Source organism: Zootoca vivipara, chromosome 12 (genome assembly GCF_963506605.1).
Source record: "Zootoca vivipara chromosome 12, rZooViv1.1, whole genome shotgun sequence".
Lineage (NCBI taxonomy): Eukaryota > Metazoa > Chordata > Lepidosauria > Squamata > Lacertidae > Zootoca > Zootoca vivipara.
The window spans coordinates 45,097,540-45,158,349 of NC_083287.1; the positions used below are offsets into that span (position 1 = coordinate 45,097,540).

The window sequence follows — 60,810 nt, forward strand, 5'->3', positions numbered from 1 at the left end:
AATTTCGCCCAATACGCGCGAACTGTCATATTTCCTTGGCGTAAATTATGAAGTTCCTCCTTAGTCTGGTCCATATGACTATCGGACGAATACATCGTTTTCAAACCTTCTAGAAATAGTTTGACATTCTTCATGCAAGGATTCTTTGTTGCGATTAACGGTCTTAGCCACTCCCTGGCTGCCCCGGTAAGGTGCTCCACAATAAACGCTACCCTGTGCTCATCATCAGGGAACTCATCGTGGTGCAGCTCAAGAGCATACACAATCTCAGTCTCAAAGCCCTGATATTCCCTCGGGTCTCCGTTGAACTTGCTTACTAGGGTCCCGGCTCTCCTTCCTGGCAGCACTTGGACTTGGGGTGCCCCTCCCGCCTTGTTTTTCTCTGCATCCAGCTTGTTTTGGAGGTCTACCGCCACCGCCCTTAATTCCTGCTCTCTTTCCTGTAGCGCTCTCACCTGTTCCGCAAGTTGTAGCCGGTCGTCCTGGACCTTCTTAGTCTCTTCTTTAGCTGCCTTCAATTCCCCCTGCGCCTGCAGCGACAGCTGCTGCAGTTCTTGCTGGGCTTGCTCCGCGATCTGCCGCCATCTCTCCGCCTCTGAGACGCTCATCCCGGCAACTCCAAAGTAGCCCAAAAAGTGATTCGGAGGTTGCTGTCACAGTGGCCGGAGTGGGCTACTTCAGAGTAACGACGCTACGCAGCTCTGCATTTTATTCTTTTATTGGTGCTGCGTATTTACAGTGCTGAAGTCATTGCTATTTACACAGAGTGATGTGGTCAGTCGGTTCCAGAACCTCCGAATGGCTTTTGGCGCGTCTTTCTCCAACACAAAAGCTTTGGCAGACCCATCCTCTTTCCCCTCCTCTTTCTGCGTAATTCCGGAGTTGGGGGGATGGGTCTCCCCCCCTTATTCGCCCCTTCCTGTCCCACCTGGGACCCTGGCTCCTCTACCTTGCCTGAGCCTCGGACACGACTTCCTGCTTCCCCATTGGAATCGGAACTCTCTCTGCTTTCCCCTGTGCTCGGGGATGGGCTTGAACTCAGGAGGGGAGGGACTTCGCGATATCCCCTGTCCCTCACACCTGGCCTCGCCTGTGCTGCCTGACAAACCCATAGCATAAGGCCTTCAAGATGCTATTGATGACAATTTTGCAAGAATATTTCAGGAAGTATGTTAACTATGCAAGATGTTTCCATAGCAATCCTAACACTTCATTTTTATATGAACGCGACAATCTTTGGATCACTTGTCAATCTTGACTTCAGCTTATTGTAAGCTGTATCCGTTATTTCTGCTCAGCCTGTAGAGTGTTTCGTGATACTCGGAGGACTGTTGTATCAAAATAAATTGTACTGAATCTATGTTTTGACTCGTTTCTTTAAGCAAAGAAAAATCAATTTAACGTAACACTGGGGAAACAAGCCACACGGAGGATGTTCATAACCTGTGTAGCAAGATGCAATTAAAGATTTGCTTGCACAGAATAGGGTAGGAAATGGAAACGTACAAATACCTGTCAAAGCCACTTTTAAGTTATACACTTCAAAATGTAGGGTGCATTTTGTAACAGAGAAGTCCCATTTCCTACAGCTAACTTAGCTTTCTTCCTGCCAGCCATGGCTACTACTTTTTCAGACCCAGGAACCACCTTGAAAGCAAATATGCCATATCTTAAATTTTTAACCATATATTTTTATGATGGTAGGTTTGCTGTTGTGACCCACCTTAGATCAGGCCATGACCCAATCAGCTGAGGACCACTGAAAATGACATCTCCGGGTCTCATTCTTGCATTCTTATCTGTAATGTCTAGGAATATGCAAAATGTGATTAACCTCAAGCTGTGAATTTTCCTGACCCATAAGCAACAGCTAGTTAGTGGAACCGTGGTAATAAATATCACTGTGTTGTTTCTAAATGTTATAGATAAGGAGGAAAAGGACCCAGAAGCTTTCTTCAGCAGCATCCCCTTGTATCAGAACATATATTTCCAATTCAAATAGCAGGAAAAAATTGTGTGTGTGGGGGGGGGTGTTTCATCTGAAATATGTTGGGGAAAATTCCACTTGGCTGCTTTCACTTAGGACATAGAGAGCAAGGTGAGACTTGCACAAATCAGGTCATTTAGAGCTTATTAAAAACACACATTCGGAAACAATGCTGAATGATTTAATGGCATTTTGAAATTGCAACAAAGACACACATTGAACATCTAAAAAAACACAATCAAATCACCAGAATATCAGTAAACAAAAAAAACAAGTGGTTCTACACTGACATACGAGTACAGGATTTTCTTCCTCTGCGGAAGTTGGTTTTCAAAGACTTAGGCATCAAAATAAGATTCTTCTGATTTCTGAAATAGGTACAGATGTTTTCATTTTTTAAAAAAATGATGTGCACTGTTTGAAGACCACATATACACAGAGAAAGACAGACAGACGCAGATCTTTGTGATTTGCCCAGTGATACAGCGATCTTATGCAAAACTAAGTTTCAATACTGAAAATATGTAACAGTCACTTTCCTTCTATGTGAAATGCAAGACATAATTAAATCAATACTCACAGCAGTTATTAGAACACCTGTTCATTATCATGTGAAGACCAGAAAATGTGAAATGTGTAACTGTTTTCACTGCTACCATTCATCTACTGTTGGGACAGGCACCTGTTGCCTCAACACAACACTTAACTAACTTGCTCCTTTCAATGAAGCCAAGACATGTGGCTGAGTGGGAACAAGCAAGTAGATATCTCTGCTACAGGAGGTTGGTCCTTTGGTGATATATAAAGCTCAGTGACAGTGGGCATTAATTTCACGCTCCACTGTTGTTATTTCATATGTATTTTAAAAATGTAAAGACTCCATTCGTATGAACTGTCCATGCAACTGGCACCCATCATCTCTCACTGAAGGTGGAAAGCTATGAGCCCAAGCCACTCAATGGGTGATTCCCAAGTCAATGAGACCACAGGGAACCCAAGCTCTACCCTAAGTCAGGTCTAGACATTCTAAAGGAGTTTGTTGCATTCAACTGAAATGCCTGCAACACCCATTAGCTAGGGAGCATGTAGGCAAAACATTGTCTTTTAACAATGATAAATAAAGGAGTGATGTGGCAAGATTGCTCCTCTCTACACTGTTTCCCCATCCAGTCACTCTGTGACAAGACCCAAATAGAAGCACATGCTGCAAAACGATATAATAAAACATGCAATAAAGCCACCCACAACTCATTTGAGTTTTGCCGTCGAGTATGGGTAGAGGATGACCTGGATTAGGGAAGCGAAAAGCAGTATCTCTTATGGATTTTAAATCAAATTCCAAGTCATCATTTACTTATCACTATTACATTTGATAATATAATCACAACCCTCAGTCATTTACTCATTCCAGGCTTTAGTGCTACATAGCCACTTAAGCTTTGGGATCACAGATCCTTTTGCCCCAAACAGATCAAGCTATTCACTTATTATATGCTTCTTGCATTAATTCTCTTCTCCATAAACTACTTTAACTCCTATATGACATGCTATAACGTTATGCCTTAGCTTGCTATGATTTCAGCACTCTCATAAATAGTGCCTCCACTCTCTCCCCTAGAGTCAGCTTCTCAAATTCCTATTGGACAGTGCTATGGAACACAATAACTGAAGGAGGAAGAGGAAAACTGATCAAGGAAGTGTAACTCAAAGTAATGTAGGGGAATTAATTTAAAACCTTTCATAAGCAACCTACATTACCACTTTGATTATTTTGGCTCCAACCCTGAGATATGGACAGACAGTTTAGAGAAGCACTGCCTGCCCTCAGCTGCATATACAACATCTATGAAGGAGTCCTAATGTACGGTTTCATTATCCTTCTTCAAGACAGTTGGCTACCAGAAGTGCCTGGGAATATTAATCGCACACATCAAGCTGACAACACAACTTAGGAAGAGCAAAGCCCATCTAAGGACCGCCTGTCGAATGGTGTGAAACAACAAAAGGACCTTCATTCCAAGTTAACAAGTTATGTCTTGACAAAGTACAACCTTTAAATTTTGGTATGATTGTCTTCCACTCTTTATGACAGCACATTGGAATGAGACCCAAAGTGTGTTATCAAGGTTAAACAGCAAGATTCATAGTAGCCCCACATTCATTTTTGAGGTAGCACACTTAGTTGCAATGGCCAGGATCCAAAGAACAATGTTAGCATGACCAAGGGTTGGTGCATGTCCAACGAGCTTCCTTACTTTTGTCTTTGAACAGCAGACCCGCTCCCAAGCACCATGCCATATTACATCTGCTTCTGACAGGCCACTTAATTTCAAAAGTGGCTTGCCACGTTTATTGGCATGCATAACTAGTCTGATCTTTTGGATCTCTGCCATAGTGTTGTTGGCCCAAAAACAGAACGTTGATGGGAGAGGTCCCGTTTTGAAATATGTTCAACACAGGTGCATTCTTTTTTTAAAAAAAAAACCAAATAAGACCCTCAAGATTTATTCTCTGTATTTTTATAATAAAAAAATCTTCACAAAATGTAGCAATGTAAATCCTTCTTAGATATAGGTCTCACATTCTCCAGGAAATTTCATCTGCCGCTTGTGGTTTATAACAGCTGCTATAAACTAAAGTGCTTAAAAACTTGCTCAGATTGCCGTGATTATAATATTTTGTAGTTTGCAGTTATGTAAAATACCAAAACACAGAATGGTGGCTCCAGCCAACAGGGTAAGGGTGAACCAGTTAGTACTTGAAATGTATAGGAATATACTCAACATGGCAAACCAACATTCTATGACCAAAGCTTTTTTTAAAAAAAAACCTGTATTTCCCCCCTTAAATTGGGAATTGAAATAAATACTCCAATAAATAAATACATTGGAGTGCTCAAATCAGACTCAAATACTACACTGGGGTACTCAAATCAGCAGGAGTGCTTAAATATAGATGGGAGGGGAAATCTCCACCATACTTCTGAAATTCACCCTTCATCCTAAGTTTAGCCCAATACGCTCCTTAATCACAAGGCAGATATGTAAAATGATGAGGGAAAGGCAGACTATATATTCTTCACAATAAGTACACAGAATTCACATTTAAGTCAAACGTAATGCCCTACTCTTCGTCTAGGCTGAATAACTTATGAACACTTATATGCTCCATAGGAAAGCCAAATATCCTTCTTCTCACCAGTGGATGCCAAGTTATAAAAGTCCATATGCAAGAATCTAGCTTCTTTGAAAAGGTCACATGTTTTTCTGTACATTTTCATGCAAACTGTGCACAATGTGATAACAACATTTGCAACACACTCCCTTTCAAGGTGCACCTTTTATGTTAACAGCAGACCAACTTACAGGAAAGTCTGCACAAAAAAAGTCTATGGCAACAAAACTGAGGGGTCCAGGGAAGAATTCTTTCAGCATCTCATTTTTCCTGAAGCAAGGCAGGAATATTGATGTTCCACCCAATAGCCTGCCGATCAAATCCACAAGTGAACAGATTGCAGATCGGGTGGTCTTCACTCCATGCTGAACAGCAAACCATTCTTCTGTGCCCCTGTGACAACAGAAATGGCTGCATTAGAATATTGGTTTCTCTACCCATCCCTGCCTCAAATCAGCCACTTCCCCTTTCCACCTCCAACATTTCAGGATGAAAAGGAGAAGTGCAGGGAGGTTCTGAAAGCTCTTCATGATCCTTTTCACTCTTCTGCTTGGCATCTCCAACTCTGGGGGGTGCAAAAGAGGTGGGGGAGGAAAAGGTTTTCAAAGTTTCCCTGCACTTCTCCTTTCCACCCTCAAGGTTGGAGGTGGAAATGGAAAGCAGGAACTGACAGTGAGTTACAACCCCTCCCTATGTAGAAGCCCAGATTCCAGTTTATCTGAGGGAAGTACTGGAATGGAAAACATTCATTTGCTTCTGAAATAAGAACCTGAAGGCCATGGGTCATTTCTGCGGGCCAATGGCCCCAATTGAAAAGAAGGTTCTTATTGGTACTGTGAAGTCGCATTGTGAAATCATACTGAGATGTTCCTAGGAAGCAGTTCACAATTAAATGAATAATAATCCTGCTTTAAAGGACCAAGACTTTGAATTGGGCTCATAAACAGGCTTAATTCAAGGCAGTTGTTTTACACTGACAAGCTGTGTTCAATATATGCAACTTGACGACTGTTAAAGACATTATCTTTGGATCAGGTATTCTGCTATCCATATTTCTAATTATGAAAAGGGGTTAGGAGCAGGGATCTTTCTTACATAGAGAACTCAAAATTCTGGTACCTGTCTGTTGCTGCGAGGGAGCCGTGCTAATCGCACTCCAGACATGTCAAATAATCTAACCTGCCGGTTGTCGTGTGGAAGGGCAATGATTCTTTGGCCGACACAAACATTAATCCTGCACAGAAGAGATAAAAATAAGCTAGGGAGCTTGACAAATGAGAACCGACAGTTGTTCAAGTTCACTGAAAATGATTTAATTGGAGGTTTATCTTGTACGCATTTCCCGCAAATACATGTTACTTTATTTTTGCAACAAAATCAAGTACTGGAAAAACACTTGTTTCTAAAGATGACGATTATCAAAATTCACACTGCCACTGCCACACCACACAGCAATGTAGCAAGAACGTCATTGCAAGGCTTTCCCCATGCACACATGAATTTTCTTGGGTTCCCATCACCACCAAGAACTAAGGAACATTTCAGAAGGTCATACATCCAAATAAAATGCTTTAGCTGAATGAATGAGAATCTTTGGACTTAGGCCTATTACATAAAGAAGTAGAAATCAGTTAATTATTCCTGCAAATTCAAATATTTTCAGTCATTCAAACACTTAAAAAACAAAAAGAAAAATTCTAAGGTGCACCAGGCTAAGAGGCCTAAAATTGGTTTTGCTTTGATGTCCACAGAATGGTCCACTCAAATAGGTAATGCTTCAGAGCCACACGCTCTCTTTGAGATACAAATTCGGTAACTACCGTAGTCTGTCCAACCCAGAATGCATGTGGGATCCCCACTAAGAATTTTTAACTGATTTGCACCTCTCTACAATTATCTCTCTTTGAAGAGCCCAACTGTCATGGGCACCACCATTCTGAACATACCATAATAGTTTCTGCAGAAACTAGAGCCCATGACTAAAACAGTACCACTGAGATGTCTAATCAGAGTTGTTACTCTGCTGTACATGTATAACATTAATTCCAAAGATATAGTACCCACTGTGCCTATTATTAGCAAATAATAATTCATGAAAATCAAGCAAATACCTCCTATATTTAACCAATTGGACTGTTTGGGCTTACCTGTTTACTGCAGAATCTGTGCGAATAGTGGCAATAGGCGACCTCATATTTTTCAAGTCCCAGACTTTCACAGTACGGTCATCACTCCCCGAAACAACATTGTCTCCCACAGTGAAGACAGCTGAAGTCACAGTGCTTAAAGGGAGGGGGGGGGGACATTAGAGCCATATTTAGCATTATTACCTAAAATAGACACGCCATTTTTCACTTTTACAATACAACACTATTCTGGAGGTGGGGGGAGGGGATAGACAGAAGCGAACTTTAAATCCAATGATTTTAAAACCCTAACGAGTGAATTACTACTGGAAACACAAAGTTTGTAGCTAAAAGCTACAGGGCACCAAGATCAATCAACAGCATCCCTTATCAAACAAGAAGTTTAATATTTTTAACATACAAGTACGTGTTAAAATAATGCAACTGATCTCTTCCACAAGAGACGAGACTTCGTAAGATATATAAAAATCACCCTTCAGTCATAAGGAAAAAGTGGAGGTCCTGTTTCTGTGTTATGCCTACTCCAGGTCAAGATTTTTTTTAAAAAAATGCCATGTTTGAATTACTATTAGCAAATCAAGGATTAGAGTATAAAAATATGTAACCCCAGAAACCAGGAGCGTGTTATCTATTACATCTGAAAGGACAAAGACTGAGGTTTTAAAGTATTGCTTTAATTCTAGTCTACAAAGCCTTGGGCTTGTTTCCACCTACACAGCACGCTAACAAAGCCTTTCTTTCCCTCCCCTGGTTCATTACAGTGTGCTTCTTAGCTCAATTTCTATGGATCGCATTTAATGACCTATCCTGTATAGCTTGAGGGTCATGCACATCAATTGCTCAGATTTTAGTAATTTTAATTTAAGGTGTCAAGTTGCTCCTGTCACTTCTATTGTACTGTGAGAATTTGATTTCATGTCCTATTCAGCCTACTGATTGAGATTAGTATTACCCAAGTCACAATGGACTAGTATGTGCAGGCCCTCTTAATTTAAATTGACATCAAATTAAAGTCTAATTAGATCCAAACACCATTATGTCAGTGGTACGAAGTTTTTTAATGCTGTATCAGAGGGCCACAGGGTAATTATGTGGCAAGAACTAAAGGTCTTCACTTGAGCTTTCTGAGCCCAATACCCAATTACAGATGCCTATGCGCCTGACCTACTCTGGAGGCACAAGCAATTAAGAACAGCCACAGAATCTATGGAAGATCTCCACTTACCATACACATTCACAGCCAGGAGAACGTCCTCGTCTCCCAAAAATATATGCATTACATACAGAAATAGTCGCGCAAGCGGAGCATTTCACTGTTCCACAACATATGACAATAGATTTGATTCTTTCATCATGCATTAAAATTATTCATCTAGTTAAGATTTAAAAGCTTGTATTTTCGAGAAACCGTTCAAAGCTCTCTGCTTTTCAACTTCTTCTGCTCAAGGACCTGAACATTTTTTCCCCCACTTGTTTAAATTTGCATATCAAACTACATCCCAAAATGTTACAGTATGGGTTGCATGTGGTGTTGTTGTTGTTGTTGTTGTTGTTGTTGTTGGAAAGACAGAAAAGGCCAGAAATTAACTCTTTACTGGCAGCACCCTTATCTTATGAATGCTAGATAACCGAGAAGATCAAACACAGCTAGTATGAAGATTTTGCACAGAAGTAGATTTTAAAAACATCTAAGATTGCTTTGTATCACAAGTCCATTTAATCCAGCATTGCATGCTCCATCTGGCAGGGGGTCTCTCCAAGGTTTCCGAAAGAAGCTTTCCCCATCTTTGCCCTTTGAGGCCTTGTTTATCCAGAGATGTCAAGGACTGAACCTCGTGCATGCTAGAATGGATGACTGCCATAACTCAGTGATTCTCTCAAATGTCTTGTACGTACTGTATGTATGTATGTTCAATAAGATTTCTTACCCACCCTTCACCCTAAGGCTCTTGGGTGGGTTACAACAATAGAATATGCAATTATAAAAATAACTAAAACCATTACAATTATAATACATATCTAACCCCTTCCAAACAGAATGGAACAGAACAGCTGAATTGGATCTAATCAGGTTTCTGTTCTGTTTAAATCCCCTCTATGTCCAATTTGTGCTTGCCACTCTCCACCCGTTATTTTCCTGAAGTTCTTCATTGGGCAAATGTTCAACAATCATTTGAACCTCTCAGCAGCTTTGGATATACCCTTTGGTCATATCACTGAGTAAAGTGCTGAAATGTCATTCAAATGCAAATTACACTCTGCTCTACCACTTATTCTCAACATCTGATCCCAGGGAGGCAGTAGAGATGACAACCCAATGTCTGGCATTAGTTCAAAGTGGATTGGTGGGAACGAGGGGGAGATGCTGCTATTCAAGGGTGCTTAAAATCTGTAAGGGTTATGTGGCCTAGTCTAGGTAAGGTTGCATTCGCCTTAAAGGTCTGGTTGGTTGGTTTGGTGTAATTTCCTCACATGTTCAGGTGAAGAGGACTGCCTTTTGCCAACTGGTTTACAAGCTGTAACCATTTCTAGAGGAGACAGGCCTGGCCTCAGTTATCCATGCCTCTGTTATCGAAGCTAGATTACTGCAATACTATCGATACGCAACTGCCTTTAAAATTGGTTTCCCACCTGGAAACCAATGTCCACACTGTGGAAGGACTGGCCTCCACAGTCACTTACGAAATCATTGTTAAAACCGTGTTTATAGAAGACAATCTTACTTGGCTACGAGGAGGAGGAGGAGGAGGAGGAGGAGGAGGAGGAGGAGGAGGAGGAGGAGGAGGAAGAAGAAGAAGAAGAAGAAGAAGAAGAAGAAGAAGAAGAAGAAGAAGAAGAAGAAGAAGAAGAAGAAGAAGAAGAAGAAGAAGAAGAAGATACTTAACCATAATGGTTAGGCTCTAATGCTTCTGAATACCAGTTGACTGAAACCACAGAGGGGAAAGTGTTCTTGTGCTTGGGTCCTGCTTGAGAGTTTACTACAGGCCATAAGAACAGGATAGTGGACTAATTGGCCATTGCATAGCTGCCAAGTTATCCCTTTTTTTAAGGGATTTTCCCTTATGCTGAATAGGCTTCCTCGCGAGAAAAGGGAAAACTTGGCAGCTATGCCATTGGCTTGATCCAGCAGGCTCTTCTTATGTTTATTTCAATTGATTGGATGGCTGCATGGGTAGCATAAGAATGTGTTCATTTTTAACCTCACTCACCTAATAAGAGTCCCCACTACCACTTCCCTGTTCACTTCACGCATGTAATGAAGTGGGCCCCTGCCTACAAAAGCTTAATGACCAATAGATTTGTTAGCCGTTAAGGTTCCAGTGGACACTTGGCTTAAAAAAAAAATTGTATATACTCATGCACACAAAACACCTGCCATGAATTATTTCAATGAGCAGGAAACATCCTCACAGACTGTTCACTAACTGCATAAAGACATCTAAGCAACCCTTTAATTACCATGCTCCTTTATAAGCAGTCTGTCAATTTAGGTCCTCCACAAATGGCACCTCATGGCATTGCACTAGGGAAGCACAACAACACACTAGGAACAATTATTTCTTGTCCCAAACCTATTACACCTTTCAGCTAGTTTAACAGGTAGCTTTCTTTGACGCTGGACTACAAGATCGCCGTTCCTGCAACAAACAATACAGGAGCAGGGCCAACTTTTATACATCTGGACAAAACTGGAGGCTTGAACTCTAAAGTACAGTTGTACCTCAGATTAAGAACTTAATTCATTCTGGAGGTCCATTCTTAACCTGAAACTATTCTTAACCTGAGACACCACTTTAGCTAATGGGGCCTCCCGCGCCGCGCAATTTCTGTTCTCATCCTGAAGCAAAGTTCTTAACCCGAGGTACTACTTCCAGGTTAGCAGAGTCTGTAACCAGAAGCGTCTGTAACCCAAGGTACCACTGTAAATGGAAAGCAGGGGGTTAAGTAAAGCACTTGATATAATGTGTGGAGGCTTATTGACAAAATCCATACTGACCAAAGCTCAATCTGTGCGGAATCTGGAACATTTAAATAAGGAACTGGGGAAACAGAGGGTAAATTAAGATTTGCCTCACTTTCTTCTCACTCTCTAGCAACCGTGGCCAACTTAAAACGGTGGTTAACATCCCCTCGGCTAAATTAATGAAAAATGTCAACAAAAGATCATTAAGACTCTGTGTTAATGGAACGCTAAAAGGCATTAGGCTTTTCATAACTCACGAGTGGGTGACAGGTATCTTTGGGCATTAAAAAAAAAAAGTTGGCAAAGAGACAGTAGTCTTATGACACCCTTAAAATGTGGGTCCCCCACAGGGAACTTGGTGTGCTACTACCATTCTCTGGAAAAACTTCAGACTCTGCCAAACCCCGGCAAAACTCATTTATCTTGTCGTAGAGAGCAGCCGAGCATACACTTCCAGCTGACAGAGTGGCACTTTTTCACCACACACCACTGCCTGATCTGGAACATTCTGCTCCCTCCGTGGGTCTCAATCAACAGAAATACTGTAATGCTAGCACTCCTCATTAGGACTAACAGCTGTCTCCCCAGTCACACAGAGACACAAAACTGTTTTGCATAACAATCTGCTGAAATTTCACACTCATGGGGAAAAAAATATGATGCAGAAAATGCTGGACCATGAAATGCTGATGCGGTGTGCTGCTTGGAACCGCTTCAAAAAAATTAACACTGCAGTGCCCATTTCACTCACACAGCATGATATTTTAGAGAGGGTTGCCTGTGCATTGTGGGGCTGGGGGGCGGGGAGAACCAAATAAATCCATTACATTTTGGGAAGAGGTATGCCTGCTACAAAATGCTAACGTGTCGAGGCAGAGATTGCAACTGGTTTAATGGTAGTTGGTGAATAATTACCATTTCCCTAGCATGAAGTAATCCTTATTGATCAAATGGCAAACGTTAGCAAAGTTAGCCATTCAGAAACATAATGCTAATGGTGAAGAATACGTGCAGAAACATTTGGCTGCCGGGTGGGAGAAACATGAGGACGAACTCTGAGTGGATGTGGAAGAAGCCCAGTGCTAGGCATCAAAGAACATCAAAGCTAAGAATGGTAGAGCTTGCTTAAGGAAGGGGAAAAGGAACAATAAGGTATGTTGTACTGGGACCTGGAGGAAGGTCAGCCTGACCAAAATGCCTGGAAGTTGCCAACCACCAGAATATATACCTCCCACCCCCAAATCATCGTTAAAATGAATGGGGGCTTTTGAAAACAAGAAGCTCCTGCGTAAGTTGGCTATATTCCGGTAATGGTGAGGAATGCACAGGACTATGCCATCGCTGATGAAGCATTCTAGGCAGATAGGTAGATGTGGACACATCTCCGCCGTATTAAGCAGTTGGTCCCTTACCTTCCTCACCCTGATCTGGCCACAGTGATCCATGCGACAGTCACCTGCAGGCTTGATTACTGTAACTCGCTCTATGCGGGGCTGCCCTTGAAACTGACCCAGAAACTCCAGCGGGTGCAGAATGCCGCAGCAAGGCTCCTTAAGGGGTCCTTGCCGCGGGATCACATTCATCCAGTGCTTTACCAGCTGCGCTGGCTCCCGGTGGAGTACATGATCAGGTTTCAGGTGCTGGTTTTGACCTTTAAAGCCCTATGCGGCTTAGGACCCTCGTACCTATGGGACCGCCTCTCCTGGTATGCCCCACGAAGGACCTTAAGGTCCACAAATAACAACATTCTGGAGATTCCGAGCCATAAGGTGGTTATATTAGTCTCGACTAGGGCCAGGGCCTTTTCAGTACTGGCCCCGACTTGGTGGAACCCTCTTTCACAGACCAGGGCCCTGCGGGATTTGTCATCTTTCCGCAGGGCCTGCAAGACAGAGCTGTTCCGCCTGGCCTTTGGGTTGGGTTCAGTCTGACCCCTGTGTTTTCCTCCCTCATGGTTTTGATTTATGGACTACTTAAAATGAGGCTGCATTTTAAATTTTAAATTTTAATATTGTATTTTAATCTGTATTTTAATTGTTTTCTTTTCTTTTATGTCTTATTGTAATTTTATTGGTGTTAGCCGCCCTGAGCCCGGTTTTGACTGGGGAGGGTGGGGTATAAATAAAAATTTATTATTATTATTATCATTATTATTAGTCCTATATCTGACACAGCATCTGTAGAGAACCAATAGCACGAGGCCTACTGCCACCCTATTCCATGGAAGTGAAGTCAGACTGGGTGGGAAGAGATGTGGACCACTGCCCTGGCCACCCACCACTCCAGATCCTTCTGTGGCCAGTTAGGTCAATACATGTGTACATGTGTCAAAGCACATGCAAAGTCTTGCTGTTGTTATATGCATAGATAGAGAGGGAGAAATGGGATTTAAATGTTGAATATCTACCTCCGCATAAATGTAAGCTACAGGGTTTACTTTCCAAGAATCTAAGAAATGCCAAGGCTCCCAAAGTCTCATTAGGATTCCACTTACAACGCTACTATACCATACAGATCAGGATAAACTGAAACATGAATCATAGCTGCCAAGTTTTCCCTTTTCTCGCGAGGAAGCCTATTCAGCATAAGGGAAAATCCCTTAAAAAAAAGGGATAACTTGGCAGCTATGACATGAATGTGTCATTAAGGGAAAACACCTTTCTTCCCTAACTACTCCTAACACAGAAAAGTCTTAAAATACATATGTTTTTCACCCCACAGATACAGATCAGGAACTCGCATTTTGTGGGGAGGTCACTGCTTTCAAACAATAATTCAGTCTTGAGTACACATGCACTTATGTATTAAGAGTATTCAGTGAGACCAAGTGATTATATCCATATACCCAAGATCAGGGCATCAATCTTCTATTTCTCTATAGTGTACAAGCTTCCTGGCCTACAAGCTAATGTTAAAATGTTTGCAGAAGCTTATGTATGAATTTCCCTTTTCAAAGCAACTAAGCCTGCAATCATAACCACACTTAACTGGAAAAAAGCCCCACTGAATTTAATAGGACTTACTTCTGATTAGAAATGTTTAGGATTGCAACACTAGTTCTGATTCCAATTTAAGTTCTTTCTTAGTAAACATGTATTAGTAAGATTTTTTTAAAAAAAACAAAAACAAAATATCATCTTGGTACCTTTCTTTTCTAACTAAAATAAACACAGCTGAATTTTCTTAGCCTTAGTCTCTCCCTTGCAAACACCCTCTTGTTATCCAGTGCTGAAAAACCTGCCATGTCAAGCCTTGTTTTATATTTTAATTCTGAAGTACTACATATACCAATATGATGTGGAAGTTTGCAACCATTACTTTCTTACATCAAGTGTCACCAAGCCACAGAAGCAAACATTTTCTACCTGCACTTAATCCTCATGGTGATCTTTCTTATCTAGAGAAAAAAATATGTTTTTCTAGAACACACAAATTTAAGCTAAGGCAGCCGCAAAATCCTACTGAAAAAACCCATGTAGCTTTAAAAAAAACCTAAAACACAAACTGCTTTATTTTATAGTCTACATAGTTAAGCTTGCCATTCTTTATAGAAACTGCATATGCCTGAAATGTTAAAGATAGTATTTTTCAGGTTTAAAAACAGAATTAAGGCACCATCTGCTGGAACACATCCAGATTATTCAACACCCCCAAATTGGTTAACTAATTTTTAACAACAGCTGTAGAAGCATAGCTCTTATCTGTAAAAATGGACTACCATTATAAAAAACTTAAAATTTGGCAGTTCCCCACTTGTCTGGGGCAGCAAACTTGCCAGCCCTATCTTTCAGAACAAAGAAAACTGCACGATTTCATAGAAGAAACTGGATGAAAGCACCTAAGGGTGCCACAGATCACTTAGGTTATTTTTTTTTAACGTACCAAACATGTTTTGTCTTATCTGCTTTTTTACAACAGAAAATATGTATGCACAATGTCAGAGATCGAGAGTCTGGTAACCCAACTGAAACAGGTGAAAGCCCCAGGTGCAGGTTTAATTCCTGCAGAGGCCATTAAAAATATTTTGGACATTTGAGCCAAAATCTTAGCCTCACTTTTCACTGGCATAGACACCTATGGATATGTTCCTGAAGACTGGGGACTATCAATCATTGTCCCAATATATAAAAAAGGCAAAAAAGATGATCCTACCAACTATAGACCAATCAGTCTCCTCAACATAATAAGCAAATTGTATGCAAGACACTTGCAGTGGAAATTCAAAGACTGGCTACAACAAGAAAACATTCTTGCAGATGAGCAAGTAGGACTCTGAGAAGGTCGTTCGACCATCAACCAATGTTTAGTTCTCCAACATCTAATAGAGAAGTACTCATCTTGTAAAGCTGCTTCTCTTTATGTGGCCGCCACTGATTTCAGAACAGGGAAAAACTGGAGACCTCCACACTAGATAGACGTCTGCTATACCTAATACGCATGTTACATGAAGGGACCTCATTAAAAGTGCATTGTACCTCCCAGGGCCACTTATCTAATGCAATAGAAACCGAGAAGGGAGTTAAACAAGGATGCATACTGGCCCCATCCTTGTTCAATTATTATATAAATGATATGATCCCTTATCTCCGCAATATAAATTTCCATCCTCCAAAACTTGCAGGAAATCATATTTCGGTGCTGCTTTACGCAGACGACGCTGCAATCCTCTCTAGAGCACTGATTGGCCTTAAAAGAGTCATGAAAACACTCACTGCATATTGTAAAGAGAGCCAATTGGATCTCAACTACCAAAAAACCAAAAGCATGGTCTTTGCCAAGAGGCCCAAATCACGTGTATGGTACATTGATGGGCATAAGATCGAGCAGGTCACCTGCTTTAAATACCTGGATATAGCCCTTCACTCATTGGGAAGTAGAAAAACCCATGGCAACTACATTGCAGGGAATGCTCAGAGAAGTGCTAATGCCATTCTTAGGTACCTTAGGTCCAAAGGTGGACATTACATACCAGCAGCCCTCAAGTTGTTTGAGGCCAACTTGATTGCACAACTGTTATATGGTGCCCAATTAGGCCCCTTTGCCAACTGTGCTCCATTAGAATTGGTGCAATCCAAATTCTTAAGATCTGCTTTACAAGTACCGTACCTCTTAACATACTAACACCTTTTTTATTGAGTATTCTTGGTTATGTTTTACACCAGGCTTCCTCAACCTTGGCCCTCCAGATGTTTTGAGACTACAATTCCCATCTTCCCTGACCATTGGTCCTGCTAGCTAGGGATCATGGGAGTTGTAGGCCAAAAACATCTGGAGGACCAAGGTTGAGGAAGCCTGTTTTACACAGTAATTCCCCTTAGAAGCCACAAAAACTGGAAAACTATCAATACGTTTACAATGAAACAGAACTTTAGAAACCTTGTCACAAGTTCAGGAAAATGCCCTAACCACTGTTGGTTCTTTCAGGTGAAGAGACTAGGTCTTCAATGGTCTTCTGATTAAAGATCAAGTCCATGCTCCCTAGAACTTCACCAAAGATAGACTGGGTCTGAAGAATCAAGGCAAAGAGGACAACTCTCTGCAGGTTCTGTTAAGGAGTCTTCCGGGACCACATGCTGGTCTCAATCAACAACATTGTCTATAGTGTACTAAATAATGGTTTGATGCCCAAGATCCCCAGCTACCTCAGAGCACCAGGGACATTTCATTGACACCAAGGATATGATCCTCCTTCCCAATACTCATGGTGACCCTTGCCAAAGTGTCAAACAGCAAATTGACCCCAGACGGCCCTTCCAAATAAGGGCCAATGCTATGTTTTCACTATCCCAAACTCCACTTTACAGATAACCACTGTACAACTAACTTGTGGGTTGGATGTTCGGCACTGAGCAAGGCTAACTGCACAGAAAACCCTCAGTGGATGCCTCCCTCACTACAAGCAAAAATCCACATTGGCCAGATGATGTGGCTAACTAAAGAAAAAAATATAAATTATGCATATGGAGATCTGCAGTGCTCCTTACTTATGGCTAGACCTGCTAGGAAATTCAAGCACACTTGTGGGATGCTAATAGACTGGTAATAGACAGAAAATTACGAGAGAAAGGGGTTGTTTTTTAATGCGTTCCCCTCTATTTCTTGGTGTCAAAAGTTGCCATTATGGAATTCAATTTGTCCGAAAGGTAATTACAGAGCTAATTACAGTGCTAACAAAGCAGCTTTTTAATTTAAGCAGCACTAAAAACTACAGCTGAAAAAAATCCTAGGTGCCTAGAAATGTTGACACACCTCATTCCTAAACTATTTTTTATTATTAAGTAAGCTTAAATGCTATTCTACAGCAAGGTTGACAGTTTACAGGAACATGCAATTATATATCACGTACAAAATAAAAACAATTAACAGGGATATAGGACTCTAGAGCAGACATCCCCAAACTGCGGCCCTCCAGATGTTTTGACCTACATTATCCCTAGCTAACAGGACCTGTGGTCAGGGAAGATGGGAATTGTACTCCAAAACATCTGGAGGGCCAAAGTTTGGGGATGCCTGCTCTAGAGCATAACCCAGTTCAGCTAAAAGCTTATTGAAACAAGGTGTCCACCTGTCACTTGAAGGTCATTAAGGCAGAGGAGTTGGTGAAACTTCCTGAGAAGGTATTTTGGGCACCACCACCAAGAAGGCTCCTGCTCATATGGCCAAAAACCACAGTTTGGACTGCAGAGACAATTTATCTGGACAATCTTAAGATGTCTGTGGTGGGTATATACAGAAGGAAGCTTCCTTCCGATAGGCATGATTTGTGGGATGTTAGCATCCAAAATGCTCATTAAAAGGGTTAATTGCAAGAGCTGTCATACACTCTGTGGCAGCTATGGCAGCTGGTACAGTTATGGCAGTTAGGAAAACAGTCTTAACAGTCAGAGCAACTTAAGAAACATCCACCTGCACTGTGTATTTAACCTGCAACTGCAAGCACACTTTAAAAGAGAGTGTAGTTTTTATGGGAGAGAAAAATAGAACTAGTTAAAGGGTCAAACAACCCAGGGCTGTCTTCCGCATACAGTGGTGCCTCGCTAGACGAATTTAATTCATTCTGTGAGTCAATTCGTTTTGCAATAAAATCGTCTAGCGAATACTATAGGAATGCATTGAATTAATTTTTTCCCCCATAGGAACACATTAATTGAATTTCAATGCATTCCTATGGGAAACCGCGATTTGCTAGACGAATTTTTCACAAAACGAATTTGTCTTGCGAGGCAACCTCTGCTCGAAAAATCTCTTCATTAAGCGAAAAATTTGTCTTACAGGGCATTCGTCTAGCGAGGCACCACTGTACTCTCTAAATGGAAACTAGAGTTTAATTCCCACATGATCTAAGCTGTGTAGGGTCAAAAACAGCCCTTTGAATTGAGCCTAAAATCAAAAAGGTAATTACTGTAGATCTTTCAGCACCAGTTCTTTAAGGCAGCCTGCACAAAGTAATATTCTTGCTACAACTTGTACAGTGCCTGTATAGAAGACCAGTGGGAGACCCAGGCAAGCTCATCTGAATTCTCTAAAGGAAAAGCAGGACATAAGATTAGTCAATTGCTCGTGCTGACCTGTGGCATGCTGGGAGTCAATGGGTGGATCCCACACTTCTAAGGTTTATGCTTCTGAATGTTACCTCCTTCATGGACTTTGAAGAACACTGCAGGGCATGTGATTCTACTGCCTTTACTTCTACTCTTCCTGCCAACTGTCCCATTGTAAGTGAGCCTTGGCAACTCACCTGACATTTAACCTCAATCCTTTGTTGCTGCTACTGTGAATAATTATTGCAAGGCTTTTGCATACCATGTGCTCCTTGTTTTGATAATATCTTCCAGCTGAAATTTGAGCAGTTTCAACACTTTCCTTTTTTATCTGCAGAGGATCATTATGAGATTATATATATATAACGTGCTTATGACTACTTGCTACATGGTAACCTGGACCCAAGTCGCAGCACACACTGCAACATTAAGATTGCCACACTATCCCTCAGAAATTGAGTAGACTCATTGTAGTTCTGTCCCCATTGCCTCTATCTCAGGGACTTCCAAAATCCAGGATAAGCACTCATCAGCAGATTATGCCAGCTGACCTAGGAAAACACCATTTGACCTTTAAATGAGTCCAGAAATCCCTACCACCGCACAGGTCTGGGATTGAGTGAGAGGGAGTATATTGAGCAGAATCCTATTTTGATGTTTTATATACTGTATTTTGAAAAGCAGAATATAAATACTTGAAACAAGATCAACTGCATATCAGCATCCCTAGTCTCTACTAAACCTTCTGTTAAATCCTCCTGCTATAACACTGGACAGGCCCTAGGACCGGAATGGGAAACCTGTGGACCTCTAGATGTTGTTCATCTGCAATTGCCATTGTCCATGACCACAGGCCATGCTGGCAGAAACTATTAAGAGCCACAGTCCAACAACATCTGAAGAGCCACAAGTTCCCAAGCTCTGCGCTAGAAGAACAGGGCTGCTCCAACATCCCCCAAGGGGGATGGTCACAGGTTCCTCACACCAGTCCTGGGTTGGCAGGACTTTTCCAACAGCCTTCAAGGTGCGATGGGGGCTGCTGCTAGAAAACCAGCCCATTGTCTAATGGTGCTACCCTTTTCCATAATGCAGCATAGCTACAGTATTTTAATGCAGCCTCTTGAAGTCTCATTCTCTGCAATAAGAAGATGGGTATCTTATCTTAATTTTCCTTGGCACTAACAAAGTTTTAATTGGGGTGGGAGAAAAGAGTTTTGATAAGAGAACATCTCAAATGATTAATGTTAAAAACTGAAGAGGTCTGAAAGTATTTGGTACAAGTTCATCCAGATAAACACTGCAAAGAACTGAACAATGGAAGATAGTAACTCTCTCAGCACACCAGGTCCGGAACAAAAATATATATGAAGGACTACACACATGAACTGGATTTTATATTTATAAGACGTAACAGAGGTGCTGTTTGTAAGGAGGAAAAAGTGGCCAGCTGGACGAATGGCTTAACAGCAAGTGAAGGATGACAACTGGATACTGAATAAGAAATGATGCAGCTATGGGAGGAAATGATGGACATATGTTTGCAACAGGAGGGGGTAACCTGATTTTAAGAAACTGCATTAAAGTAATTTGGTTTGACTTGTAGTAATTCGAAAAAATTATAAAAATAATTATAAAAAAGTAAGTATCTTGTACAAGTAACCCAACGCAACCAGCCTCCCACTTAAAAACTTTAAGAAACTGCTGTCACTTACTCTGTATGGCCCTGAAAGACATTCACAGAATGGATAGAAGGGTCTCTGAAATCCCACAGACGGAAAGTCGTGTCTCGTGATGAGGTCACCACAAGACGCTGGGTGGGATGCGTGCAACAATGTGTAAGTTCTTGGTCATGTCCTACAACCACAGATGAAAATATTAAGGCACTGAGAATGCAAGACCTTTCAATTCCACAAACACTGGGGAGGAAAAACATCAGACACACAATTCTTATGCTTTGGTGGCAAAAAGGTGGCTTCGAATTTTACTACCTACCCCAGATTCCTGGGCCATCATCACTAACATAGATTAGACTCCTCATTTCATCTTAAGGAATGCATTTAAGAGCATATAGATTCAACATTTTACGATTTCTCGGCAATACTGAATAGAGTTTACTCTACAAAGATCTGCTAAGCACTAAAACAAAAATAGACAGTCTGACTCCTTGATTAACCATGCAAATATAAGAAGGGCAAGGAAGGTACTCTGAATGGGGAAATATCACCTGGCCAACAACCTGCTAAACTATCTTGGTGTGCCTTCTTTAAAAATGCAGGGTTCATGTTTGAGGCAGATGCACTAGAAAATTCTGTATCTAAAGTAGTGCCTGACTTGCCCACTTTGTTGGAAAGCTGTGACCAGAAATGTCAGAGAAGTTAGTCTGCTCTTTGCACGTTGAGTTCTTTGCGGCTTAGACAAATTGTTGTCAAAACTGACTTGCAGCAGCTGTTTACATTGACTGAATATAAAATTTAAGGCCTATGCTTAGAACTGCAAAATCACAGGGCTGCTAGGAGCCACAAATCATCTAGCTCAGTGTTTCTCAACCAGTGTGCCTCCAGATGTTTTGGGACTACAACTCCCATCATTCCTGACCACTGGTCTTGCTAGCTAGGGATGATGGGAGTTGTAGTCCCAAAACATCTGGAGGCACACTGGTTGAGAAACACTGATCTACTTCATCCCTCTACTTTAGGTACACACTGCAGTTTAATCTCCTACTAATTAACACACAACTGCCACATTATAGCTTGCCACTGGTGACAGAGCAGCTGCACACAAGCTCTACCATGCCCAGTGCCTACAGACACAAAATAGTTTAGGAAAAACAATCTAGATGTCACTGCTCTATAGGGTGAAAGTGGTGGGGGGAAACCACCTAGGTAATTTGGTAATATGACCATATGTAGGAAAGAACCTCTTAATTAAAACTGAACCAAATTCCACAAAACTCTTCACTGGGCAGAAACTGGCCCAATAATCATAAACACATTACACATGTTTCATTTCTTATGTCTAGCTAATTGAAGGCTTTGATTGCACATCTGATGACAATCCATGATATATTAAGCTTCTGTGGCTAGTTCAGCAGGTGGAAAATAGCTATAGGAGAAAGCTACATAAACAGAATAGCCATCTTGGCCCATGTTTTGTGACAAAGATCTACATATGTATGAATACATATCTGTTATTAAAAGCAACTAAACTGCCCGATCACGACAGAAAAGGAACCCCTTTGTAAACAGCTAAAGTGCTAGAAATATAGTCTACTCTCCACCCCCCTTGGGAGTCTGTTTTCAGATTACACACTGACCCTTTGGGAGGAGAGAAACACGGAAGTTCAAAAAAGAAACAGGGCAACACAGAGTAGAGAGGAATCTCACATTCATAATAAACAATGGGAGTTACTCTTCCTTGCCAAGAAGTTTTAATTTCTAAGCGCCACGTTAACAGTGGCAGCCTAGAACCCACAATCAGCCTATGAAGCAAACGGACAAAAATGAAAACTTCCACACAAAGAGGTACCTGTCAGAGAGTGCACAAGTTCAGATGTCTCCACATCATACAGGTTTGCTGTTCTATCCCATGAAGCTGTCACAGCTTGCTTCCCTCCAACTAGCCAATCAGCTGCTATGACTACACCTTGGTGGCTTTTTAGGAAAGTTGAAGGAGCCCGGATGGTGGGACAATCACTAGAACCATCTCCATCTCCTTCAGGTTCATCTTTATCAGAGAACTCAACTTCATCTTCTCCAGACATTTGCTGTTAATTTTGAAAACATTTAACATGTATTAAAACTGCCTAAATTGAATGTGGCTTACATAATCCTTAATGCGGGATTAACCTATCACAAACAAACACAAGGGTTTCTGCTATTGGGTTTCCCACTGTGCACTATAATGCCCAAATCAGGTAATCTGGGAGAGAGCTAGTGAGTCAGATTCCATGAGGCAAAGGACAGCCGAGCTGTTGAGAGTGTCCCCATTGGCATAGTCTCAGCAACAAAGAAGGAGAAGATACTTGAATAAGACATGGGATATAGGAAGTAAAGTTTAATGCTGAGTGCTATTTACTCCCACATAAATAAATGAAAATATTCTCTCTTGAGATTTTATTTTCATACTGTAAATTTGTCTTGGGCCTTTTGAGATAAATTTGCACATCAGCAGTAGGGTGTTTTTTTTTAAAAAAAAAAAGTGTTCTGAAGCAGGTATGAGGAAGCTGTGGCCCTCCCGATGCTAATACATTTCCCTTAAAGATCTTGTGCAAATCTTGATTAAACAGTGTTTCCATACAGTCATGATGGGCATGTCCTACTCTGTTGCAATAGAAACTGACTGCAAGCGACATAGCTGGTGGATGAACTATAGAGTGGCTGTGAATGCTAAGGGAGCATTATCAACAGTGCCTGCTAGTGCTGTTAATGCTGAGTTTCTAATGGCAGAGATAACATACCAACTAGCTTCCACTGAAGCTATCAGTAACAGCCACCTAAGCAGAGCTGCGGGAAGAGGCTGAAGGACTTTATGACACTGTCCACCTAGACGATGGTGCGCCAAAAACATGTAGCAGCAATGAAAAATGTAATCAAAAAAATGCTAAGGGGGGGGGGGGTAATCACAAATTGTTTTAAAAGGTGCATATTCTCAAATAGGTTAATATACTATTGCAAAGTTTTAAAATGCAGCATAGAACTTTTCTTCAATAGCCAGCATCAATTGGAGTTAAATCACTTACATTACAGTCTGCGGTAGGCTGTGGTGTGGGCAACTGCACCATATACCTCCAGATATGAGCTGTCTGATCTCCTGAAGCTGCAGAAAAAGTTGAAAGAATATGGGAATATAGTAGATAATTCAGATGTCACACACCCGATCCTCTACCATGGTACAGAGGATTTGGAACAAGTTGGGAGTTAGGAGTGCTTCCTGTCCCATCATTTCCCTTTCCTTTTCTGCAGTCCTTGATGCAAAACCTCTTTGTTTCCGCAAATAACGGTTTACCATAATGTAAAGGTAAAGGGACCCCTGACCATTAGGTCCAGTCATGACCGACTCTGGGGTTGCGGTGCTCATCTCGCGTTATGGGCCGAGGGAGCCGGCATACAGCTTCCTGGTCATGTGGCCCGCATGACAAAGCCGCTTCTGGCGAACCAGAGCAGCACACGGAAACACCGTTTACCTTCCCGCCAGAGCGGTACCTATTTATCTACTTGCACTTTGACGTGCTTTCGAACTCCTAGGTTGGCAGGAGCTGGGACCGAGCAACGGGAGCTCACCCCGTTGTGGGTATTCAAACCGCCGACCTTCTGATCAGCAAGCCCTAGGCTCTGTGGTTTAACCCACTGCGCCACCCGTGTCCCATAATGTATGAACAGGCAAATAGTTTTAAGCAATCTCTCCAAACTGAAGTTTCAAACGATAGTTTGATCCTAGTTTACAAAACTGGCTTGCTCAAACTATAATTAGCTGGTTTGCACATCAAGGTCAAATGGTGTTTGAGGAACCCAGGTAAGAGGTGGGAGAAGGAAAGCTTGTTCTCACTGCTTCAAGCCAAAGAGGATCAGTATTAAGGTCATTGCATTTTTACCATTTTGACTCAAATGCCTAAGTTACTTATGCATGAATAATACTTACTTTTGAACAAATACTGCTGCTGACCACTTAGTTAACATTCAGCCTAAATTAAATGTTTCATTATTTGGGGACTACATGATGTTCAATTAAGCAAAGAGAATTGAATTTACACACACACACACACACACACACACACACACACTTTAACATCTAGTCATACACATAAATAATTTGCGCTTATTGAGAGGATTTTTTGTAAACCACTTAGAAGTTTTATTTACAGTTAAGAGGCTATACAAGTTTTATATAAACAAACAACATTCACCCCCTCCTCAGTATCAGTCTTCCTTGCTGCTGCATTCCAATGCAAGTTTAAATGTGTGTGCAAGTTCAGGAAAGCTTCCTACATCCCTTCCCTCCATCCTTAATGGCATTGTAAACAATTTTATGTTGTCTATTTAGCCAAAAAATAATTGCATCACTCCTTTGGAGGTAGGGTGCGGGATGACCTGTAAATGCCTATAATACACACAGATTACAGAATTTTAAACATTCTGCAGCCTATTCCTTTTTGACCCCAAAGTTAATTACCTTTAAGTCAACAGATAAAAGTGCAAGCACCCCATCTCTCATACACAGGCATATTTAAATAGAGCATGGCCAAAGAAAACAGAAGTAAAACCTTGTTAAGGTAAGTGAGTCAGGACAACAGAATGCTCTGGAGAAGATGCTCAGAGGTAGAGCACACATTTTTATTCCCAGGTTCAATCTCAGGCATCTCCAAACAGGATGGGGAAAGATTCCTATTTGTAACCCAGAGAGCCAACCATATTCCATGCAGAGTAGACAACAATGAGTTAGGTGAAATGATGAAGTGAAATTGAGGGGGGATTCGGGAAAGACAGTACATCTTCATGGCACAAAGCTAAACTGTGGGATTCGCTGCAACGAGACATGGTGACAGCCACCAAGTTAGATGGCTTTAAAGGGGATTAGACAAATTCATGGAGGACCAGGCCATCAATGGCTAATAGTCATGACAGCCATATGCTACCTATATGATCGCAAGCACTTGAAAGGCCTATTGTCTTCATGCCCTGCTTATGGGCTTCCCAGCATTCTGGGAACAAGCTGCTGGGTCAGATAGGCCTTTAGTGTTATCCAACAGGGCTGCTCTTAGGATGTGAATAGTCCGACATGGTATAAGGCAAGTGGTGAATGAATGTATTGTGAATATTATTCTGTAAGCCCAAGATAATTACATACCTGTAAGAGCCACTTGTTCCGTCGGATGAAACTTTATGGAATTTACTGTTTTTTAAGAAAAACAACACCACAATTATTATGACCAACCAATTCACAGGAAGTCCACACTGTACACGTAGCTAAACTTAGGGGCAGGGGGCACATCTGGACCTCCACTGTGATTTAAGATCTGCTCAGTGGTTTGTGGGAGGGCTGGGGTGTACTTTAGTCATTTCCAAACCTAGGAGTTAAAATATATGCTTGCCATTTGATCAGTGTCTAGTGTCATTGTGGGGTGAGGAATAACTTAAAGATAGAACTCCGGTGATTCTAGTGATATCCCAGAAGCAAGAGGACTTGGGGGGGGGGGAGAATGTTCTTGTAGAAAATTCCAGAGCAAAGTCTTCCAGCAAGAGGAATGGTGCTTGTGGGATCCAGTAAGTTATTCTACAAACTATGCAAACTGAGTTAGCACAATTCCAGATTTTTCTGCTTCACACTGCCAGGGAAGGAGAGGGGAAATGATCCCCCATGCAAAAATGAAGAAGAAAAAAAGAACTCCCCATATCCAATTTAGTTAGTGCTTCAATGGAAATAGATTGAGTGCACTATCTCACTACAAGCAGTGACATTTTTACATGGAGCATTCAGAAACTTGACGTTTCCCACTTGCATTCTGAAATGGTACTGTTCAGAATTCTACTATCTCAGTCTGTGTAATGGGTAAAATGAATCTGATCTTTGTGAGAATTTCAATACAGTTACACAACAACTATCAAGTTTGAAATCTGAAAGCACATTTAGCAACCAAACATTTATATTGTTATTTCTTGCTTGCTCCATTGTATTTTATGTTCAAATTATAACCACTGCATTTCAAGTTTTTCCTTTGACTATTAATATACTTCTCTTTGACTCAAACAATCTTAAGAAACTAGGTTGAATCCCACTGTGCACTTATGTTCATCAAAGGGACACCTTCACCTATGAAAGAGAAGGAAATGTTCCTCATCCTTCTCCCCAAAAGTATCTCCTTGGGGAGGAGGGGGTTGAGAAAGCCTACAGAATATGGTGAAAGGTGGCACAAAGGAATGCAATGGGGAAATTGGCAGAAATTAGTGGAAGCCTCTGCCATACAAAACACTTTTTTGCAAATTGAAGAACTCCTTCAGTTCGCAGAAGGGAACAATTGGATTCAACCCAGTGGCTTTTGCATACTAAAACCATACATATATACAGTGGTACCTCGCAAGGCGAATGCATCTTGCGATCTGATGGTGACTCGCAAGACGAATATGTGGTACATGTCATTGCAGGAATACATCATACATAAAGTTATTTTTCTGACATTCCTGTTCAACAACAGGGATTTCATCTCACCTGATCCAGCATGCCCACCATATTTCACAAGGCACTTCCCTGTTTCTATGCTCCAAAGCAAAGCAGTGTGATCTATCAGAATTAAAAAGGAAGGAAAATGAAAGAAAAATGCTTTAATTTAGGCAATGGAGGCCCTGCAGAATTATAATGACAGGTAACAAAGTATACAGCTACCAGTGAGACATGTGCTAGCAAAGTATGCCCCTGTACCTTGAGCTTGACAACGAGGGGAGTTGGAAGTTGTACATACAGTTATAAGTCAGAGAAAATGCATTTCAGGGGAGTCCTGTTCCTGTGGCTCTCAGCAGGAAGAAAACTTCTACAGTGAATGGAGGCAGTTTGTAGTTCAGGCTCATTCACACATGCATGCCCATTATTTGATTCCTCCTTGCCTCAATACTCACAGCAGAATGCCTATTGGTTGCACAGAAAAACACTGATTTTGAAGTGTCCTAACTTCCCTGTGCTGTTCTACCTATGATGGCTTATTCACACATGAAAAACCCTACTCAGGGTTTCCAATTACACAGAAAGCCTACTCAAGTAGAAGTTCATTCCCCAATGTCTGGGACACTAGAAGAATGCAAGTATGGTAAAGGGGGCATGGGGAAGAGGAAGGGGACGCCCCCCCCATGGGGACTTGGGGGGGGGGGGGGAGAAAGCAAATGAGAAAGGCCTGAACCACCACCCACTTCTGCAGTCATCAAGCAATGAGCATTCATGTCCGAAGCAGCCTTAGTGAATTTGGAGGTTTTGGCGAGGAAGTTAGCTGCACTTTCTGGACAAAGTGCAAGTCTCCAATTTCTCTGAATCATACCCTCTCTTTGATGTCCAGCAGATGGTGCTAGCGTATCTCAGACTCCTCATTTATCCTCTCTTTCAAAGATAAAAAGTTATATTGCCCTTATATGCACATTTGCGGCCCCCATAATTCTATGGGATTACCACTAGGCCCAATACAAGAAGTGTCCTTAGCAGGATTATCTTTCAGCAATGGAAGCACAGATTAAGTCTTAAAATGGATAACAGAAATTAGGTCATATTTCTAAAGTTTGGTTTTGGGGTCATTAGTGGGTAGGCAAAGAAAAGCAGGTGAAAGAAAAACCTGAAAGGGGGGAAATAATGAAGAGAATGTAACAAGAGAAACCTGACACTTGCATAGCATCTGCATTTAGATGTCCACTACCTCTTCCTACTGTTCCCTCTTATGGCCTGAGGTACACTATTTTCGTGGCATTTTGCTTAGCCTAATAAAGATGGGTATGACTTGAAGTCACTTGAGGCCACCTTGCTGAAGCTAAGCAGGTCTGAGTCTGGTTAGGGCCTAGATGGGAGACCTCCTGGGAACGACACTGCTTGCTACCCTGGGTTGCATGATGGAAGAAAGGTGGGATGTCAGAATGTAAAATACAGATTTTTACAATGGGGCAAAGCAGCTACCTTTACTTTCTGTGCAAATGTTCTCAGTAAAACCACACTTAAGAGAGATGAATGGCAAAACAAGAAAGTATAAATGCAACAAAATTGTTGAGATAAAAACCATATCTAGGATTTGATTAACACACAAGTCAAATGCTAGTCTGAAAGCATGCTTTGATTTGGAACAGTGTTTCCCAAACTTGGGTCTCCAGCTGTTTTTGGACTACAACTCCCATCATTCCTAGCTAGCAGGAACAGTGGTCATAGATGTTGGAAATTATAGACCAAAAACAGCTGGAGGCCCAAGTTTGGAAACACTGGTTTAAAGTAATGAGAGCGGTCTCTTTCAGTCTGGGGGGGGGAGCAAAGCTAGGGTGGTGGTGAGTGTTTCTCCACATGTGTGGTTGGAGAAGATCTGGTGCCACTGACTGAAGAATCCAATAGGCAACACCTTGAATCACAAACATGCTGTTTCGCATCTGATATAGGCAGGGCTAAGGGTCTAAATATGGGGCAGGATCTGAAGCCCCCCATCGGTCATTCATTGGCCATGTTTGGTTTAGTATGCCCTCATAAATAGCAATGGAGACAAAAAAATAAGAGTATTACCAGCAGATGCTGTCCCCAGCACCAATGGCTGAGTTTTCGTGACACTGACATCCCAAATCCCATCCCGATGACCAATATACTCCTTCACCAGCTGGCAAATGGCTCTAGATGTCGTAGTTTTGAAACTAGATACAATCTAAGGAGAGCAAGAGCAGATATGAGACAAGAAGAGATGTACAATTGTTTACTATCCCGCTCACAAATGCACAACATAAAAGCCATTAATACATTTAACTGTAGCACATTTTATGGATGCACAAGCTATAGGATGTTCTCTCCTAAAAAATAATGGGACCAAATTTGTCCTGTGTCAAATCAGGACACTGTACTGTGCGCGCCACAGCAGAATTTGGCCCAGTGTAAGCGTTTTAGGAGGTCATAATGCAGCAAACTCTCAGATTTTCCTTTCATCTCTCCTGATAAACAGGTCGGTATAATCTGAGGAGCACTTAGCTTTTTTTCCGTCTATGTTTTGTATATGCCATACAAGTCTGTTTCTTAAATTCAGCTGGCCAAAAATGGGTAAGGTGCGGGAGAAGGAAAGAGCTGTGTAAAGATCTAAAGCTAAGAGCCATTTGAAATGGCAAAATAAATAGATAAATCAGCTAGTTTTAACAGTACACTGGAAATAACAATTAACCTGGAAGCACAGCCCAGTTCCTTTTGCATGTTAATGAAACATTCTTTCCAAGAAACAAAACAAAAAAAGGAAATTTGACAACACAAGGGAAAACTAGGGGTGGGTGGGAAGCAACTAATGTTTAGAGATGAATCCCCTTGCTTGCCTGTTCTGATTAAATGCCTTTGGGGGGGGACTTTTTTGAATTTCAATTGCTACATTAAAAAACAGTGAAGAGGAAAAAAGGAAATAATAGTTCACCATCCCACCCACCCCCAACCTGCGGGCAGAGAATTTTGGTACTATTTGTATCAATGAAAGAGCTATGTGCTAAAACACATAATTGCGTGTCTTGGTTTTGGTAAATGCTGGGAGTTCAGGTCAAAGGTAGAAGAAGGCACAAGAGACAGAAAGAAAAGTACAGAAATATGTCTTGGACCAGAGGCCTAGGGACTCTGTCATACCCTTTTAAAAGGTTCCTAGCATGGCCTGCAGCTCCCCAACCACTCATTTCACAAGAGTTGCTGAACCATAATTTAGGGTTAGGAAGCAATGCCCCCAAGGTACAATGAATGCTCCTGCGTAGCACAGCATCAACTCTCCTGGGGTTAATTTAAAACCACAGACCAGGCTTCAAGAAGTGTGGTGTGTGTCAAATGTGCAGGTCGGTTTGTGTTTGCAGTTAAGGAGGAGAGGAATGGGTTACGGAGAAGACCTGGACAAGGATGTGACTGACACAACAGGAGGAGGGGCAGCTGCTTTGACAAGCAAGAGGACTTTGGAAGGTCCTCAGTGACAAACAGAGAAGGGAACTTATATCGAGCAGAGTTAGGGGTGGAATGCGGTGCTGATGAAGGGGCTTTGGCAGAGGAGATGTAAAGGATAGCACGCTGGGGTTTGATGGTGAGATGTACTTACAGATCCTACTTCTGCACCCATGCTCATTAAAACTAATGATTTTGTGAAAAGTTATAAGGGTGTTCAGTACCCCTGGCGGAAGATAAAAGCCTAAATGAAAATACGATGATGCCGATTGAAATCTCCAATGTCTAAAAAGGTTGGTTTATGTTACAATAATACTTCTAATATTCCCCACCAATAAACTACAACTGCTGCAAAGCAGGAATAGGAAGCAGTGATGAAGGCTTGGTTTTCCAAAATAAAATACTGTAGCAGTATCTACTCAAGATGTCAGCTTTCGGGAGGAAACATACCCAGTGCTTTAAATTAGAAGGTATTTCATAGGACTTGGGTTTCCTGACCTCTCACCATCCTGTTCTTCCTTCTCTGGGCAGTGCCCTCCTTAAAATGTTGCTCCCAGAACTGGATACAGCCTGAGCAGTGCAGAATTAAGCTGGGAGCAGGAGCACAATCGACAGGCAAGAGTGTGGCCCACTCCGGAGGAGGTGGTGGTCTTGGGCACTTGCTTCCCATGGAGGGTCGTTATAAGAAAAGACCCGTGGAACGAATGAAATTCGTCTAGCGAGGCACCACTGTGTATTCAAAGAGGTGAACTCCCTTTTGAGTATTGTTTATTGCTACACTCATGTGTTTCCCCCAACAGGAAATTTACAGTGCAGCCAGTTCTATCCATGTCTAAGCCAGAGTTCAATGGAACCTACCATTAGGTAAGTATATATACTATATATTATGTATATATGTATATATATATATATATATATATGTATATATGAGCCTTATGAACTATTTCAGATCATAACAGTATAAAATGGAAGTTTTAGTGTTGCCAGGAAAAGAATTAAAATGCATGATGGGAGGCTACTATATTAAACTTTTTAATTAAAAAGATTTAAGAACTCCAGAAGCAGTCTTAAAATTAGAAGTAGTTATATAAAGTATTTGGTAATCAGAGCCTAGTTAAGCCAAAATCCTAGATGCAACATGTACCATCTTGTAAGCAAACCGGGGGGGTTTGTCAATTATTTCCAATTCTGTTATTACAAATAAGGCCCTAGGCTTATTCAGTGATTAAAAAACAAAAGAAAAAGATGTTCTAACCATATACTAAATTAAATTCAGGGGGGAAAGAAAACAAAAAGGACTAGAAGAGGACTGCAATGCTATGGGTAGTGAAAGTACTCCATTTCCCCCCTCTTTATTAATCTTTATAACAATGAAATGAGACCTAGATGGAATCATAATTAAGTGGTTAATGAGCAGAATTGTTTCAAAGCAAGTAGAAGCAATAATTACTATGGGTGCATTGAAAAGGAAACAGGTTAATTCTTGCAGAACTAGGTAAAGATTAGTACTTGAACCATAGTGTGGAATTAATCATAAAGCTTTCAAGGCAGTATTAAAATGCAGTTGTCCAACTTAATAAAGGTCTTCAAACAAAATGGAGTTACGCATGAGAAGTGGAACAGTAGAATTACAGCAACAGGACTCCGATACCTCTCAACTGTTAAATAAGAAGTGGGGAAGAGTCCAACTAGGCTCTTGCACCCACCTCACCTCACAGAAGGAAAGGAATTATGGGAAGATTTCTTAAGTTCTTTAAACTTCTGAGGAAACTAAATATTCTACCGCTTTTGAATTCTAAGAAGCAAAAGTGCTCAAGCATAAATATAACCTCACAGCTTGTTATTTGGGGGGGGGGGCATTTACATTATTTCTTCCTGCCTTTTTGGCTGCTTTATTTCAGTTGGGAGAGTCCTCCTGCCCTACTCTACAGAATTCTACAAATCTATTACTGATATGGAAAGTATGTTAAGCTAGAAAGGCAATTTATTTTCAAATCCGATCCATTAAAATGAAATACAACCAAAAGAAAGAAAGAAAAACCTGGTATTGGGATGACTGCAGATCCTCGTATAATGAGTAGGGTCTACCTCCAACTGATACTTCTTGCATGAGGATCCTGCCCTTTGCTTTCCTGCAAACCTACCCTGTTACTCAAGTCAATAGTACGTGCCACCAGCAGTTGTTCTAACGGCTTCTAGCCTCAGTAAGCCCATGTATTCCCATTTGTTTCCATGTCTGTTATGCAAGGCAATCATGTTCCAAGCATAGATGTCCGTTTCCTTCTCCCAGATCACCCAGCGTATTGATTACAAACATTTCTTACTACTTATGCTGCTGTATGCCCCACCCAGGTGTCAGTGGAGCAGGACATATAGCTCCCAAGCACTGCAGAACTGGCCCAAGGCCACAGCACATGTGAGCACCTTCTACAAAGTGCAAGTTGGTCAGTTGTTTCCCGTTTAGTAGCATGGGATGTACTATAGCTGCCTGCCAGTTAGTAATGGACTTGATACTCATGCAGATAGATGGGACAAGAGAGAGAATGGTTGAGCCATCCCGATTATGGCAGAGGTGGCATCTATAGCGGTGGGAGCAAAATAAAATAATGATACATGTGGAATATTAGGTGAAGAGCAGTTCCAGCTGCAGCTCTTATGGGATCTTCAGTAGCAATCAGCAGTGCTTGTGAAGAAATGGGGAACCAACCCATCCTAGACCCACTGGTGCCATAGCATCTTTGGCTGGCATGCCTTTCCCCTATTATCCCCATCGTGGCAACGAGCCGAGAATGAGATTTAAATCTTCCTGCCCATCACTGTACTGTGGATTCCACTGCATTATGGGGTCTGTAACTGCCTGCACAGGTATCAGTTGAAGCATCTACTTTTTACTTTAGCCCCATCTGCTTTTGGCAAGCTGCTCCCAGAGTGTTTGCTTGGAGGGCTATGTGGCCCTTCAGCAGAAATAAAATAAAATAAAATCCCCCCCCCAATGTTTTGGAGATGGCATTTGAGTTTAAGGTCCCTTTTGCCAGTGCTGGTGAGATTGCTTCTAGACTCAGAGAAAAGGATAGAAACCCCATGAACTGTTGAGATAATGCCTAGAACAGAAACCATCTAATGCTGATTCTCCCACTTGGCATGTTAGTGCAAGAAGAACCTATTATGATGTAAGTGTTACCTAGAAACAAGTTTCACTCAATGTCCAGTTTATGTAATTAAGTCATGGCTTAATAAGCCAGAAAATACACACATGCAGCCCCTTTGCTTCTTCCTTCACACCGGCAGGGAAGGAAACCAGAACACTGCAAGTTCCCATTACATGCAAACTGGGAACTATGGCTTGTGGCTTCCAAACAAGCCAGGATGCAAAAGTCAACACTGAACTAGTTAACTGCACTTTCTTGGGCTTTTCCACCCCCCACTCACATGATGCAGGAGCAGAAGGGGTGCTTGCAAATGAACTAAGCTGCTGCATGTCCTGGCTTATGAAGTGAGGACTCGATTACACAATTGTAGTCAATGAGTTTTTTGTGTTGCTATCACAAAAAAAGAGTAGGATACACGTTTTCTTAAATAAACTTCCCAATCATTAAAAGGCAAAATCTTCTTAAAGGAATGTCCAAGGAAAATACTATATCTTTTATAAGTTTCCATTCATTAATTTTATTCTCGCTGCTTAATACATTGCATATGAGCTATTGTGAGCTTTTGAACTTTGCTTGATTTTACTTCCAGCTGCAGCAGTCCTGAATTAGTCCTTTACTAAGAAGCCCAAGATTTTCTGCAGCATTCTTCTACTTTATAGTAGTCATATAAGAAAATAAACACCAGTCTTTTTGCAACTTACTTCTCTGCAATATGGCATATGCTGAATCCTGAATACACTTGATAAGCTCCCCACCCACCCAATGGCTACAAAACCCCTAAAAACCAAGAAAAGCAGTGTGGAGAATTATACCGAATTTATTCAGTTTAATAAAGAAAGTAATGGCCTCGTTTGTTTTAACTGGGATGAACTCATCAGTCTGTATTAATCCAGACTGGTACCAACACCTTCATCAAATGTAGCAAAGGAATGTACAGTAATGAGGGGAAAGCTGCTTTTGGTTTTCAGATTCTGACCTCATCAATTAGTATCCAAAAGCAAGAAATTGTTAAGGATGGGTGGCACAAGGTCCTCCAAGAGGGCACAGTTGACAGATATGATATCCATAGAAGAAAACTGGTTAAGATGGCATTCTGCATGTTCCACCGCTCACTACTGTTTAGCTGGGCATGCATACTAGCACACTGGGAAGCAAAGCAGTTACCCAGGAGTCTCCACCCCATATTTCCCAGCTTCCCACGTTGAAGTTGCGAGGTCCACCTGATTTGCCTGGGAAAGAATTTGAGCGCTACATAGCAAGTAAGAAGAGATAAGTATTCAGCACTTTCTTTAAAAGAAAAACAATTTATCACACACACACACACACACACACACAAAATAGTAAATGTCTTTATTTTAATGACTATTTAAGAAAGTGAACTGCTGTTCATATTTAATAGATTAATAATACATTAATGCAAAATGGAGGAGATATTTACATCCCACAACATTCATACTGACATTGCGAACTATGTAGAAAGACAAATGAAAATGAAAATTAAACTGAAAATGAACACTAAACACAATTCATTATCAAATTTAAGCATCTTGGCATTTTCTCATAGGTTTGCACATTCAAATTATATCTGATCGATTACCAACTTTTTAATCTATTGACTGTATTTGCCTAATAAGCGTGCATTAAAAAGCAGGATCAAAAGTAAGCTTAAAAAAAACTACCCTAAAGTATTCTGTACTGAAGAGTGCTCCACACACTTTCTTCATCTCATTCCTGACCCGATCCCAAGTGGGGGGGGGTACAAATTTGAAATCAAAGTCCTTTTCTAATTCCTGGTATGGTCACCTCTCTAAGTAGCAATGGTTTGGGGAACATTGAGCATAGACTCAGCAGTGGAGATGGGAGTATAAGCTACAAGCCCCGCTAGACTGCAACAGTTTTCCGAGTTTCCTAGAAAGATGAAAGGCTGACCAAATCCAAACTGTGTTTATGCAAAAAAACATGAGGTGGGAAAATGGTCTTGATTCTAGCTGTTCAGGAAACCAGCCAGAAAGCAAAACCCAATGTAATTTGATGATCAACACTGGGAAAGTGTGAAGTGTTTGATCCTATATTTGATACTGCCACCATAGGAATTTATACTTATTTAGCTCTGTTCACAGCAGACACCAAAAGTTTATATTTGAACCTAAAAAGCAATATATTTTGAAAGCCCTGTGGAAGATAACAGCATGAAAGGTTTGTATGTGACTTTATGAGTAATACTTCCACGAGGCAAGAACACACTATTGATATGTGAGTGTCATCAGGTCACTGGTAACTGCAATTAGAAGATGCATCCAGTTCTATGAATCTACATTTTGAACGAGGCCACAACAAAAATGATGTCCATGAATTAGTAAAATTCATGGGGGAAATGGATGTAACATCTATTTAAATTAACTACATTTTATTCCTACAGAATTCCTCACAATCAAAATGCTATTAGTTTCTATCTTCTATTAACAGGTTTTTAAAAACCCTGTCACAGCTCTCCCTTGCTGCAAACCTCCTTTCCTTTCATGATGCGTTCATTACATTATTTTGAAGCAACAATTCAGAGGAGCGGAAAACAGACGCCAACGATTCTGCTAGCCTTCACTAAGCATATCTACAAATAGAAAGTACTTAACAAAAAACTGCCAAATTTAGGCTAGCAAGTAAATACTGCAGGGAAATAAACGGTTCAGTGTGTTTCATACCTTACTAGTAGATGCCTTGTAAGTAGTCTTTAACTTCTGAGACAGCTGACTGGTACTATGACTGGCTGTTAAGACAAATAAATTTAAAGGGAGTGAGGTTTTTTAAGGCTGTTTCATTATTTTATTTGAACATTTGTGATAACACCCTTCCAACAAATCACCAACTTAAGTTATGAAAAGCCAACTGAGAGAGGTATACTTATCCACCTTCTTCTTACCTTTTGTTTTCAGCTGTCCCTTGCTCAGTTCAGCTCCATCAATGGTTTGGCCTTCAGCTGCTAAGCGTTCATTAAGTGTATCAATCTCTCTACGTACTAGCAGTAGCATAAAAAACAATGTTAATGAAGATAATAGGCATTCAATAACAACTTTTGAATTATCACACATTCCCTATTTCCGAGGTCTCAACTGTGCAGCCTAGTAGTCTCCAGTTTCCATCTACCAAAAGGGCTTTTTGCATCGGCGGTTTATCTGTATACCACAAGGAGTAAGCGTAATCTAAAAACCAGAAGCCATCAGATTCAGACATAATTTCACAGCAGGCGTTGCCATGAGGAAGTTGCTTCAAAACTACAGTTCCAAGGGGAATAACTCTGATGCAAAAGAGCCATTAGTAAATGCAAATAAAAATTCAGGAAGGAAAAGACAGCTATCTCTCTTCCACAATCAGCAAGTCACCGCTTGCCAAAGATCACTCCAGATTGGGAGACAATGAACCCAGCATTAGACCTTAACATGTTTTTCCCAAGTTTAAAAAGAGATAGCATCCAGTCTAGAACCTGGCACAGCAATCTTGAATCAATAAACACAAGTAATGATAATAACTTCTGCAATGCCTCACTTGGAGAATTATATATATGATACAGCCCTAAAAAGTAGACATAATTCTTCACAAATTCCAAGAACCCATGGAAGTTAACCCCCCCCCCACTGGCTCTGTCCCAAACATCCTCTCCAGACATCAAGAACTCCATCACAAAAAGAATGGGGGAGCTGAAAGGGAGAGTCTATGTACATTCAGCCAATAACATGTAGATTCCCCCTTTCAGGTCTTCTGTTCAATGTGCAAAGGTCTGGAGGTGAAGTCAGCAGGGATGGAGATGAACTCAAGGATGGAGGTGGGGGTAAAGCAGGCAGTTCTACTGCCTCCCCTCCCACATATTCTGTAGAGGGCTTATATGGCAAACATATTATTCCCTGCTATGCATAGTTACATTTTTATGCCATCTTATGATCAAACTGCTGTGGCTTTAAAATACTGAAGTGTAGCTGTTACTTAGTTAAATAAAAAATTAAACAGGAAGCCATATCAGACATCCAAATGCTCTGTTTCTATCTCTCATATATATATATATATATATATATATATATACACACACACACACACACACACACACACACATATACACACACATATATATATATATACACACACACACATATACATGCATACATAATATATACATACACATACACACACACACACACACACACACACACACACATATATACACACACACACACACACACACCTACATACTAAACATGACAGACAGTATAGATCAAGTTAAGAGGAATTAGACAATGCAAGTGCTAGGATCTCAAACACTTATGATACGTGGATATGTAACTTGGGAAATGTAAGCGTCCATTCAGAGTTGTTACTGAGCTGTTAATTCACAATCATGTATGGGGGCAGGGGACCAGAGTAATTAGCTGAAATATAATGCATCTAGTATATTTTCCATGCCCTCTATTTCAACTTTTCAAATATGTTTCCAATACATTGTATAAAGATCAACTCACATTCGAGATTTTCAATGTAGAGGTTTTCAAACTCTCTTTCTATTTGGCCAAAAAGTTCCAGGAGTGTATTTCTTACAGATGATGGCAGTTTAGAATCCTTGAAAGAATAAAAATATTAAAAATTATTGGAGTGTTTTACATTGCTTTAGTGCATTTTTGACACTTAATGCCAATTCTGTAATTTTACTCCAAAATCTATCCTGAAATAATTTTTCCATTATACCAAATAAGAGTTCAAATTTAAATCATACTTCTATCTTCACTGACTAGTTGATTGGGGGGGGGGACTATTAGTGAGCCACAGAACACTCTGCTAGATGAAGTGAGTGCTATTTTGCCCATTCTTTCAGCTTCCCCAGCTCCCCACCCCAAAAACTACTTTGAAGGGTTGAGGGAGTCTCAAGAACAATTGACCATCATTCAATCATAAACCAAGTAGCATGGAATGGTGGCTGCCTCGATAATGATGACGCCTTAAACAACTGTCTGAGCCAAGGCACAGGCTTGACTCCTTGTTCAGCAGTGAAGACCAATGAAGACCACAAAAGGATGTGTTGAGGATAAATGAGGTGAAAGACTGAATGCTTAGGCATTCCCAAGTTTTAAACTATGCTGCCTTGGCAAGTTTTTTTTTAAAAAAAAATCTTTTGTTTTTTGAAATTATATGGAATTAGTCTTGCTGCTCAGTAGATTGTTATCAAGCTATTGTAACTTGCCATAATAGGATTAAGTAGGTAATTTAAATAAACATACACAAACAAACAAATACACACAAACTCCAGCCAAACTTACCTGGCCTTCCAACATTTCTCTCTGCAATCCTGACCGCTCCTGTTCAGAACTGTTCGTTCTTCGTATAGAAAGACTGTGAGATTTGCGTTTCTGCTTGGCTTGGCGAGCAGTGGCACAACTTCCACTTTCTGTGGGCATTACTTCAAAAAAATTACTTCCCAGAAGTTCCTAAGATAAACTAAAATCAAGTGTTAAGTATTAGAATTTGCCTTATATAATGAGTTAGTCTTAGAAGAAATAATTGTAATGGAAACATTTAGGCCTGCAAAATTCTTAAATCATTTTTAGAGAAGGGGTATTTTGTTTTTATCTGAGGAAAAAGAGCTGCCTTTAGTTAAGATTACTTAATTCTGATTCTGTTTAAAAAAATAATGCTGCAGATATATGAAAACAGGAGAATTGCGACCACATTCTCTGCCATTAATTGTTAGCTAAAAAGCCACTGTATAAATAAAAAAAATCATCCTCTAGGCTAGGGGCCTACTAAATGCCTTCAAAATGCAAACCCAGTGAGAATTCCAAAATGCTGCCAGCAAACAATCAAACACCTACTGCAGTTCAATGAAATGCATGCAAAGTCACAAACCCAGCTGTAAGTAAAGGAAGATGATGTTTGAAGGGTGGTGTCAGGTAATATTTAGTAGAATATTTGGTAAAATTTTGCAGCGGTTTACTAACTTGTTCTGAACTTGTTCTTTCATAAAACACCTTACACAAAGATTGTGCTATAATCAAATTAAATTCCTTTAGAAGTTAATTCATTTAACATTTAATGCTACTAAGAATATTAAAACAGATTTGCAAATGCAAATGTATCTTTTTAAACATTTTGCTCTACAGTGGTACCTCGGTTTACAAACACAATTGGTTCCGGAAGTCTGTACTTAACCTGAAGTGTACCTAACCTGAAGCAAACTTTCCCATTGAAAGTAATGGAAAGTGGATTAATCCGTTCCAGACAGTCTGTGAAATACTTAACCTGAAGCGTACTTAACCTGAAGCAAACTTTCCCATTGAAATTAATAGAAAGTGGATTAATCCGTTCCAGCCAGGTCCGCAGAGTACTTAAACTGAAAATACTCAAACCGAGGCATACTTAAACCGAGGTATGACTGTATTTGAAAATCATCACTATGCATTTCAAAAGTCATCTGAACTGTGTTTAAATTACCTGACAGTACCCTTCAACCATTCTTGCCCATGCATGAACCATACTGCTCCCATAAGAAAATCAAGTTGTGCTTCATTTAGGGAAGAGTGTCCAAGAAACTACACTGTATCCAAATCTTTTGAAAATTAATATGCATTTATTAAGCAAGAAACATTTCCCATTTTCTCCCCTCCTCAAATTCCATTTTAAGAAGAGCTGAAGCATTTCGTCAATTAAAAACCTTTCAGTTAAGAAGATGGCCACTATTCATCTGACAGCAGAATCTGTTCTAGTACAAGAGTTTACATAACCCTGGGAAGCAGACAACACCTTAACGGAGCTATTCCTCCTCTCATGGGAAAGAATGCCTCTTCTAAAATGGTGTCTTATTCATGTGTCAATAATCTAAAGACAAATAATACTGTTCATAATTATAATTCTATTTGTATGTGAGTTTTTAGCTTCAATAACAGAACATAGGCTAATTGTTACTTTGAATCCAACTCAACTCAGAAGGCAATATTCATTCCCCCACCCGAAACAGAATTCTGAAACAATAATGACAGTCTGACAGTCCAGGAAAGAGACCCAGGAACTTGCAGAAAAAAGAAGAAAGCAATAAAGAAGCTTGAGCAGCATTTAAAACAACTGTGTGGAAATCCCTGATGTAGGGAGATTTGACAATACTGTATGTACACCAACTCTCAAATTAGGAATGAGAACTGTTGTACGTCTAACAACTAGAAGACTGTTGGGGTTTTAAAAATCTAGGTTATGAAATCTACAGCCAAAAACAAATGCATGTTTTGCAAATTGCAATGCAATGTAGTGTAAATAATACTTGAAATTAACACAGAAAAATACTACGTGACTCTGTTTAATTAGACTTACTAAATAAGGCTGAGGATACTGTATGTTTTGGTACATGGATATGAGCAAGGAGCATTCCTCTGAAACAGCCTTTCCTACAAGCTAAACACCCTTTTCACATGTACTGTACATTTCTTGTGACTAGCAACCAACAGAAATGGTATCAGCGGTTTGGAAGATATCTCCATAAGGGCAACCTTTTAGTGATAATTTCCCTCCACTAGTCATTATTAAAATTCTTAAACTCAAAGGGACTTAGATTTTCCTCATCTTTGTGCTAGCTCTGGAAATGGCATATAAACCTAAAAGATCTACTACACTCATAGAACTGCTGAACATAGATAATGTATTTTAATCTGATGGTGCAATTTTAACCTTCCCTTTTAATCATGGTCAAAACGTTCTGCAAAATGAACACTTTATTTAAGCCATTTTTCGCATCATCAGGAAAACAACTGGCTGTTTAGATACAGGCCCTTTTTGATCATTTACAACAAGAAAGGAAGAGCCACAATTAAAGTGATACAAACCAAATTTGGAGAGTAGGAAGAAATCATTTTAATATTTATTCATATTTATTCTAAATCATTCACCTACATCTACAAGGTGCTAAACAAAACACAGAAAAAGTCAGGCTCTGCCCAATGCGGTTTCCAGTGCAAAACTAAAAACCTTCAAAAACTGGAAGAGAAGGACAAACATAATAAAGCACTGTCAAAACCTTGGGGGGGGGATACAATTTTAGAACTAGAGAAGTTATTTGCTCATAAATGTTAACAGCTTAGTCAGTTGGACATCATCATTCTGCATTTCATTATGCTATTGATATTTTGCACATCTTCATGCACCAGAATAACTGCAAAATTCATGCATTGTTCAGGAAAAAGACATGCTTAAATGCAAGCCCTCCTCCAGATCTTGCAAGAAGTTATACCTAAAGCTGAGGAGGCAGCAAGCAAACACACACAGAGAGAGAAGACGGGGAAAATGAGAAATTAACAAGCAGGATCCAAGGGCCCACTGACACATGATATTTCTCCTACACCAACCACTGTTGTGTGCAATAAACATGTACACCACTGTATGTGACAACAGAGTGCATGTATATTTATCATTATTAACACACAAATCATGAAGCCCTCATAGGGGGGAAAAAAATCATGTGCAGCAGCTCTAAGTGTACTTTAAGGCTGCAATCCAATGCTAACATACCTGAAAGTAATCCTCAATGAACTCAATGGGGCTTACTTCCAAGAAGATATATATAGCATTGTACTGTAAAACTATCCAAAAGACCAAACAGCCTTTAGCTTTTAAAGAGAGATTACTGAACCTTAAAGGGGGGGGGAGGATATTATCCTTTAAGCTTTGGTAGCAAATCACTTAAGTTGGAAAGGTAATTTCTGTCAAGATCAATTGGCCTTTCACCACAAAAATGCTACAAATTTAATGTAAGAAATGGAATTAACTGAACAAGTCCTTAGCAAAACAGTATGATACATGGAGATACACAGCACAATCCTATACACGTTTACAGAGAAGTAAACCTCATTGAGTTCAATGGGATGTACTCCCAGATAAATGAGTATAGGATTGCAGCCACAAGAGGGGATCATTGCTGGCAGTTACCTGGATTCACCCTATTAAATTAGGTTTTCAAAATAATGGAAATTACCTGTCCAGTATATCAGTGTCATGTTAAATATCCTATGAAAACCATATTAAATATTGATTAGTGAAACAATACAAAAATTAGTCAAAAAGACTTTCACATTTTAAAGTCAATTACTGCTGAAGCATGCAGAACTACTACCTATACTTTAATCTTCCTGCTATCATGCATGTTAAGGGCCACAATGAGAACATTAGTGAGAAATGAGAAAATCCACAGTTCAGATGTTGCAGTTTACCTTCAGTATGAACTGACATGTACTCTTACTGCACCATCATAAGCCTACTTCTTGAAAGCATATCCCATTTGTTTCAATGAGATTTAATATCAGTGGAATTGTTTTAGAGTAAAGCCTTATTCAGGTGTTCAGCCTCCCATGAGGGATGAGTGGTGCCCTGCTATGCCCCCTCCCCAATGCTATCCACACATTAGGGGCATGGCAGCAGCAGAACAGCTTGCCAAATACGCACTGGCTAGCCCCACAAGCTATAACCCTGAGCACTCAGGGCTGTGGCTCATGGAGACAGGCAACACACATTTGGCAAGTTGTCCCACTGCAGACATGCCCCCAATGTATGGATAGTACTAGGGAGGGAATCGTACCTGCATGCAAAGACAGGATCTAGCAAATTGAGTGGACAAGACCAACCGTGGGTCCGATGGTCAAGAACGCAGCTTCTGCACAAGCTCTAGATAGAGGGAAGTGAGGGGTTGGTAGAGCTCGGAAGCCAAGGAAGGTAGCCCATCTAGGAGAAGCAAAGCTCTGATCCTAAACCTCTGCTGCCTTGGGAGATATCTTTGGTAGAAGAAAATGCTAAGGAGTAAATCCCGCCCAAATCTGGAGTGCAGTCCCTAAAGCAGTTGGGTGGCATCTTGTATGCCTCCTTCCCACAACTCCTGCAGCCAAGCTGTGCCAAATGTATTGCTCAACTTTCCTTTGGATCACATCAGCAAGGGCCAGGGGATCTTGCCATCTGGGCAGTCCAAGACCTCCATACTCACTACCCAGGCTTCTTCCCCAGGGAGGTCAATTTGGTGCTGCTAAAGCAGCAGTTTGACCTCACCCTCGGAGATGCACTCCAAAGTCTCTCGAGACAGATGGGTGCGAACCAGAGAAGGGCCATACCAGAGCATAGGGACACAAACAATGTGGATGTACCCAGCCCCACCTCAATTGATTATAGACCTGTGAGGATAAATACACAAGTAGGGATGTAGTTGTAATCCAAAGTTTGCACATTCACTTGGAGGTAAGCAAAGCATGACCTGGATACATGGGATCTCTCAGCACACCACTAGCTAGGCCATACTGATCAAAATACAGTGTCAAAAGAACATAATCACATGATTCAAGACAATAAGGAAATGTTAACTATAATATTACATTGTAAACAGACATCCAAGTTCTGCAGGAATCTACACAAACATCCCTGCGCGCATAAGTGAAAATCACAAAAGGGGGAACACCCTCTAAACACCCGTTTTTTCCTGTTCTCCAGCTCTCTCTTCAATCCAGACCGAAATATCTGTACTTTAAGCTCTGGGGCTGGCTGGAATACGTCCGTTTCAGCTGTTAAGTGGGGAGGCTGAGTAGCCTAAACAAAGCCTTGCTGTGCCTCTGGTCTTTGGGGGGCTTTCTGTGCCCCCAATGACATCCTCTTCTGGCTCCAGGGAGGGTCTCCTTGCAAGCCCTGAGGACTTCCCCCCATTTCCTGGTACGTACGTACATATGTATGTATGTATTTCCCAGTGCCACGCAGATACGCAGTCGCGCACAAGTTGACTATGCATTAAGTAGGGTGACACCTGTATTTGGAATTTCTCAAGTTCTTTTGGGAGTACTCTGGCATTCATAGGTCAAAAGCTGCAACTATAGCCTTCCTATGGCAACACATGAAACTATCAGGTCACCTAACATAGGTTTGGTTTCTGTAAACCACTGTGGGTGAACTTGATTGCCTTTTCTAGTGTCCCCTTCATGTGTTGCAACTGTTTTGCATGAGGAAGTCAGATCAAGGTTGGATTACATATTTGAACTATATTCATTTGAACTAGTGTTGCACAAATGATATTTTCAAAGCCATTTGCTAACATAATGGGGCAGCAACTGATGACTCAAACTCAAAACGGCATTATGGGAAAGGTACCATCATACTTGAGTATATAAGAACTAGTTTGCTAAGTGGCAAACGATGCTCCCTTAAATGCCCCAAGCATAAAATTTTCCAACAGTGATAAATCAGGTCCATAGCAGATAAATGACTTGCCTTAAGTTATTCACATTCTAACAAATCATCCCATAGAAGGTGGGAGAGATATAAAATATTCTACAATGGCAAAGAGACAACTATACAATTTTAAATACTATTATTCCAGTATCCGAATTATCATTTACTGTGCATGTTTATACCATTAAATAAAACACACATCTACTTTTTATTAAATGTATCAGATTATTTCTGATTATTTATTTCTGGAAGATAAAATGTAAAACTAATTATCATTTAATTGTCAAAGATGAAACAATAATAGCAAGCATAAAAGATCAAGCAAGACTGTTACAAGGTCTCCCCAATAAGTCACCTACTTTAGCAATAGTTGGTATTCCTAATATGCTTCCTTGTCTGATCAGAAGTAATCAAGACGAGTTGTGTAATGAAAGAAAAAAATCCCTCAGGCATGCATGTTTCTGAAATCCAAGGGACGGTATCTCTTTCAGGAAATATCAGAATGGGGAAAGAATTACTAAAGCAGTGTGCTTCCTTTTTTGTCCATTTAAAATTGCTTAACGTTTGAGGGAGAGTGGTAGAGCGAGTATAAATGCAAAAACAAGCTCCCCACCACTTTCTGCTCTATTCTCCAACATACAGTTTGATTCGGCTTTCAAATTTTAAACAGGCATTATTATTAATAAAGGAATACTTTCCTGGGAATGGACAAGTGCAGTTTAAAAGGAACCTAAGCACTTGAAAGAAGTGTTTCCCTTAAACTTCTTTTTAACAAACACACACAGAAGTTAACAGTTAAGATTTTCAGAGGGCTAGGCATGTTAATCTGTTGCAGAAGGAACAATAAAGAGTTTTGTTGCGCCTTAAAGACTACATTTATTGCAGCATAAGCAATTAGTTAAGATTGTAGAATAAAATTAAGCCTTGTTTAGCAGAGCAGAGATTTTCAAGCTGTGTTCCAAGGAAACTAAGTATTCTTCAAAGGTTCGTTGCGTTTCCCACATACACAAAAATAGTAATGGTAGTCAACCTTTCCTAAATGATGGCTTGCTCACAACCAGTGTTAGATAACCAGTGTTATATAAGCTAATCACCAAATGGCACCTTAAATCTAGGCTATGGGCACCACAACTGTCTAGTCACTTTTTTATGTGGTGGGATTTATTATCATTATTCATTTCTATACCCCTTTAAAGAAAATCTCAAAGCGGTTTACAACATATTAAAAAATCAAATGAAATAATCCAGAATAAAACAGCAACAAGATATTCCCACAAATTGGCTGGCTGGCTGGCTGGGCAGCAGCTTCTTTTGGTGCTTGGGCGCACAGCAGAAAACGCTTCTGCATACTAGCCAGGTGGTGGAGATGTCAGTCCCCAATAATGTTTTGAACTAAAACTCCCATTATCCCTGACCGTTGGCCATATTGGCTGGAGATGATGGAAGTTGCAACCCAAAACATCTGGAGGGCACCATGTTGACTGGCATTGTTCTAGACCAGCACTTTAGCTTAGGGGTGGAGGCCTGAGCAGCACTCCATGTGAATTCGGAGCACATTCATGAAAATTCCCTGGAATCCTCTATAAAATTCAGATAGTCATCATCAAGACAAGAAACAAATCTGCAATATTATGACAATTCTGACCACCAAAATCAGCAGCCATGATTCAGGGAAGCAGACAGTTCTGTTTATCCAGGAGATCTCTTCACTTTTCCTGGTGTCAGTGTCCCAGAGGACAATTCTTCAGGCTTTATGTAAGATTTGCCAAACCAGTTTGCATTAGGAACAGGAGTGGAAGGGCAGTATTAAAATAGAAGGCTGGGACAGAATCATAACAAAGAATATTCAGCCAGGAATGGACACACTGGGTCAGTCAGTTAAGTGAGAAAGCCAAAAGATACAGGAAGGGAAGAAAACAAGCAACAGGAAAGCCAGTTCTAATACGTTCTAGTAAAAAATGGCTAAGACACTGAGGCAGGAAGGAAGCAGATTGAAACAGGATGCCATGTGGAAAGATTGGTACATGCATCACCTGACTCGAGGGCTGAAGTTCTCAATCAGCGACTACAGGAAAAATGAGCCTCATCTAAATTTGGCAATATGCATCTACCTATACCCAGCCACTAGCAAATGGTGGCCCAAAGAATTTTACTGTGATGACCTGACAGCAGAGTTCTTCTCACACATTATCCACAATGCAGTCTGCTTTTTAATTCAGGAGTTCCATAAGCAATTTGTGGCACAGCATGGGAAGCAGATGATTGGGTGGATAAGGCCTGTTAAATGGGCTAATGACAACAGGCATACTGTATATGAAACAGTCCTCTGGCCTAACAGCTAAAATGTCCAACCAAATTACATGATTCTTTTCAACCAGCAATTTCCTGCAGTGGATTTTCACTTTCTGTTGAAATAACCTAATCGCGGAGTTCTTTCATAGCTTCCAAAGCTCTGCTAATTTTCATGAACAAAACCAGCAATTTCCTTAGGTCACATCATTGTTCACTTTCCTTATCATAAACACACCTGGCTGTAGTACATGCTTTAAAGCCATATCTAATCTCCATTTACTTTGCATAAACCCAGATATTTATCTGCACATTTCATTATTCCATTAACAATATTATCTCATTCTGTTACAGGGCTCTCTTAATTCTGTGTTTGCACAGTGTTGTTAAAAAGCCCTGACCAAATATGAAATTTCTTCACATATTGCTGGAATCCAATGATTTTTGTAACAGCTGAGATGTGGTTTTGCTTTCCTCAAAATTGATAAAGCTTTATTCTCGCCTATTCACAGTATACTCCCAAAGTTTCTGCTTATTTTAATATTGATTTTGTAAAATAATCATAATATTCATAAAATATAAATATGAGTAGGAAAATGTGACAATTTGAAGTCTACAAGCACTTGGGAAACACTCAGTTGTTTCCCTGATTAACAGCTAAATGGGAGAAAAGCACCTCCATCGCTGGCTGATAACTACATTTTTAAATTCATCATTATGGGAATTTGGTGGCTATTCAAACAGTACCAACAAATTAACCATGGTCACATTATATAGCATATATGTTGAGTACTAAAATTCATCCTCTTTAGATTATGCAATAACATAAAGTACATGTTGCTAATTAAAAAATGAGCAAGAATGCTTGTGAAGATTTTTCCATTCAAGCCATGTATAAATTTTATAAAATAAATAAAATAATGAAACTGAACAAAATTGTCAAATCTAGCAACCCTGCTGTCATTTTTGCAACCTGGGGGATGTGCCACAACTTGCCATTCTAACCTAGTACAGTAATGCTGAAACTATCTGAGCTTTTAAATCACATGCTCAGTAATACAATCTTATCTTAGCCATCCAGTCAGGAATGAGATTGTTCATGTCATACATGCACTGCCCAAGATATCCTCTGCTGCACTACTTTTAAAAATAAATTCTGCCTGTTCGATTCTTTTAAATACTTTCAAGGCAGTATTATTTTCCACCTTCCCCTTTTTCTCCTTGCTGACTAATAGCATAAGGTAAAGAAAATTAGAATTCAACTAACCAGTGACTAAAGCAGGCATCCCCAAACTTCGGCCCTCCAGATGTTTTGGGCTACACTTCCCATCTTCCCCGAACACTGGTCCTGTTAGCTAGGGATCATGGGAGTTGTAGGCAAAACATCTGGAGGGCCGCAGTTTGGGGGTGCCTGGACTAAAGGGTTTTGAAAATTATTATTTTACCACTTTAATGCAAATGTGGGAGGATTATACATCAAGGGATATCGGAAATAGTTATTTCTTCCATAATCAAAGCTTGAGAATTAATAGCAACATGGGAAACTGCCTGGTAACAAGACCAACCAACCACTCATCTCTCTCAGTACAGTATTGCCAAAATCTGCAGGAAGTCTCCAGTGATTCAGAAAGGAATCTTCAGTCCTACCTGGACATGATGGGAACTTCTGCAGACAATGAATGTGCTTTACCCATTGAGTTGGAATGCCTCTCCCAAATTTCTATGTGAATATGTGATCTTTTTTAATGCTACAGTATTTTTAATTTTGTTGTGATCTATATTTTTATTTGGAAGCCATGTCACATTTGATTTTATTACAGAAAATGAGGGTATAAATGCCCAAATAAACAATCACCACTGTACACAGAAACATAACCTGGAAACATTCCAGCGGCACAGTAACCTGGGCATTCAAAATTTCTTGCTACTTCATTAGAAACTGAATTTCAGTGTGAGATTCTATCAACAGTCCATCAAGATCAGCATTATTTTAAAATGGGTAGCCAGAGGCTACAGGGTGATTTATATGAACAGCAGAATGGCAATACTGTACCTATGTCTCATTAGTCCTCACAATCTGACAACCTACTGCCTGCATCACTTTTAAAGTGGGTTGCTTATTTCTGCATGTAGCATTAGTACCTTAAGAATCTGTGATGCAGATGAAAGGCATGCTAATTTTCTATGTATAGGAACAAGTGATCAAGTTTAAACATTATGTCATGGGAAACACCCACATGGGTATGTTGCTTTAATACTCTCAATGTTACTTCTTCTTGGACCTAAGATCTGGAACATACCATCTTTCAACACGATGGTTGTGTTCTGAGTAGTAGCAACTAACAGATTGATCCTGCATCAATTTATCCATTTGTTTCAGCCATGGGGAGGTTGTGGCCTTCATGAAACCTTAAGAAAATAAATTCCAAAGGATGTGACATTCCATAGGTTGTGTGTTATATTAAATGTTTTCTTTAGTTTGGTTATCACAGACAATACTTATCTCCAGTCTATACATTTCAGCAAGAGACACCAAGAAACCAGCTATTTTTCCTTAAGATCTCATTTCTAAATCTAAAGCAGATGCGTCCTAACAACATTTATATATAGCCTGCAGGTTTATCAGAGAGGCTCTCTTTTGTTTTGGTTCAGGCAAACAGCATTAATCATGACTAGTTCAAGGAAAACAAATGCAAGTGAAGGCTTCTCTGCCATGAAATTATTAACCACATCTCTGTTACAGAAAAAGTCTAACCAAACTAGGTTGCCTCAAGTAACCACTCTGTTTGAGCTCCCACTGCATAATAAGTGAATAATATTAATTTACCTTAATTGGACAACATAAAGATTACTGAGAATTTATTTGAAGTGGTCTGAATACAGTACTTAAAAATGATATGCAAGTGATTACTACTGTTGGAAATACATAGATGTGCTATATGAATGCTTATTTCCATTAATACCAGGAATACAGAGTTACAACAGATGCAACACTTTCAATTCACAGTGCAAGCCCTGTACAGAATGCAACCTAAACTATTTCCAAAACTACAGAAAAAGAGCTGTTATTTTATTACAGGGAATGTGTTTGGGGATGTGAAGTTCACTGATACACTACAGGCTCTCTGGATCAAATTGGCCGCCTTCCACACACTAATTGCCCTGATTACCTCATTTGTTCAAGAAACATACACCTTGGAGCAAGGGTACTGGTGAACACCTCAGCATTCTAACAGCAGGATTCACTTTCAGGCTATTCAGAAAAAAACGCCACTTAACTTAAGACAGCTAATGTCACCTTTCTCTCTCTCTCTCTCTCTATATATATATATATACAGTATAAACAAATGTGTGAAATGTTCTCCCTTTTGAATGAGTACTGTAAATACTCATTTATTTATCCTTTGCTTTCCTGCCTGACCATTAGTACCAGCCCCAGATGTCCTTGGTTCTGGCTGCTCCGAACTTCTTAACCTGATGTTAGCTTGACTGGATGCTCTGTAATGTCTGATGCTCTGAACTGTTTACAGCATAACGTGTTTCCAGTTACGGTAACAACAAAGCAGTACAGCTGCTGCTGCTATTTTTAAGTAAAATAAAGCAAAATGCAGCCCCCTTGCCCCCCCCCCAGCGCCTCTTTCTTCAAATACCCACATAACCCATTCCTGTAAACCTGTCTATTTTATCAAACTTAATTTCTGCCCAGGCACACGCACGTACACACAAAACTGAAAAACAAAAAAGGTTGAAAATGAGCACAAACGCGTAACGGAAACACAAAGAAGCATGCTGTTTTCATGGGGTCCATCAACTCCCCACCCCACCCCCCACGTTGCGGGATATCCCTCAGCAGTTCTCCTAACCTTCTCTCTCACACACGAGACATAGTGCACCTATTGCCACTTCACCCCAACCTTAATATAGATCTTGTCCCCCTCCCCCAAACACACACACACACGCTCCAGTTCCCTGTGCTGGAGAAGCAGATGGGATTCCTTGGCTTCCCCTCCCCCCGGGGGCTGAGGGGACGTTTCCTCCTCAGGGATAGGAAGGTGGCGTGGGGGGGGGGAGGCGAAGGGAGAGAGGCGCGGGCTAGAGGCCCCCCCGAGCTCGGCTCACCTCTGAAATCCAGCTGGGAGGCGGAGGGGGCGGCTCCCGAGCCCGGAGAGGGAGGGAAGGAAGGCGGGGAGAAGAACAAGCTAAGCCGAGGAGGGGGGGAATAGAGTGGGGGGGGAGGCAGCTCCGGTTAGGAGGAGAAAGAGGAGGAGGAGAAAAGAAAATGAAAAGAAGAGGAAGAGGAGAAGGAAAAGGTCGCCGGTGCAAGCTGGTCTCCCTCTCCGGCACGGAATGCGCCAAAACCGCTAGCTCCCCCAGAGAAGCTCGAGCCCACTTCCGGTTCCCGCCGGAAGCCCCTAGGCCGCCAACCAGGCGGCTTAGCCACCACAGAGAGAGAACGAGAGAGAGAGAGAGAGAGGCGCCGAGGAGGGGGGGAGCCGTGGTGGAGTCGGCGCGCGTCACGTGACCCCAGCGCCCCCCCCCCTTCCGCGAGTTCTGCGCTGCCGCGGCCTTGTGAGGGGGCGATGCGCTTCTTTCCCGCCCCGGGGGCGTTTTAAGCCGCCTCTGAGATGGCAACGAGGGGGATTCGATTTGCTGCCCGACTGTACAAATCTATCCGTAAATGTGCACCTTTCAAAGAATTTTCGCTGCCATTATTACAGAGTTTCACTGGGTTCTAATATTTGGTACCTGATACTTAAAACGGCAGCTTTCCAGGGCTGCAGGAGCATCGCATGCCTGCTCTGCCTCTGCCTTTGGACGTATGTGCAGAGCTTAGGATATTTTAGGTACTTTGGGTGTTGCATAGTAATGAGTTTTTGTTGGTACCCACCCAGGGCTTCCTTTCAGCTGGAACTCGCTGGGACTCAGTTCCGGCATCTCTCAGGTCGGCACCCTTGCCATTCTAAGGGAACAAGGGAGGCGATCACAGGGAGTTCCGGTGCCTTTTTCGAGAAAAATAGCATCAGTAATCCCCACAACAGCCTCGCAAACCAAACAACAGGTGTTGTTTCACCTGTGGTAGATGATGGGGCTCAGAGAGGAACATGAGGGGATGCTTAATGCTGAGCCATTTGTCCATCCAGGTCAGTACTGAGTATTCACATAGGCAGCCACGCGCCAGCATTGGTGATTGAACCTGGGGTCTTCTACATGCATAGCTGCCAAGTTATCCCTTTTTTACAGGGATTTTCCCTTATGCTGAATAGGCTTCCTCGCGAGAAAAGGGAAAACTTGGCAGCTATGTCTACATGCAAGACTGAGTTGTGGCCTTTCCCTGAGAGAGAGTCCCTTGCCTAAGTCTGCCTCATGACTTCTTGGCAGAGACAAAATTTGAATGGAGACTTTCTGATTTTTTATTATTATTTGAAGGCGTTAAGCTGTCGCTTCTGACCAGTGTAAATTGCCCACAACTTGCTTCCATAAAGCATGTTCGACATGCAAGCCTCGTAGACCTTCATCTTGGCCTTGGTCATTAGCATCACATTCTCCCATACACTTTTGAAGTACTTGACCTGACTGTCTCCAGACACTGCAGGTCGTCTGCAAGGGATTCCAACACAGTGGGATGCTGTCAGCCTTCAGGTCACGCTTGCAGACATCTTTGTAATGCACAGTTGGTCTGGCAACAAGCCTAGTGCTTGAAGTCCTCTCTGGATGCCTTCATTTGCCCCAGCTGCAACAAAACATCTCTCTCCCATATTGGTCTCTACAGCCACAGCAGGTGCTGTAAATCCAACAGTTTGACTTCAAGCACTCCTCCATTGTTTCCCAAGACAGAAAGATGCCAGCAACAATATTATTATTTATTAACTTTGTTGGTCACTTTATCTTGCCCAGGACAACCCAAAGAAAGAGACAGATTTGTAGCTCAAAATACCAGCTCCCAAAAGAGGGCTGTTTTTTTTTTCCAGGGTTGCTATTTTTTTCTTCCTGGTATGTTATGGCTATTGGATGTACCTAGATTTTTTTGTATCGGCCACTATTCCTTTACCTGTGATACTTGTATTCAAAAATCCACAGATAAACATTGTGGGGCGAGAACAGACTTATTGTCTGCTCTGACTGGCAGTAGTTTCCCAAGGTCTCGCACAATAAGGTTTTTCACATCATTATTTCTAAGTGAAGAAGCCATGGATGGACCTGGTACCTTCTGCATATAAAGCGTGCTCTCCCACTGAGCTGTGGTCATTCTCCACAATGAATCCTAGTTTACAAGGAAGAGCATAGCAAGGAAACTGTTGAATCAGATCAATCTAGTCTAATCCAGTCAACATCCTATCAGAAGCCCTCAAATATAAAACAAGGACAATAATCGGCAGCAATGGATTCCGAAGCATGCAGGATTGCAATATTATTCCCAAAGGTGTGTTCAAGTGTTTGCCTGAATGCAACAAATACAGAGTATGGACAGCAGAATGCAAAGCCCCACCACCAACATCCTCATGTGCATGGCCCCTCGCCTCAAGTCTCCCCGGGTTGCATGAGGAAGGTGTAGGAGGCCTTCTACTTACGTTTCCTTTAATACAAGTAATTGGTGGCCCTGATAAAGCAAGGTCCCTGATCATGTGAAAGAGTCGCAAGCAAATTGTGAGAAGCCTCCTGCAGATCTTCCCAACACAACATGGTGAAAGCTAAGGACTGAAGAAGTAACATGGGATTGACCTGATTAATTTCCTAAAGTTCACCTAACCTTGAAATTCTGATTGCAAGAGGGATCTTCTAAACTGGTCAGACTGATAAAACTGCTATAGATTATCTTAATAGCCCTTGAGTTGTGGGGCGAGAAGTTGAGACCCTTCTTACCCCTGGATCCAGTAAGTGTTAAAATATATGCCAGGCTAGCTTCCTATGTTGAGGTGGTTGCCTGGGTGACGGGCCATTAAGAGAACAAAGGAAAGGGAGTTTGTGCAAAAGATGGAGTTCCTCCCTTAGCTTGCAATTAGTTAGAAGGACAAAGCCTAAGTTTAGAGCAGAGTTTTGCAGTGATTTGACCTAGAAGCGCGCACAAACACACACACAGAGAGAGAGATAGCTATGGGGAAAACAATACTATTTGGGGGTACTGGTACTGTAAACACCTCCATTGTAGGTTCAGGTTGTATATATGTGTAAATAAACTATATATCATAAGACACCATGGTATTTTCTGTGCCTCATTCCAAAAGAAAACAAACTCTGGGCAAACAGCTGGAACCCCTGCAATCTTGCACTGCTCAGAGTTTGGGGTAGCGTGCAACAGTATGTTTATTCTGGAAGTAATTATGGCCAGTGGTGATTACTCCCATAATAATGTGCAAAGAACTGCAGGTAAAGATTTATTTAAGTGGGCAACAGCTCTAATGTGTCTATTATCATTCATACATTTTATCAGTTTGCAAATGCTTTGCAATTTTGTTTCAGTCATTGTGGCAACACCATCAGTGTAATTACAATCACACAACATCATCATAATTTCCAAGTAGGGAGCAGAGGCTGAATAAAACTAATTGCCAAAGGCCACCCATAGCCTAATTGCTATACAGAGTTGGGTGCACCTAAACTCATTGAGTTAAAATAGCTTTAGCATGCCTAATTTTGCTTAGTAACATGGGATTGGGGTTGACCTGGTTAATTTCCTAAAGTTCATCCAAACCCTGAAATTCTCTGATTATAAGGAGCATCTGCTAAAGTGGTCAGACTGATAAAACTGCTGGAGATTACCTTAATGGCCCTATGAAATATCTTCTTTGCTATGAGGGTTATAGATAAATGGCCCACAATACTGCAATGTGAGCTACAACTCCCGTAATCATTTATTATTCTGGCTGGAGCTGATGGGTGCCGTAGTCCACAACACCGGGAGGGCACAATGTTGTTTATCTTGGGGATGCTGTAAAGAAAGAGTCTGTGCAAATAATAGATTTTGCAGAATGAATCGTACCTGGACTGGGACATAGAAAGCTAAGCTGCTGTCTAAAAGGATCTTACAGTGCTAACACCCACGCCAGAAATCTTCAGAGGAAGCAGTGATTTTGGGGGGCACCTCTTAGGTTCCCCAGCATGGCTATACCTCCCCTATTACAAAATACCAGTAACCCTGCATTGACTATGTTCCCTTTGGGGTAAGCACTGCGGTCCTGGAAAGTTAACTTTTAAATGAAATGTAAATGTTAAATGAAACCAATATCGTTAAAAGTGTTGGTCTGAAACCCAGAGTCTGATTCAGTTTCACTAAGATTCGAACCAAAATGTAAAAGTCTTTTCCAGGCGCAGAGCATGCAGGGAGAAAGGATGGAAATCAATGAATCCAATTCTAGATAACCCTACTAAATCCTGGATGCTGCCCCCACGATTTTGTTGGACTCCAGCTCACATCATCCTTGGCCGAACTGGCTGAGGCTGATAGGAATTGGAATTCACAGCTTTTGCAGCTCAGCATGGCCAGATGTCATTTATTTGGGTTAGTGTGTGGTTTTAGCTGTTTGTAGGGGTTCCACTTTAGTTTGGGGAGTGTATGTGTTTGTTGGTTTTTTGTTTTGTGTTTGGTTTCCTTGCTTTTGCAGTGGGTACCTTTGTTTTGGATTTCTATGCGTTTTTCGTTGTTTTGTTGTGTGCCTATTTTATCCGGGGGGGGGGGCTTGCCTTTTTTTGGTGGGTGTTTTGCCTTCGGTTTCTAAAGTTTCTAAAGATTTTCAAATGTGGCTCTGCATCCAAAAAGTTTGGGAACTGCTGTTCTGGGGGCTCGTGGTACTGCAGCATTAACGAAATGAAACGGGTCTCATGCTGGTCAGTCCCTTGGGTGGGAAACCATGGAAGGCCCTTTGCAAGAGCAAGATAAAGAGGAGTATGATGTAAAAATATTCCTTTTTTAAAGCATAAAAAAACCACAGGAGTTTGAGATGGGTGATCTGTACAGTACTACCAACTTTGAAGGCAGCTCTGTGCCTCCTAGTGGTGACTATGCATTGCTACCTGGCAAACCAGAAAATGGAGGAAATGGGATAATTCACTGAGCAGAAGAGGGGCGGCCAGGGGTGACTGGTGCCATTGGGACCAGTGAGGCAGGAAGAAGAGATCCCAGCAGGAGAGTCCGCTAATGTTAGTTTTGCCTCATCCTTTTCCCTGCTGAGTTCTACTAGGGCAACAGATACTGAAGAGGAATAAGATGAAAGGCAGAGAGATTCCCTCTTGACATAAGTGAGAAGGCAGGAAGGTGGCGGCTGGCTGGCGCTGACCGATGTGGGTGGGAAAGTGTTCCATTGGCCCAAATGGACCAGTCATCACTGGAGTAGGTAGCATTTAGGCTGCATAACTCATTTGGATTTCCGTTTCTATGCCAAGCTCAGGCCTGAAACTGAATGGAAACGGATGTAGTTGGTCCCATCCAAGAGATTATGGAGTTGAATAACAAACAACCTGCTCCAGCATTGCTCAGGAAGGCAAAATACAAGGTAAATTGTTGCAATCCTCCTGACTTAGAGAGGGGCTCTTTCAGGAGCAGCAACCCGGCCACGTGCTCTAAGGCAACCCCTCTTGCAGAGATGTGTTTACTAAATAATAATAATAATAATAATAATATTATTATTATTTATACCCCGTTCATCTGGCTGGGTTTCCCCAGCCACTCTGGGCGACTTACAACACATAAAAAATTACAACATTTAACATTACAACATTTAAGTTTTTCCGATACCGGGTTGCCTTCAGATGTCATCTAAAAGTCAGATGGTTGTTTATTTCCTTGACATCTGATGGGAGGGTGTCGTATTTATAAGAAAAGCAACTGGAACCAAGGTTTGAATTAATTTTAAACTGCCACAGCAAATACAGGGAGATTGTTAACTGTTACGTTTTGCTGTCCTATTTGTTTCATGCAGTATTTTAGCATGTATCGTTTTTTCATGACCTGGTAGCAGTTTGTTTTATTTTATGTTATTTGGGATAGACAACACAACACCCTCTGTATGCTGTTAGGCTATAACTCCCTTTTCATCCCTGGCCAATGGTCATGCCAGCTGAGAGTTCAACAATATCTGGAGGGTACTACTGTACTTTGATCAAACCCATCTATATAGATAATTATCTATGAATAGGTATTTCTAATAAAGGCTGTGTTACCACCCTGGTGAGTCAATTATAATAAATAATTTTAATAAATAAAGATTGCGTGACCACAAGTTACCAGTCTGGTATTTATACAGATGAATATCTATGAATAGATGAATACCTTTAGCAAATGAGTACTTAGCTACCGCCAATTAGCGCTTTTTGTGTGTGGATGACGCAACACAGTCAAATCTCATATACATTTGAACTTTGTACAAAAATGTCTCAAAACATACCTCCCACATTTCAAGGCCTTTTTGGACCCTCAGCTTACATTTACTTTCTTTATCAAGATGTTTGATGTGTTGTTTTGTTTTTGTTATATTTTATTCTATTTATTAAATTTGTATACCAGCCTTCATCCAAAGATAGCAGGGTGGTACACACAAGATAAAATTGCAAAATGCATAATAAAAACAAGAACAGAAAGCAAAACAATAACACCCCCGCAAACACACACACATATTAAAAAAGTTAGAGGATCTTAATCAGCCAAAGGCCTGGTTGAAGCAGAACCTTTTCTCTTGGTGCCTAGTGGTGTATAATGAAAGTGCCAGGAGAGCATTCCACAAAGGGGGAGCCACTGCAGAAAAGGCCCATTCTCATGTTACTGCCCTCCTAAAATATGATTGCAGGGTCTGAGTCAGTTTATATAGGGAGAGGCGGTGGGATATTGCAGTCCTGAACTGTTGAAGACATTATACGTCAAAAGCAGCACTTTGAATTGGGCCCAGAAACTAATTGGTTAACAGTGCAGTCGGACTACGATAGGTGTAATGTGCTCAAACCGTCTTGCGCCGGTGAACAACCTGGCCACTTAATTCTGCACCAGCTGAAGTTTCTAAACCGTCTTCAGACGTGTAATGCATTGCAGTACTCCAACCTTGAAGTTACCAGAGCACAGACAACAGTAGTTAGGCTATCCCTGTCCAGATAGGAGCATAGCTGGGTCACCAGCTGAAGGTGATGAAAGGCACTCCATGCCACCGAGGCCACATGAGCCTCAAGTGACAGCAAAGGATCAAGTGCCCCTAAGATCAGGCAATCTCCTGGCCATTTTGTTTAGGGAACCACCCACTAACAGTGCCCCAGTCTTATCTGAATTGAGCTTCTATTTGTTGGCTCTCATCCAGTCCATTCTTGAGGCAAGATACCTGTCCAGCACATCCACATCCACACCTTACAGATGTAAAGGAGGAACAGAGCTAAGTGTCATCAGTATATTGCTGACAATGTATTCCATATTGAAGGTTCCACAGGGCTGAAGAGCACCCCCTAAACATCACCCTCTGGAAACGACCATCCAAGCAGGAAAGGGACCACTGCAAAATGGTGCCACCCACCCCTAACTTGGACAGCTGCTCAAGAAAGATACCATGGTTGATGGTACTGGAACCCACTGAGAGGTCAAGGAGAATTAACAGGGACACATTTCGCCTGTCTCTCTTCTGACAGAGGTCATCATGCAAGGCGACCAAGGCAGTTTCTGTGCCAAAACGGAGCCTAAACCCTGATCAAAAGTGCCTGGCCCACAACCACCTGCTGAAAAGCCCTGCCCAATAAGGAGAGAATAGCAAGTGGCTGGTAGTTTTTATTTTGGCATGAGCTTTCGTGTGCATGCACACTTCATCAGATACACTGAAACAGAAGCCCATAGCTGCCAAGTTCTCCCTTTTCTCGCGAGGAAGCCTATTCAGCATTAGGGGAAATCCCTTAAAAAAAGGGATAACTTGGCAGCTATGCAGAAGCCACCAGACCCTTATGTATATTAAGAGGGTGGGGGTGATGGGAATGGGTGATGGGCTGATAGGAGTGGTAAACCTGTAGATGACTGTTAACGACTGTTAATGACTGCAATTGGTCTTGTGGGGGGAAAGCAAGGGCTGAGGTGCTAAGGAAAGCTTGATCATATATAATAAGAATCCTATGTCTCTGTTAATTTATCTGTTCATTTAACAGCCATCTACAGGTTTACCACTCCTATCAGCCCATCACCCATTCCCATCACCCCCACCCTCTGAATATACATAAGGGTCTGGTTACTTCTGTTTCAGTGTATCTGATGAAGTGTGCATGCACACGAAAGCTCATACCAAAATAAAAACTTAGTTGGTCTTTAAGGTGCTACTGAAGGATTTTTTTTATTTTGTTTTGACTCAGACCAACACGGCTACCTACCTGTAACTGAAACTCATCCAACACAACAGGACTAGGCTGTGCTCTGTACATCCCTTGAGATTCTTCTGCTATAACAGCGGAATCTGACGTCTGACAGATGCAAGTGATTTTCTCCTCAAAATGGTTTGCAAAATAAGTCAGGAGGAGCTGCCGTTGGTTCTACCACCTGCTTCAGGCATAAATGGCCCTGCACTACCTGGGAAAGCTCTGCTGGGCAGCATAGCAAAGATGCAATGGAGGCAGCAAAGTATGCCTTCTTTGCTACCTTCAATGCCGCTAGGTAGGGTTGATGATGAGCCCTCACCAGTGTTGGATTGCATTCAACTGGAGTTTTCTTCCACTTACGGCCAAGCAGTCTCCCAGCCTGTTTCTTTGCCCTAACTCTGGAGTATACCAGGGAGCCAAATGGGCTCCATGAAGCGGGACAGGGTGCTCAGGTGTAATCGGGTCAATGACGTGAGCCATTTGGATGCTCCAGAGGCATAGCTGCCAAGTTCTCCCTTTTTTAAAGGGAAATTTCCTTATGCTGAATAGGCTTCCTCGTGAGAAAAGGGAAAACTTGGCAGCTATGTCCAGAGGTCACTGACAGCTTTGACAGGAGCGCCAGTCAAATCAGCCAGGGAATCCAAGAGCCATCTTAAGAATCATTACACTTATGAATCCGCTTACACTTACTTTCTTTATCAAGATGTTTGGTATCTCATTTTATTATTTATTTCCCTTATGAATCATTTCCCCCTCAGGCATCCAGAGGCTATTTACAACACAATAAAAGTTAAATATATTGTTATGAGTTTGATGCCAGACTCCCGTGTTATGAGTTTTTGGGTGCCAGACGTTTAATCTCTGGACCAAGCAAATGTTAAGAGCTAGATAAACCAAATAAATGAACCTCATAGATAATTGCTTGGGAGATGAGCCATTTAGAGAACAAGGGAAAGGTAATAAGCCATTAAGGCAAAGACTCTGGACCAGAAGGCAAATGGGTGGGGTGTGGGGTGGGGTGTGGCCCCTCCCTCAACTCACGAGTCAGAAGGCAAAGCCAGTGTTTGAAAAAGTTTTAGGGTTGAGTGTGATGTGACCTAGAGGAGCGGGGGGAAGGTTGCAGTCTGGTAAAGGCGGCAGCTGGAAAGAGCATCAGAGCAAAATGGCTGGTGTCTGTTTGAATCCTAGGCTGCAGCCATGAGAGAAGCAAGACCCGCTTGGGGTATACAACGGTAGAGTTCCAAAGAAGATCAGGTGCTAACTGAGTATATAATACACGCATCTCCTACAAAAACTGCAATCGGCTTCTTCCACTCTTGATTTTTTTTTTGTTGCTTTTGCTGTTATCCTTTGCTTAGTCCGTAGAGCATGAGACTCTTAATGTCAGGGACGTGGGTTCGAGCCCTACACTGGGCAAAATATC

General features: G+C 41.2%; 1 protein-coding gene across 5 annotated transcripts; it reads right to left on the reverse strand.

Moving 5' to 3' along the window:
* Positions 1 to 2,152: 2,152 nt before the first annotated feature.
* Positions 2,153 to 51,494, reverse strand: WDR37 (WD repeat domain 37). Of its 5 annotated transcripts, none has more exons than XM_035129072.2 (15): positions 46,438 to 51,494; positions 38,873 to 39,050; positions 38,081 to 38,177; positions 36,493 to 36,588; positions 36,275 to 36,339; positions 34,740 to 34,823; positions 29,044 to 29,179; positions 27,016 to 27,087; positions 25,657 to 25,701; positions 23,552 to 23,628; positions 22,339 to 22,576; positions 20,526 to 20,667; positions 7,309 to 7,443; positions 6,281 to 6,395; positions 2,153 to 5,554 (listed from the first exon to the last, which is right to left on the reverse strand). In XM_035129072.2, the coding sequence occupies exons 2-15, from the start codon at positions 39,008 to 39,010 to the stop codon at positions 5,423 to 5,425; spliced, it is 1,572 nt and encodes a 523-aa protein (XP_034984963.1). In that variant the 5' UTR covers positions 39,011 to 39,050; positions 46,438 to 51,494; the 3' UTR covers positions 2,153 to 5,422. The 5 variants fall into 5 exon arrangements, with proteins under 5 accessions (XP_034984963.1, XP_060136881.1, XP_034984962.1 ...); XM_060280898.1 differs by having other exon boundaries at positions 38,873 to 45,274; XM_035129071.2 differs by having other exon boundaries at positions 45,152 to 51,494.
* Between the last annotated feature and the right edge of the window lie 9,316 nt (positions 51,495 to 60,810).

What these genes read in the sequence shown, in the direction of transcription:
- WDR37 (XM_035129072.2), bottom strand. Translation starts at nt 39,010, where the DNA reads ATGCCCACAGAAAGTGGAAGTTGTGCCACTGCTCGCCAAGCCAAGCAG. An exon ending in GCTGGGGACAGCATCTGCTG is followed by an intron (nt 27,088 to 29,043) that starts GTAATACTCTTA and finishes TAATTCTGATAG; the next exon opens with ATCACACTGCTTTGCTTTGG. An exon ending in AGCCTACCGCAGACTGTAAT is followed by an intron (nt 22,577 to 23,551) that starts GTAAGTGATTTA and finishes CAAAATTAACAG; the next exon opens with CAAATGTCTGGAGAAGATGA.